Source organism: Hemicordylus capensis, chromosome 2, assembly GCF_027244095.1.
Source record: "Hemicordylus capensis ecotype Gifberg chromosome 2, rHemCap1.1.pri, whole genome shotgun sequence".
Taxonomy (NCBI): Eukaryota; Metazoa; Chordata; class Lepidosauria; order Squamata; family Cordylidae; genus Hemicordylus; species Hemicordylus capensis.
Window position 1 is genome coordinate 257,370,282 of NC_069658.1, and position 72,089 is coordinate 257,442,370.

Genomic DNA, 72,089 nt, shown 5'->3' on the forward strand with positions numbered 1-72,089 from the left:
ATACCGCCCACTCTGAAGACTCTGGGTGGTGCACAAAAACATGCAATCAAGGAAACATTAAAAATTACATTCTAAATAAAAAACTAAACCAAAACAAATAGGTAAACTACAGAGCAAAAGCATGGCAAAAAAGAAAAGTCTTCAATAGAGATTTGAAGATTAGTAAGGAAGGGGCTAAATGAATCTGGAGGGGAAGAGAGTTCCAAAGAAGTTGGGCAGCAACAGGAAAGGCCCTTTTGCGGGTCCGAGAGCCCTGAACCTCTCGGAAATCAGGGACTGGCAGGAGGGCCATCTGAGATGATCTAACTGGACAGGATGTAACTGGATGGAAGAGGCAGGTCTGTAGGTAGACAGGCACCAATCCCCGCAAGGCTTTGAAGGTGAGAAGCAGAACCTTAAATTGAACTCAGAAGTGAATAGGCAACCAGTGTAATGACTGCAGGAGAGGTGATACTCTGTCATATTTTCTGGAACCCATGAGCAGGTGAGCCACTGCATTCTGGACCTGCTGTAGCTTTCTGATCATCCTCAAAGGTAATCCTAGATAGACAGTGTTACAATAATCTAAGCAGGAGATAACAAGGGCATGGGTCACTGTCATTAATGCCTGCCAGTCAAGGTAAGGGCGTAATTGGTGAACCAGATGAAGCTGAGCAAAAGCACTTCTGGCCACAGCCTCCACCTGCTGTTCCAGCAGGAGGCATGAGTCCAAAATGACCCCCAAATCCTGAACAAGCTCCTTTGGGTGCAGTGCCACCCCATCTAAAACAAGGTTCACATCCAGCTGTTGGCTGGCACGAGGGCTGAGTAAAAGTAGTTCAGTCTTAGTGGGATTCAGTCTGAGCTTGTTTTGATTCACCCAAACCTTAGCAGGTTCTAGGCATCGAGTAAGCAGAGAAACAGCATCCCCAAAATGGTCGGGGATGGCGATATACAGCTGAGTATCATCAGCGTATTGGTGAAATCTTACCCCAGACTGGGAAATGACCTGACCCAGCGGCTTCATATAGATGTTAAAAAAGAAGAGGGGCAAGAACTGAACCCTGGGGAACTCCATAAAGGAGTGGCCATGGGTCAGAGCACCTGTCCTCAATGTGTACCGACTGGACAGGCCCGCTAAGGTAAGAACGGAACCACTGTAAGACAGTGCCCCCGATATCCAACCCACAGAGGCAGTCGAGAAGGATAGTGTCAAAAGCCGCTGAGAGATCTAAAAGGACCAAGACAGGGACACTACCCTCGTCATGGTCCCGAAGAAAGTCATCTACCAGAGTGATCAGTGCTGTCTTTGTGCTATGCCGAGGCCTGAAACCCGACTGATAAGAATTAAGATAGCTAGTTTCTTCCAAGACCTTCTCGAGCAGGGCACATACAACCCTCTCTAGCACCTTCGCTAAAAAAGGGAGGTTGGAGATCGGTCTATAGTTCTTAAGGACCTCAGGGTCCAGGAAGGGTTTCTTCAAGTGATGGTGAACTAATGCCTCTTTAAGGGCTGCTGGCACGAAGCCCTCACATAATGAGGAGTTCATCATCTCCCGTAACTGAATTAACATTCCTACTGGCTGTTCTACCCAGGCAGGAGGGGCAAGGGTGCAAGAAACATGTTGCCGCACCCATACCCAAAAGAATTGTGTCCATATCCTCGACCAACTGAAAGGTGTCCCATGTAACATCACAAGGCAGAATCTCCTCTATCTGATTGGATCCTATAGAAGTAGAGTCCAGTTCTAGCCGAAGGCGGGTGACCTTATCAGCAAAGAATTGAGCAAATTGATCACAGCGGCCAGATTGAACATCTACCGGATCCACTTTCCTTAGAAGGGAGCGGGTAATCCGGAATAAGGCCGCTGGACTAGAGTCAGCTCATGCGCTAAGAGTGGAGAAATAGTGAAATTTCGGCATTATGATCATCCTAGAATATTCCCGAATATGAGCAAGTAATCACATTCAGTCATCTTTGGCAACAGTTTTCCTCCAATGACGTTCCAAGTGTCTTTTGGTCTGATTCATCTCCCTAAGCTCTGCAGAGAACCAATGGAGCCGGGCTCCACAAATCTTAAGAGGACGCTTGGGAGCGATTTCATCTAACGCTTTCTTGGCCTCGATATTCCAAGATTCCATGAGCTGTGTCAGAGAAACGCCCACCAGATTGCAACGAATGTCCCCAAGAGCCTCCTGGAATCTGACAGGATCCATAAGGCACCTGGGGCGGACCATCCGTGTTGTAATGCCGTCCCGGTGGAGACAGGGGGCCGCTACAATATGCATGTTAACCAGAAAACTGACTTATATTGAGTGTGTGTACCTTAGGCTGGGGATTCGGGATAGACTGGGGTTTCTGTTGGTGTACCATAACAGTATACCATAACACTACCTAACAGACCCCCTAACTGAGCTGATGTAGCTGGTCACTGAGTTGGTGTTGGAGTCGCCCAGGCTTGTGATGCTTGGTGATTTCAATGACCACTTTGTTACTGTCTTGTCTGCTGCTACTCAGGAGTTCATAGCGGCCATGCCAATTATTGGCGTATCCTGGTTAGTCCTAGGACCTAAGCATGGTCTTATGCTCGGATCAGGAGGGTGTGTGTTCAGTGGGCGGGGTCTCCTGTTGTTTCCCCATAGTCATGGATGGACCACTTGCTGGTTAAGATTGTTCTCACAGTCACGTCTGACCCCTGCAGGTGTGCTGGACCAGTTAGAATGGTCTGCCCGAGAAGGCTGTTAGATCCAGTAGGATTCCAAAGGGCCTTGGAGGAGTTTGGAGCTGGTTCTGCCAGTCATTCTGTCGATGTCCTGCTGGATACAAGGAACAGGGAACCTACCAGGGCAGTAGCCATGATCGCTCCTAAGTGTCCTCTCCAACCCACTTTAAAATTATTTCCATGGTATGCGGAAGAGCTATGGGAGCTGAAGCAGCAAGGTAGACAACTGGAAGGCAACTGGAGGAGGGGATGTGACTCTACTGATTCTTCTGGATCTCTCAGTGGCTTTCGATACCATCAACCATGGTATCCTTCGGGATCGCCCGAGAGATTTGGGGATAGGAGGCACTGTTGTACAGTGGTTCTGCTCCTATTTATTTTTATTATTGATTGATTGATTGATTTGATATGATATGTATACCGCCCTTCCAAAATGGCTCAGGGCGGTCTACAATTAAAACAAACCACTAAAACAGCAAAGAGATAATTAATCTCTTTATTTCGGTGAGCGACCAGCATGAGGTTAAAACAAATGTAAAAGAGAAGACAATCAAACTTCTATTACAAACAATAACAGCAAATAAATTTTAGAAAAGTCCTCCTCAGCATCGATCAAGATACTGAAAATACTACTAAAATAATTAGGGATAAAGGAGTCAGCAGTATTTCATACTTATGAGGCTATTACACACAAATAAAGAGCTAAAACAAATTAAAAAACAACATAACAATTAACAATTTAAAAACATTTTTAAAAAACAATGAAACAATTACCGTGATTAACATCCCAAAATTGGGTTTTAAATATTAAAATAAACCCGATATCCAGTTTAGGAGCATGAATGTCAAGTTGCTACATTCTTTTAATCAAATCATTGATATAAATATTAAACAAGGTCCATGCAACAACACACCCCTGTCTTACTCCTTTCGATGACTGGATTACTTTAGAAAGATGGGCACTTGAGTTAAGTCTCACCGGAAGAGTTTTGATATAATTTATAAATTAACAAGAGAAGTCTCTTGTCTATTGAGAGCGAGAATAATTTTGCCCAGAGTAAGTCTCTGGAGATCGAGTCAAAGGCCATCTTAAAATGGACAAAGGCAGCATATAAAGGAGACTTCAACTGGCGTACATGTTTATCTATCAGACAGTGTAATATAAAAGAATGATCCATAGCTGAGCGATGGTTTCTAAATCCTGCCTGTTCTTCTTCCAATAACACCTGCTGATCCAGCCAGTGACATAATTTCATACAAAGATGTTTCACATATAATTTACTAATAACGTTTAATAGACGTATAGGTCTATAATTTGCCGGATCCTCTCTAGAGCCTTTCATATACATAGGAATTATTATTGCGAGACCCCAGTCTGTAGGTATTTGTGCTGATTGGTCTATATATGTAAAAAGAGAGGCCAGAAGTGGCCAGTCCACTTGGCTCAGTCCATTTGGCTCTTTAGCAGATCTGGAGGAAGATGGTCACTGCCTGGAGATTTCCCCACTTTTAACTGTAAAATTAACTCTTTTACTTCAGTGACTGAAACTGGCTGCCACTGAGGAAGAGCAGATGGATTTAGCTCAAGGAGATATGGAGGAGTCTGTCTGCTAAAAATAGAATAATAATAAGACTCTCAAGAATCCGATGGAATTGGAATGATTGTTTCATGATAAGAACAACCATTCGAAGAGGAAACTAATTTCCAAAATGGAGAAGAGTCTTTGTTCTTGGAAGCTTCTGTGATAGCTTTCCATCGTTCTTTTGATGACTTCAACAGAGCCTTATAATGTCTTTTCCTTTGAATTAATTCCATCTTTTTAGTTGAGGTTGGATTTTCTCTAAATGAATCTAAAGTCATTACTACAATCCTCTTGGCCTGGACACATTCTTGGTCAGACCACTTTTTATTATGACCAAGTTTGGACTGCAAATTATGGCATGCATACTCTACTATCAAGGATTTCAAGTGCATAATACATTGTTCATATTCTTTTAAGAATGGGAAAATTCCCTGTTGGAGGTCTTCCGATAAGCAACCAAGTGTGGAACCTTACACCCCGGCAACTCCGCCACAATATGCCAGCGCCTATTGATAACGTTCTTAATCTTATATGCCAAGGGGGTATATTGGAACGACCAGATAAGGCGAAATGGTCGACAATGAGCCGTGTTATTAAACAATGCATGATGATCTCTAGAATCGGCCCGAGATCTGGCTTGACGAATAAGCTGTAGAGGGTAATCCCGGTCACTTAATTGTGATTCCAGCGTCCTAGCTTCCCTGACATAATCTGATTCATTCGTTGAATTTCTCTCAATAGGCACTGGCATATTGTGGCGGAGTTACCGGGGTGTAAGATTCCACCCTTGGTTGCTTATCGGAAAACCTCCAGTGTTCGGGACATGCTAATTAGAACTGACCTCTTATCTATGGACAAGCCTGACCCTGAGCTGGTTGGCTTTTTTCCTTGTGGCCACTGTTCTGTGTGCACGTTCGCTGTGACATCTAAGGTTATATATCCTCCTTTTACGAATAAACTGTTTTTTCTTCGGTTTTTTGCCAATTGTAGCTCTAAGGCTATAGTTTATGTCATCCCGTGTCCTTGCAACCTTTGGTACATTGGAAAATCTGATAGAAGTGCCAAAATCCATATTGCTGAACATCATTCCCGCATTCTTCACAAAGTTGCAGAGGCTCCTCTTGTGGCTCATTATATGGACAAGCAACATTTTGCGGATGATATACTGTTTTTTATTCTGTATAAGTATAGGGGGTCTTCTTTTGTTTTAGAAGATGTCCGTCATATTCTCCTGCAGAAAGAGGCTTTCTTCATACACTATTTTTCAATGGAGGCACTTCGAGGTCTCAACTCTCATAATGATCTGTCATGCTTCTTATAACTCTTTGGAGCATGTTGATATTGTTTTGAGATATCTTTGTACTCTGTGTATGGACCTTAGCCTCTCCCTTGCAGACCTATTTAGTTCCCAGGTTTGGCTGGGCTTTTGTGGGCCGGTTGTTTTTTCCTTCCTGTTTTTTCCTTCCTTTCTCTTTCTCATGGGTTTTGCCAGTTTGTGGGCTGTGCAGTTCCCTGGCTGGGGACTGGAGGACCCTCTTAGATATAAGGTTTCCCCTTGGGGTGATATGGCCTTTTGAGTCTTGGTTTTTTTCCTTTTTTTGATGTTGTTGGCTTTACAGTGGTTACCCATATGAGTCATTATTTAAGTATTGTTTATTATGATTGTGGCTATTACCACCGTATGTCTGATTTCCTTGTGTCCCTCTGGAGCAGTTTACAGGCTTCACGGCATTGTTGAGTAGTGTCTCTGTCAGCTTCTTGAATTAATGACTGGTTATCTGGTTTGGTTAAATAGTTACTGTTATTTTGGGATACAGCTGCAGAGACTTTTCTGCTCATTAGCATTCTGTTATAAGCTGTGGAGGCTCTTGGAGAGTTAGTATGCTTTCAGGCTTCTACTTGCGTGGAGGAAGATTATTGAGTGATATTGACCAGTTTTTCCCTTTATGTATAGTAATTACTATTTATGTGATAATTTTGTTTGTATTGTTGTTAATATAGCAATTGAGACTGATGAAATGTGCTCCTGAAGAAGGATCCAGTGTGTCTGATGGTTGGGAGCATCAGAAACATCTATTTATCCTGGGGCAGCTGTGATGCCTTTTCTAGTCTCTTCAGTTGTCATCTAGCAAACTGCACAGCATGTATTGTTTCCCTTTTCTCCACTTTTCAGACCCTGAGTACAACTGATTACATCCCTAATCATCACTCCCAACCATCAGACACAGTAGAGTGTTCTGCCTTCGCTTTTCCGTTCTTATGGTTTATGAACATACTAGATGCATGTATTCACACCGGGAGAACAACAAGAGCTGCTATTGGGAATGTGACCTATTTTGGAGCCACATATTGATGCCAGTTTTTGGTTGTTAGGTTTTGTTTGCTTCTACTAGACTCTGGGCTCCTAATGGGAGTTTACTATTTACCATCTGTTTATGTGTATTGCATTCAATTATTCATAAATGCTGTTTGTAGAGGTCTACCTGGCTGGTTTTTTGTATATTATATTCCAGTCATACATTTTCTGTATATATTCTGGTTTTGGTATATCTTATATTACGTTTAGTACATTATTTGATTAAATCCTATTTATATTTAATTGCTTATTAGATTGTTTTTCATTTTGTTCACAGTTTGTTTTTGTTTTTTGCCCACCCAACCATGCCACTGGCCGTCCTGCAAACTAGCAAGGGAGAACATAACCTGCCTGTCCTCCTGCCCCCGGCCACACGCTCTTTCCCGCCTTCTTTCTGAAATCCTTCCTCCTTGCTCTGGCCTGTACACTTTGCCCTGGCTCTTTGAGACATTCCCATTGTCTTGTTTGAGTTCTCTCCAATCCTTTTAAATGAACATCCCTCAAACCTAGACATCCAAGCATCTTTCCTTTCTTCTAATGCCTTACACTTGCCACCCACCCCTTGCCATATTCTGTCCAGAAGAAAAATCCTGCAAGACACAATGATTCTTGTTAAATTCTCCTCCTCAACCCTGTATGTAAACACCTCCTACCTCCACTGGTAGCTGGAGGGTTGTCAAACTGGATTGAATTGTTTGTCGACAAATAAAAAATTTAGGTGGTGGCTCTGCAGGAGCTTTTTCACACAGACATAAAACATGGATTTTTAAGCCCAGGTATAAATCAGGCTACACTCTAATGTGCAATGAAACACCCAAATTGTTTGTGAAGTGCTGCCTGATAGTTCTCAGGGACGTTGAGGTAAATCTGGCAAATCACGGTTGGTGAGACCTGTCACAATTTCCAAGTTGTGGATACTCAAAATTTCAAAACTGTGATTGGGAAAACTGCGGTTGATGAGGGCTGGCTGTGTGCTACTAGGTCCTTGGAGGAAGGGCAGGATTCAAGCAAGCAAACAAACAAACAAACAAACACCTGTGGAAATGTGTATTGAAATCAAGATACCTGTTTAAATTACAGGCAAGACTTGGGTATTGGAACTGATACTTGTTCTAATGATGAGATGGAAGTCCTCATGTTTGTTTGTTTGTTTGTTTTCCTTTTTGTGTGTGCATGTGTGTATCTTATGTTGTGAAAAATTGAATTAAAAGTATTTTAAACGAATCAAGATGCCTGTGTTGGTGGTGACAAATAGCCTCTTCTTCTGCAGGCTGAAATCAGAGATAGGTCACATGGTGGGAGCCTAGTTAACTTCTGAGTGTCTCCCGAAGAAAAATAGCAACCTGGCACTTTCAGTCCTGTGTCCCGTGTATCTGGTCATTGGGGAAGTATTGAAGTGCTTCCCCCTGGAGGTTTACTTGTAAGGATTACTGAGATAAAGTATGTGAAGCAGTTCCGGACACATGAAACACTTGAATTATTACATGAATGCATGCAATTAACAATTATTTATCTTTGTATTAATGAGCACATACCTTCTCTGTGTGTTGTTAAATACCAAGTATGGGTAGGGTGACTTCATGGTTGGGGTAGGTACATTTACTAATTAATAATAAAATAAATATAATATAATATAATATAATATAATATAATAATAAACATAATTTTAATAGCATTTTAAGTTACCAAAAATCCTAGGGCTGCTCCTGCTTCTCTTACTGGCATTCCTCTTAGGGGCAGGGAAGACAATGCAACATTGTATGGAAAGTCTCATTTGTTAATTACTCTGCGACTACTATGGATATTTATACACCACTCTTCAACCAAAGTTCTCAAAGCAGTTTACAAAGAAAAATAAACAATACAAAATAAGATGGTCCCCTGTCCCCAAAGAGCTCACAATCTAAAAAGAAAGATAAGATTGACACCAGAAACAGCCACTGGGGTTGGATAGGGCCAGTTGCTCTCCCCCTACTAAATATAAGAGAATCACCACTTTTAAAAGGTGCCTCTTTGCTCAGTTAGCAGGGCGTTACTCATTGCAGAAGTTAATCCGGAGGCTCACTCTCTCATCTATAAATTTGTAATTTTCCAAAATTTTAAAGGTTGTTTTCCTACCAGATCCAACAGCCAGCAGTCCACAAGTTAAAAGGAGATTTTTTTTTTGTTTAAAGCTTGTTTAACCATTAGAAAGTAAGTTAATATGCAAAAAAAAAAAATGTATCTCATTTGATGTGGAATGTTCCAGTTAACATAGGCGTAACTATAGGGGGGGCAGGGGGGGCACGTGCCCCGGGCGCCACTTGGCAGGGGGCGCCAAAAATGCCCCTGCCTATGTGCCGGGAAAAAATTTTTTTTTTTTAATTTTTTTAAAAAATTTTTAAATTTTTTATTTGCAGAGCAGTCCCCCTCCCCCGGTCCCGGCGCGCCCCCCCCCCATTGGCATTGCTCATCCAGCACTGGGCACCGCGGCGTCTTTGTAGTCCAAGTCTCTGTCTCTCACTCCCCGGCGCGCCCTGCCGCCCCGCCACCAGTTGCGCTTGCGTCGAGAGGAGGACATGCACCAGCGCAAACTTCCTGAACAACTCCCTCTTCTGAACAACTTCCTGAACGCCTGAACCAGTTCCCCTTTTTGCTCATTCAAGTCCTTCCTCCCCTATAATCTAACCACGTTTTAACTGAAAAGGTTCAGGGAGGGGGAGATGGGGGGATGTGGAACCTTGGGTTCCACATCCCCCCATCTCTCCCTTCCTGGACTTTTTCACTATGTAATGCAAGCTAATTTAATTATATGTCATCATCAAAATGGTTTAGCTGTTTCAGCCCATCAGGAAAGTCTAAACCTCCACCGATTTAATTAACCAGACTGAAAATCAGATGAACAGAGAATGTTTTAATGAAAGGTGGTATATAAATTTAACAATAAGTAAAACTATCATTAGGAGCAATTAGTGATTACTTAAACATTGGTGCTGCCAAGCAATTTGTAAATAAAACTTGAAGCCCTTTGAAAATAAGCTGGAATTAATTGTAGGTTGGGCAGGGGGTGAAAGTATATACTTCTAAACATTTATTCTTAAATTTATATACCACCTTTCATTAAAAACAACCCTAAAGTGGTTTGGTTTTAGTCATGGATTTTAATTTTAATTGCTCTTTTTGTCAATGTGATGAAGATTAGTTAAATCTGAGTGGTCTTAGGCAACCAATGTTGCATCTGAAATGCCATTTCATTTTTTATTGTCATAAATACTCTCCAACCAATTTAAATAGCAAAGCTGTATATTATCGCTTTATTCAATTGCAGGGAATCTCAAAAAAGCAGGATTTGCAACTAAGGCAGTGCATATCTTCTCTAAAATGGCCCTTTTATAGTTTTTCTAACTTTGAAATCGTAGCATAAAACAAAGCATAAATGCATAAATGCTTCCCCCTCCATTTGAAACCTTTTCTGGTGTAAATAGCGCACAGTTTTGGAAAAGGGGAGTCTTTCTTTAACAGCGGGAGAATAAGGAGTCTTTAGCACTATCACCCTAGTCCCTCGAATTGCTTTGGAGTCCTTGGTTTTCGTTTTGTTAAAATACAGTCACTCACAAGGGAAAGTCAGGAACAGAACCAGGGCGTGAGGGAGGGGCATCATAATCATAATAATCATCATTGCATCATAATTCTGATGTTTGAGATACAAGCCAACTTCACAGGGTTGTTGTGAGGAAAAACCTAAGTATAATGTAGTATGTATCATCATTGCATCATAATTCTGATGTTTGAGATACAAGCCAACTTCACAGGGTTGTTGTGAGGAAAAACCTAAGTATGTAGTGCATTTTGAAATTTTTGGTAATTTTTGTAATTTTTTAAATTTTTAAAATAAGTTTTCTGAAACATGGGGGGGCGCAATTTCAGTGCTTGCCCCGGGCGCCATTTTCCCTAGTTACGCCTCTGCCAGTTAACAACCCTCTCTTTCTCATCCAAAGCTCCTTGGTGCATAAACAGATGTCGTGGAAATCCATGTCGCTCTGAGTATTGCTATGCTTGTGGGATTCATCAATGTTATACAAGTAGAGTTTCCTGTAAGTTCTTGGAACCACAATTGGGTGGGCTTACTGTGGGCTGTGTTAGAATGGGCTGCCCTTCACTATTGGATTAATATGCCCTGCCCATCCTCATTTGCCCATATCAATTCACTGCTTCTCCCAAAATGCAATGCTAATGGCTTGTTTAATTATGATGGGTGTAACACAAGACAGAAAAAGGATGATGTGAAATATGTTGTAACTTGCTGCAGTGAGGATGGCTGTAATGAGAAGAACCTTCCTGACATGGCCCAGCCTGTCACCAGCCTTTCCTCCTCCAGTAGTGAATCAGAGTGGGTAGAACTGGAACTGGCCTCCACCCTGGGACCTTTCAACACAGTGGAGACTGATCTGGACCATGCTACCGAACCAGACGCTGAGGAAGCCTTGGAGCTGGAACCCCACCGAGGGAGTGCCTTCAAGATCAGGGTCATGACCAGACCCTCCCACGCTCCCCATCTCAATTTAGATGTACTTTCCCCAGACCCTCCCACGACCTCCATCTAAATCTGGGTGCACTTTTTGATTTGAAATGTCAACTTGTTTTGCTTTAATAACATGATCGGGCCAGTTCCCCTAAATGAAAGTTCTTCCTCATTTTTCCTTGAAAACAGGGTTCAGAAATAGAATGTACTCACCACAACATTCTGCATGATTTGGTCATGACACCCAAAGATACAGGTTCTGAAGGTTTCACTTACAAACGTTCAGACCCGATCAATAAATCTATCTGTCAAAGGGGGCGACAAATTGGAATATTGGTCATCAATGGTCAAGCTTCTTTTGACCAATCATTATTAGGAAGAGTGAAGAAGCAATGATGTGTGGGTAGCTGGTAAAAAGGGACTTAGGTAGGTATTGGTTAGAGGGAGTGGTACCAATTAAAGCAAGCAGGAGGAGCAGAGAAAGAGAAGAACAGAAGAAAATTAGGAACTAGCCCAAGTTCACCCGAGGCAAGGAGGAGAGGTGAGAGGAAATTGAGAGATTTAACCACAGGTGCAACTACAAAAGGGTAAAGAGGAGGTATTATTAATCTTGAGCTGTTAACTCTGAGGTTCTTATCAGAAATGTTTGCTGTTCCTGCCTGCGGAAAATCGCAAATCGCTTGGCTTTGAGTGAGAAATAAAACACTGTTAACCTCTTAATTTTCTTGTCCTTGTGCTTCCATGAATCTTGGGGGATCATAACAGCCAACCTTGGGCAAGAACCGGCATTCCTCTATTCGAGTATCCCCAGGCTTTCCATTTCTCCCTTTTGCGAGGAAGGGGAGTCTCTGAGGCATCTCAAATCTCTTACACATCAGCCTACTCATGGCACCTCAGACAGGACAGGACACTGCCCCATAAAGTGATCTAGTCCTTTAAGAGGGGCAGTGAAAGAAGGAGAAGTACAACAGGTTACACTCAATACCACTCTATGGACACTCTTTCCAGAGAAATGCATAATCCTAGTACTTGACTCCTGATCTCCCAAACACCCCATACCCTTAGTGACTTGGAGAACATTGGGATCGATATGCTCTTGGTCTGCGTTTTGTAATATCTTCCTGGGAGAACATATTTTGGTTAGTATGTGACAGAGGAAAGAATGAATATGCCTCCCAGTGGGCAGTGGCTAGCATGATGCACAGTGCTACAGCTCTCTAATGCCGAGCCCTGGGGCTGCTGCAGACTTCGAAGGCAGCTCAGGTGCCAGTTTGAAACAGTGGTTGCAGAAGCAGCATTTGTGCAGGTCTCTCCATTTGCAACAACAGGGAAACCTGCAGAAATGTTACTTCTAATTCGTTAATTAATTTGTGCCATTGTTAATTAATTTGTGCCATTGCCTGTGTTGTTGCTGCCCGCCTGAGTTCTGCTTTTTTTGCTCAGACTGAGGATTTAGTTTATATTATTGTTGCAATTGATTTATTGTCTTTTTGCTTCTCCTTCGGTGGTTGAGTGGGCCTTTTTGGTTGGTGTCCCCCCCCCCCCCCGAGATCTCCTGGCCTTTGTTGCTGCTGTTTTCATTGATTTAAATTGGGTTTATTCTGTTGATTCATTGGATTGTCTGATTGCTAATTTGTTCCCCTCTGTGTGGCCCTGCTCCTCCCACCCTCCACCCTCCCAGACTCCCCACCCCAGTTGCTCCCCCCTCCCATCCAGATTCCTCCCCAATCGTGCTGCTGCTGCCAGCCTGAGTTCTGCTTCTTTGTTCAGACTGAGGATTTAGTTTATATTATTGTTGCAATTGATTTATTGTCCATTTTGCTTCTCTGAGAGTGGTCCCTCCTTTTTGGTTGGTTCCCACCCCCCCGAGATTTCATGCCCTTTGTTGCTGCTGCTCTCACACTGATTGATTTTAATTGGGTATCTTTTCTTTGATTGCATTATCTGATTGCTCCCCTCCCCTCTGTGCCCCTGCTCCTGCCCTCGCCCCCATCCAGAACCCCAAACCCCCCCCACCCCACTCCTGCCGTTCCCCCCTCCCATCCAGCTTCTTCCCCAATTCTCAGTGTTGCTGCCCGCCCGAGTTCTGCTTTCTTTGGGATTTAGTGTATAATAGCCAATTTTTGTTGTGGATATCATTTTCATCTATTTTGGGTCCTTTTGGTGGTTGTTGTGTGCTCTTTCTTCAGGTCCCCCCCCCCCGAGATCCTTTGCTGCTGCTCTCTCTGATTGATTTTAATTGGGTTTCTTTTCTTTGATTGCATTATCTGGTTGCTCCCCTCCCCTCTGTGCCCCTGCCCTCCCCCTCCCATCCAGAACCCCAAACCCCACACCACCCCACTCCTGCCTCTCCCCCTCCCATCCAGCTTCTTCCCCTCCCCTTCCTCCCAACACCCCCCTGCCACATTGAATCCCCCCCACACACCCTCTGGTCCCTCCTCTTGCTGCCCCCTGACTCCCAAGTTGCTCAGACCCCTTGCTACACTCAGCCCCCTCCAAACACACCCTCTGGTCCCTCCTCCTGCTGCCCCCTGACTCCCAAGTTAAACACCCCAGACCCGTTGCTACACTAAGCCCTCTCCCCCAAACATACCCTCTGGTCTCTCCTCTTCTTGCCCCTGACTCCCAAGTTACACAACCCAGACCCCTTGCTACACTCAGCCCCCCCAAACACACACTCTGATCTCTCTTCTTGGGACCGCTGCTGCTGCTGTCCCCACACCTGAATCCCCCCTCCCTGCTGCTACATCACAGCTCCCCCCGTGCTGCTCCTTCTCTCTCTCTCTCTCTCTCTCTCCTTTCTCTCTCTCTCTCCTCCATCCCTTCACTTCTTCCCACAGCTCCAGCCACACAGTAGCCTACCACCTCCAACCTCACCTGACCCCTGCCATCAGGTTGTTGTTTTTTCTTTCCTGAAAGTTGTTCATTTCATTTTTCTCTGCTTGGGGGTGAGTTGAGCAACACAAATAGTGTTGTCTCCTCATTTCTGCCCCTCCATCGTTGACCCAGGCCGGCTGCCTGTGCCCCTTGCGGCCGCCCTGTCTGTGTCCCAACCCAGGGGTGGCGGGCTGGCGCATCCGTGACCAGCAGTGTGCGGCAGGAGAAGGACTGTAAGAAGAGGGGTTAGTGTGCGTGCGCAATTGTGTGCACCTTTTGTTGCCCCCTTTCCCTCCCTAGTCGGAGGTTTTAAATAGGGACACCCCTATTTTGAAGTGCATTTGGGTGTGGGGAGGGACACTTGGAGATGTACTGTTGTAACTTGTTTCTTGGCTTGCTAAAGAAATTGCTGCTGTGTTGCATTGCATGCTTCTCTTGCAGGTTGTTGTTTAACAGATTCCCCACAAACCCCCACCCCACCCCACCCCAGGTCATTATGTTTTGGATATATGATGATGTTCCATGCCATCAAGTGTTTGCTGCTTGCTTGCCTTGGGCAGAGTGGGTGGGTTCTGTAAAAGTGCAATTGGGTTCTGAAAGTGCAATTTGGGTTTTGTGAAACTGAAAGTCCTTAAATAGGCTGCAAGGTTGATGCTTACCCCCACAGCATTACCTGAAAACCACCCCCCAGCACCACACACTGTCTTCATTTCAATAAAGAAGGGTTTCCTTTGATTTTCAGGTTCCCAAGCTTTGACTGCATCCCTCCCCCCCGGTAGGTGCTGTGCCCTCCCCCCATCCATTCTCCCTATAATAATAGAAAGACTTGCCCCCCACCCCACAACTACTCCACCCAACTGCCACCCACCACCCACCCAGGGGTCCACCCATTCCCCAATTTTTTTTTTAAACCCATCCCTATCCCCAATTTGCTTAATACCTCACCCACCCCAATTTAAAAAGGTTACCCTCCCCCTCACTTCAATTGGCTCCCCCCCCATCAAAAACTCTTCCCTTCCCCCAATTGGCTTTTTCAAATCAAATTTCCCTCCTGCCGCCCCCCAATCAATTGGCTTTTTTTTGCCCCTTCCCACCCCCTCCAAATTATTGTTTTGCCCCTTTCTGGCCTTCCTCTTAAAGTCTCCCTCCTTACCTAAGCATGTCTGAGCAACACGAGTGCTGTGTTGCAGCCAGGCCTCGCATAAGGTTGCCGGGCAGAGGTGGGAGAGGCCAGGTGTGGGGTTTGCCTGCGGCAGCTGTAGCACATAGAGGAGGGAGAGGATGTGGGGAGCCTGAGGATACCCCGCTCCTCCACATTGGACAAATCTTTGCCCCAGGTCCGGGTTTCATCCGCAGGCTTGATTCCCCCCGCCTGCTGCCGGCAATCGCGGCAGAGGTGTTAGGGCTGTTGCGGGTTCCCCCTCAGCAGCACCAGGTGCTGCTGGGGCACCGCCAGTGGTGGTGGTGGAGGAGACTTTGGTTGCGGGAGTGCAGGTAGAGGGCAGTGAGGATCGTATGGCTGGCAGCGATGCAGCCAGGTTCTCCCTCCCTCTGGGGCCCCTTCCCCCTATCCTTTCGCTGCTCAGTGGGTCCCCCCCTCATGAAGCCCACCACTCTGAGGAACGGTCTGCCGAGATGGTGGAGGAGAGGCCTGCCTCTCCTCTGCCAGTGGAGCCGGGCCCTTCCTCTCGTGTGGAGGGTGGAAGGGGCGGGTTGGGTGGCAACAGTGGGCAGGCAGTGGCGGCCGCCCCGCCCCCCGGACTGCAGCCACCCAGCGAGAAACGGCCTAAGACAGCACCCAGGGCGGAGGTCATGGGCAGCAGTGTATGGGAGCTTTTTGAGGTCCCTGAAAATGCCCCATTCCATGCCCACTGTGTCCACTGCAGGATGCAGGTCAGCTGTTGCAAGGATCCGAGGCACCTGGGTACGACACCCATGTGGAGGCACATGGAGCGTCACCACCCAGGTCTCCTTGGACAGGCTGGCCATGCTAGTGCAACTTGTGCATCTGCCACTAGGGTGGACAGGGGCAGTGTGCCTGCCCCAGCCAAAAGGCAGGCTACACTGCCAGTCCAGAGGTGGACACAGGTGTCGAGCAGCCAGCATACTGATCATGTGGATCATCATCACCTCACCTGCCTCATAGGGGAGATGATTTCCACCGATGACCAGCCGTTTCAGGTGGTCGAGAACTCCGACTTCCGCCAGATACTCCAGTACCTGGCGCCCGAATACATCATCCCCTCAAGGACCACGTTCATCCAGAACGTGGTCCCCTCCCTGCACCGCAAGTGCAGGGAGCTCGTGTCGGCCGGGCTGCGTGAGGCTCTGCCGGGCACCAGCTTGCATTTCACGACTGACCTCTGGACCCGTGTCAGTGGGATGCACGCTGCTTTCCTGGCCGTCACTGCCCACTGGTGGGGACCGGAGAGTGAGGGGACCTCCTTGGGAGATGCTTCCGGGTCCGGCGTGGCTCCCGCTGCACTACGGCACAGGTGGGCCGTTCTGCATGTGGAGACGATGGACACGAGGTACACCATGGAGGAGGTGGCGGCCATACTCGACCGACAGATAGAGGAGTGGATTGGCAGGTGTCCATACCTCTACAGGGGATTCATTGTCACAGACAATGGATCCAACATTACCGCCACTGTCGAGACAGTCATGGGCTGTGTGAACATACAGTGTATGGCACACACGCTCCATCTGACCGTTAGGGATGCCCTCGGCCTTAAGGAGCTGAAAGCGTCCCAGGAGAAGAGCCACCCCCTCCTAGGTGCTGTTGCTGCCATAGCCACGCTTGTCGAGAAGGCTCGCAAGCTGGCCGCCCACTTCAATCGCAGCGAGAAGTCCAGGAGACTGCTTCGCCACAAGCAGGATGACCTTGGGCTTCCTCGCCACCTCATCCCAACGGATGTGGAGACACGGTGGAACTCCACCTTCCTCCTGTTCCAGAGCCTGTTGGAGCAGGAGAGAGCCCTTGTCGACCTGGAGAGGGACGAGTCCTTGGTCGTCTGCGACCTCTCGAACGCAGAGTGGAAGCAGATGTCCGAGGCAGTGTCGGCACTCCAGCCCTTCCAGTTTGCCACGAAGGGCTTGTGTGCCGACACCACTCCCTTGAGCCAGGCGCTGCCCACAGCTATGGGTCTGGAGAAGCTGATGGGCTAACTCCAGATTTCTCTGACCACACCAGAGGGTCATGCTCTGGCTGGGAGGCTGAAGTCTGGGGTTGACAAGTGGCTTGTTGGTGAGCTGGGAGGCAGGGAGGAGTATGTCCTCGCTTGTCTCTGCAACCCAGCCATCAAGAGCAATGCTGTTAGTGCTGGCGACTTGCCCGGGTGGAGGGACCTCCTGGTACGAAAGGTGAGGGAGGAGGAGGCCGGTAGGGCCCTCAGAGACCAGGAGGTTGGTAGTGGTGCGGGGGCCACCCCCACCACCCGACATGCACCCAGCAGTAGCGTGGGCGGCCAGCCACGTCAGCTACCCTTTCCCCTCCCTCTTCCCAGTCCAGCAGCATGGCATCCCAGGCAGCACCAATGCAGCAGCCATTTGCTCCCGCCGTGAAATCCACCCAGTGGTTTCAGCGGGTGTGCTTTGGCACCTTGCCTGGTGTGCGGGAGGCTCGACCTGCCAGGCCCCCCTCCAGTGCTGAGCAATGCATTGCACAGTACTTGGAGGAGCCTGTGGAGGAAGACGGCGTGGACTGCACACAGTTCTGGGCGACCCGCCGCCAAGTCTGGCCGGACCTGGCGGTGGTTGCTGTGCACCTCCTCTCCTGCCCCCCAACCAGTGTCCAGAGCGAGCAGGTGTTTTCACGTGCCGGGGACATGGTGACACCTTCTCGCTCCCGCTTGGACGCTGGTCTGTTGGAGCAGTTGGTCTTCCTCAAGATCAACCTCCCCCTGCTGGGCTACCCAAAGCTGGAGTTTGAGCTGGGTGAGTGATTACTGTGGTTGCCCCATGGTTGGTCACCTGCCTGGCTCAACCTATGTGCTCATCCCTACCCTCCCCCCATCCACCTCTAGCTGAGCTGACGTGATGGATGCTGAGCCATGCCAGCCAGTCGCAACGTGCAGTGCCCACACAGATGCAGTGGTAGTAGTAGTAGTAGTGCTGCGACTGGCCAAACGTTTTCAATGCCCACGCCCACCTAAAAAGAAACCCAATGCTGACCAGCACAGGCCCTTATCTCTCCATCTGTCAACATTTGGGGACCTGGCGTGGGCCTGGCACACACACCCAAAGTAGCACAGCCCTAATAGTACTAGACTTTCAGCGGCAGCGGCAGGTATATGTTCTGCAGTGTAAATATTTAAATAAATATGTAAACAAACATGTAAATAATTTTTTCTTTAAAATCCCATGTTAAAATCAACCCTCAAAATTTTGCAAAAAAAAAAAAAAGGTAACAAAGGAATAACAAAATGACTGCTGAATGAATTGATTTTCTGGAAAATGTTAACAAAAAATCATGTGGGGGGGTTGATTTACATGGAAAAAGAATTTAGTATCTTTTTAGTGATATGAATGAATTATCATCTTATGTTCTTGATTGTGGTCACTGTTGAAGTTGGCTGATGGCAAAAAAACACAAACCATCAGAATAGCAATGAACTGGCTGCCAACACAACATATTGATTGATATCTATGCAGGGGAGGGAATTGAGTCTGTTTGTGTCTGTGCATGTGTGTGTGTGGTGCAGGCTGTTTCTTTCTGTTGTGTCTGTCAGTCTGTCTGTCTGTGTGAATGGATGCCTAGCACTGTCTGTGTGTGTGTGGATGCTTGCTGTGTAGTTTGTGCTGTCTTTTGTCTGTGCTGTGTGTGTCCATCTACATTTTTTTCCTTTCCCCCCTCCAACCCTCCCTCCCTCCCAATGCCTCCCTCCATCCTTCCCCTCATCCTGCCTTCCTTCCTCTTCATCACCCTCCATCCTCCCTTCCACACCCACCTCACCTGCCCGCCCACCCACCCCGGTCTGGCAGATGATGAGAAACTGGTCTCTCCCACCGAAGCACACACGTGATTATGTTATGTATGTAATGTGTGCATAATATGTGGCTGACCAACTCTGAGCCGGACCCTCCTCCCCCTTCAATCCCCTCTGCTACATGCCTCTCCCCCTCCCACTCCCCTTTCCTCCCCCCTTCCCTCCCTCACTCCCCACTCCTAGCTAGCAGTGCGCGCGCACACACATAAACACACACAACACCTGGCAAACACCAGCACACATGCACTCACACTGGTGCCACCACCTGCCTTGGGCCTCTCTGTGTCCTTGAGCAAATATGTGGTGGACCAGAGAACCATTTCTTTCCCCAAGTAAGGCAAAAGGCATGCACTCACTGTGCACATGAAGAAGAGATGAAGACAAGAGACAACTACTAGTAGTACAGAACCAGCAGCAGGTGAGTGTTGTGTTGTGTTGCTTGCCAATGCCATTGCCCATGCTCAATGCTCAGTCTGCTGTAACTAAACTATCATCCTCACACGCAGTTCAACTCAGCTGCACTCACTGCACTCATTAGACACTACAGCTGCTGGTAGAAGTCCTGAATTTTAACTTTCAAATCTGTGCTAGGATTGCCTCGCCTCCTCCTGCCTGTAATTGTGCCCTCTCCCCTTGCAGTTGCATCGTGACGGGTTGGCGTGCGTGCGCCGTCTACTTAGCTCTCCTCTTGTTGGCTTGGCTTGCTAGGCAGTGGCTGGCAGCAGCTGTTGGCTGTGTGCTATGCTCAGACTGTGGTGCGTGTGACTGGCAATGTTGGTGTAGCAACACTGGTTGTGGTGGTGGTAGTAGTAGTAGTTGTTGTCGTTGCTGGGCTGGCTGCTGGCCTGTGCTGACTCTGCGTGCTTGGTCTGGTTTGGATTGGTCCCCTGGCCTGCCTGGACGCAGATGTAGGGTGTGTGTGAATCATCCATGGGGAGGAGGAGCAGCAGCAGAGCAGAGCAGGTTGGCTGGCTTCTGTCTGTCTGGCCTCAGTGGCAGGCATTGAGTGAGGTGGTGGTTTCTTTGGGCATCACATCACCCATCATGCAGAGCAGCAGGTCTGCTGCTGTGCTCCGCCTCCTGCTTCTTCTCTGTGTGTGTGCTGTACTGCTCCACTGCTGCTGCTGCTGGCAGGCAGCAGCAGCAGTGTGGCCTTTTTGTTAGATCAGAGAGTTGGTGTTGTCTCTCTGTGTGTCATCTTAGTTGCTTGGGTAGGTGGTAGGTAGGTATTAAGGTGTTACGTGTTAGGGCACCCAGAGAGAGGGGCAAAAAAGCTGGAGTGGCAATTGATGGGTGCCCCTAGCATTGTTGGTGGATTTCTTGAAAAGAAAAGAAAACCCCATTGGCTAGAATGGGGATTATGGGCAGCCCCGTACCCGCCTCTGTGGGGTGGCAGCACCCCCAAAGTGGGTCTGGGGCCATGGCAAAAATGGCCTCAGTCCCTCCCAGCAATCCCTGGATAGATAGGAGTGATGGGTTTTGTTATTAAGATTTCCTAAGGCTTTAAATAACCATCTAAATGGAAAGAATAGAATGTGTGTCATTGGGTGAAAGGTAAAGCCAGCAAGCTCAGAGAGTGACAGTTATTTAATGCCTTAGGAAATCCTAATTAAAAAAACCATCACCCTATCTATCCAGGGATTGCCGGGATGGACTGTGGCCATTTTTGCCATGGCCCCAGACCCACTTTGGGGGTGCTGCCACCCCACAGAGGTGGGTACGGGGCTGCCCAAAATCCCCATTCTAGCCAATGGGAATTCCCCCCCCAAAAAATTCACCAATAATACTAGGAGCAACCAATTGCCTTGGGAATTTGGGGGTGGAGGACACCCATGGATACCTACCACCCACCCCAGCTTTTTGCCCCTAAGTGCTCCACATAGGGAATTATGGGCAAAACTTGAAAATATTTTAAAAATTTGTAAATAATCAGAGGAAGGTCCAATCGATTTGAGGTTTGGGTGGTAGGTGGAAGACAAGGTCCATTTTCATCCTAGCTACTTTTTGAGGTCTGAACTGGTCTGAACCAGTCCAGTTCAGATAAAAACTGGTTCAGATCCAAACCGAACCAGGGGGTGGTTCAGACAGAACCAAAACTGAACCACCACCACCCAGTTCGGACCCGGTTCAAATCCAAACCGAACTGGGCGAACCGGTTTTGTGCACATCCCTAGCTGGCTGTGCTGCCTTATACCCAGTTGGAGTGCTAGAGTGAGCTGCACTCTACCACCCTCTTGGGTGCCCCCTCCCCTTTTCCAGGCTGGTAGCACTTAGTTTCTGTGGCATGTCAGTGGGTACGGCATGGCATTCGATGATTATTAACAGGGAGTACCTCCTCGCCGCTTTGGCTTGGCCTCGGCCCCACCGGACCTGGAGTTTGGGAGCATATGAGGCAGCTGAGTATGCACATTTCTGAGGTGTAAGTACGCTGGGTCATGCACCCCTGACTTGTTCCTGGGCATTACACCCCACTTTTGGTAAGCCTGCTGGTCCAGAAGAGGTGCTGGTGGAGCAGCGGCTCCAATATGTGTACTTATCGGCGGCCAGCATTGGTCATCTTGGCGTTTGAGCAGGCCAGCACCTCCCAGTTGGCGCCTCATGGTGGATGTGCCGTTTGCCCCCAACTTGGTTTGGGGGCAGTGGGCCAGCAGGTTCTGGACGGACGGCAGGGCAGGTAAGCCTACTGGTCATGGGGAGGCGCTGGTGGAGCAGCAGCTCCTGTGTGTGTACTGGTCGGTGGCAAGCATTGGTCGTCAGGGCATTTGAGCAATCCAGCACCTCCCATTCTCATACCCAACCTTGGTTTGGGGTTACTGGCCAAGTGTACTGGCTGGAAGGCATGGTATGCTTCAGAGTCAGCTGCTCCTTGCAGACAGGGATTAGGTAGATAGACACACCTGTTCTGATGTTATGGTTTTACACTGGGGGAGGAAGTTTCTTGGCAAGCGGACTGGGCTCTCCATTGTGGAGGTGTTGGAGAGTGGTGGGGCTGGAAGGTCAAGTGAGGCTAACCTCCCTGTGTGGCAGGGAAGTGCGGGATGGGTGGTAAGTAGATGGGATAGAACATCGGTGAGCACCCTTGGACAGTTAAAATGGGTGATTGGTCAATTGCTCCCTTGTGGTTTGTGCGGCCCAGGGAGGACAATTTGCCATGAAACCTGCTTCAGGCACTTCATATACCCATGGGCTGCGCAGTCTAGGTTGTGCGAAGACCTAGAAGGATCCAGGCCCACTTGGGGGTTGGCCGTGAAGGGGTTTTTTCACCTGCTGCCTTCCTGAGCCAACGTGTGTCTCCCAAGCAAGGCACAGGGGAGGACGCGGTAGTCTGAACCCGGTCATTGCTAGGCCTTGCACTTCCTTGGGGAAGTGGGCTTAAGCCTACCCAGTCTGCTAATCTGATTATAGTTTATCAATAAAGCTGTGGCCCTTTTTACCCACTACATTGTCGTCTGTGTCTTCTTGGGGCTGGGGGCTGGGCACAAAGTCCATTTGCAAAGGATTGCAAGCCAGAGGACATCCAGCCGCTCGCCTCCTGAATGGGTGGCGTGGCTGATTTGCACCAGCCCCCTTTGCAAGGAGCACAAGGCAAGGGGCCTCTTCTGATCGGCTCCTTGTCGGCTGGAGGTGGGGCCTCAGACGTGTAGCGGCCCGGCACGTCTCTGCCTCATCAGTCCACTGCTGCTTGGCAAGGAGAGCAGACGTGCATTGAGCAGCCGGGCTGAGGCGTTGCCTGGGGTAGTTTGCAGCAGTCCACATGCTTGGCGGCAGGCCTGGGAGTGGGGTTGGGGCCAGGGGCTGCATGGCAGCTCTTCCCCAAGCAGCGGGGTGAATTTGGGGGGCGGCTAGAATGCCAAGGAGAAGAGGCATCAGCGGCACAGCAACACTTCCTCGAGCAGGTGGGGAATTTTGGGGGTGGCAAGAGTGCCCTGGAGAGAGGTCTTCTGGACCTCAGAGCCCTCTACTGCTGGCCGGGTCTGGTGGGCAGAGGCATGTTCCATGGGGCGGGTGCACCCTGCAGCGGCAGTGCCGGCCTGCTCGGGCAGCTGTTTCGAGGGCAGCACATGTGCCCAGGAGCGGTGGCAGCGGCCCATTCAGGCCTCTAGGGTCTTTGCGGTTGGCCAGGCTTCCTGGCCCTTCTTAAAGTTGGGGTGGGGCACGTGCTTGGGCCTCATGGCCTTAGCAAGATAGGAAGCCTGTTCTCCAGCCAAGAAGGCCTCCCCCTCCCCCTGAGTCCTCTTTGGATGAGGAGGCAAGTAGCAACTTGGGGACCAGTCAGGCTCTCCAAGCATGTTTAGAGGCCTTGGAGAGAGAGCGCAAGGCGCTTGATGGTGGGGTTGGATAAGAGTGGTCCGTCAGGGGTCCAGTCGCAGCCAAGGAAGCCCACCAGGGCAGCTAAGTGGGGCAAACTCATGCAGGACCTTTCTGATCGATTAGCGGCACCGGGAATGGATAAGGGGTGTGCTGCGCCTGTCCCAGTGGCATCAGCTACCAATCCCAGCATGGCACTGATGAATCAGACTGCTGCTGCACTGGGAAATGCACCAACACCTCTGGAGCACACTGGAGAAGGGCATGTGTTGGGTGCTGCGGGGCCAGGTGAGTATACCTGGGGTCCTTGGCCTTGGGGCATGCATAGATTGGGAATCCCGCCTAACCCATATGGAGTGTACCCGGGTGCCTTTGGAATCCCTTCGCCTTACACCGCATGCAAGCAGGTGTGGCAAGGTGGGCCTGTACAAGGTGTGGCGGGTGTACCTCCAGGACCAGGGACATCAGTGCCATCTGCTACAATGCTGAGTCATCCACCAGGAGACACGGCACTGCCGTTGCGGGACCATCTCCTCCCGGCAGTCAAGGAGTGCATTTGGAGGGGGGAATTCGTGGACATTTTTCAACTCCTCTTTAGGAACCTGAGCCAGTGGACAAGGAGGGGGAGGAGGACAGGGAGAAGGAAAGGACCAAAAGGAAACCTGTTGAGCACAACTGGGCCAATTGGGTGTCTGGTTTCACCATTTACGTGGGGGTGGTCACGAAGATGCTGTCACGCCCTCGAGCTCCCACAGCGAGGAGGAAGGGGAAGCTGTCAACTTCTGAGCCGATTCAGGAGGGTCTGAGGGGCAGAGCCCGGCTGTCAGCATTCATGAAACGGCTGTGGTAGATCCAACTAATGATTTAGAGCAGGCACGGCAACCTGAGTCAGCAGAAGGCGTGGGGGACCAATGCGAAGAAGAGCTATCTAATGAAACACCAATGACTCCCCAACAGCGCAGGATCACGAGACGTAGAACGCAATTAGAGGCTGTTAGGAGGAGCAAACGCCTCTTGCTGAGGGCTGACAAGCCGTGAATTCCTACCAGCTGGGAGCTCTTGGCTTGCTCTATAAATAACATCTCCAGCCTCCTACTCATTGCTGAGAATCAACGTTCGAAAACCATCCTTGCCGACAGCGTTCAGCCAAGCCGTATCTGAGTTCAGCAGCGCCGCTTGCTTCGTGAACTTCCTTAGCAGCTGGCCAGACCTTGACAGATGCACCTAGCCAAGGGACCAGCATTGGTCAAATACTTTGATATAATACACAGGGGGTTCATGGATTTCACGGGTAATGCCTGGGAGTGCTATGACCGCACTTTTCGCCTTAGGGCTTCGCTTAATCCAGCGTTGCCCTGGGTTAAGCAGCACCAGGCTGCTTATTATGACCCTGGCCAGGCCCATTCAAGGGGAGAGGGCCGATAGCAGCCACTTGGTTTCTAAGGTCTCAGCGGTGCTGGCTACACCAGATGCTGGTGCCCAATGAGTTCACATCCCATTGGTCTGCTGGGAACTTAACAGTAATGGAACAGTAGCAAGGAACAATTTTGGGGGAGCAGGAGGGGTGGAGGCACCTCTCAAGAAGCCAGGGTTGGTGAAGGGGCCCAGCCCAATTAGGAGCACAGTTCTACGGAACTGTTGTGTGACCTCCCTAACAGGGAGCACGCTGAGTAGCTGATGTTGGGTTTATTGGTTCAGAATAAACTGGAGAGATTAAGAGGCAAAATTTGGGAAGTTAGATGCCACCAGAGAAGCACCTTTCAATTATGTAAATAGTTGGAGGGAAACACCCCAACATCAACTCAGACATGACCTATAGCAGTTCATTACCTTCCCTTTGCTTACTGAATTTGTGGATGTGGAAGACATTGGGGGCCACTTCAGGCGGCTGCATTGGGCTTGTCGCTTCATGGCATCAGTGGCATTGAGCTGGGGTTGCTCTGGGATGGCCATACAGAGGCTTGGATGGTGACGGTCCGAGGCATATTGCAGGGTGATCGCTGAGGGCATTGACAGCAATCACTAGTTCACTTTCTACCTTGCAGGATGGAATTTGCCAGTTGAGTGCTAGAGTCCTTGTCGAGGGGCACTCAGTCATGTTTTGGGCGTTCAAGTGGGCACATGGTTCTGAATCTGGAACGCAGCTGGAACTGGGGCGTGAGCCTCAGTCACGTGGTGTGGCCAGCGAGGCATGTTAGGTGCCCAATCTGCCACCAGATGGCCCGGTGGTGCATTTGGGGGGTATTAAACTGGTCAATCAGTCAGGGCTCTCTCTCATTCACAAGGCTCTTGCCGCATATGCTAGATAAAATTGAGAGAGCTTTCCCAGCCTAGCCTCTACAGAGGCGTGGGCAGATAATTTTGTGGACTTAGGGCTGTGATTGGTGGCGATACTTCGTGGTTGGTGGCCAAGTGGGGTATTAAGCTAGGCTAGCAGGCACCATGGCAGGCATAGTGCGGTGGGAATCAACAGCTAAGTCTTGGTGAGTACCTTCAGGTAAGTGTTTGGCATCATGAAGCACTGTCAGATCCCATGAGGTTTGGCGGATCAGGGATGCTGGCTTACCCCTTCTGCTCTCTGTGACGACACCTTCTTTAAAGGCTAGACGGCTTCAAGGGGGTGCCGCCAACAACAGAGACCTGACCTTAGGGAGGCTAAGATGGGCAGCCTCTGTCTTAGGGCTATGGGGCTGCCTGGAGCCACAGAGATATCACCCGTTCAACTAGGCTAAGGCAGCCGCTTGAGTGGCTGACCTTTAGGAACCGTGCTGTGGGGGCGGAGCGCTGATCCCAGCTTATGTTGTCTTACATTTGGAATTCAATTGGGGTGTGCATTTTGGAATTTTCTCATTTCAATTTGTATCTGAATCGAAACACCCCCGTTTTGTTTTGTACCTGAATTTTCAGAATCCGAATCAATTTGGATTTTTTAAAGGGTCCCAGGGCAAAAGGAGTGGGTGGTGGTGGTAGTGTCCAATGGGTGGAAGGTACCACCCAAATTTCAAAGGAATTGGGTAAAGGGCTGGTTTTTTTGTGTGAATTTTTTAAATTTACACGTCTTTAAGAATTTTCCCATAGGGAATAATGGGGATTCCAGCAAATGTATCTCTTCACATTGAGGGGAAAGGGGTGGCCCAGAGTGGAGTGTTGTGGGTGGTAGTGCCCAATGGGGGCAAGGAAACGACCAGAAATATTTCAAAGGAATTGGGCAAAGGGCTGATTTTTTGTGTTGTTGAAGTTTATGTGTCTTTAAGATTTAACCCATGGGGAATAATGGAGGTTTCAGCAGCCCCATAATTCCACTTGGGGGGCACTGGGGTTTCCCAGAGTGAGGGGTTGTGTAGTAAACATAGGGTGCCAACCACCCCCAAACCGAAGAGCTTGTGGGGTTCTGGGTTTTGTTGTTTCTGAGGTGTTCAGTGTAAATTCTCTGGTAGCATAATCGATTTTCAGTGAAAAACAAGAATCCACTCTCATATGCTACCAGAGAATATACACTCAGAACACCACAGAAACAACAGAACCCAGCATCCCATGGGTTAGCCACCCTTCCCCTGGCCAATATGGGGTCAGTAAAGAGTGGGAAGAAGCAAAAGAGCCAATGGGGAACAAGGAGGGAATTATCATCAAGTCAGCCCATGCTTTAGGTCACCGATCAGAAGGCTGGAAGGGCAGGAAATTCAAAGAGATGTCAAACACAAAATGGAGACTGACTCAGAGATCACCACAAAATGGAGGTCCGAAACAACAAAATGTTTTGTAGCCAAAACAGGGTTTTGTTTTGTATACAAAACTTTTGGATCTGGAAAAAGAGTGTTTTGTTTTGTCTACAAAACACCCCAAACGGGATGTTTTGGGTACAAAACGTTTTGTATCCGAAATGTTTCGCACATCCCTAGAATTCAATAAATTGTGGCCCTTAATTACCGATTAACTTGTGTCTCGTGTCTCCTTAGGGTGTGGTGCAATGCCTAAGTCTGATTGCATTTCTGTTTGGCAAAGAATGATGCAGGGCAGAGCCCAAATAGGAGCTGAAAAGAGCCAAAAGAGAAAGGAATGCAAGCTCTCTTCCTTCCATGGACTATGATAAATTTTAAGGCTAAATGATGCTTCCCACCTCATTTCCTTCCTCCTGTTATCACAGCAAGCAGGCATATGCTAGAATGTGCTATATGCCCCTCCTCTATCTATTCAGTGCTTGCCCAAGGTGATCTATCTTATGTGAAACTTTCTTTGTCTAGAGTAGCACACTGAAAGTCACCACAACACAATCAATAATCAGTTATCAATAGCCATGCCTTATCTGGAGCAAGTCTTCTAACATCAGGAATTCCTTGAGGAGATCCTCTACTAATCTACCTTAGTCTTCAGGCTAGGGATGAACAATGGTTTGTAGCCAAATTGATTTGACTAGAATCTTGGAGAGTCAAGTTATTTGGCCACGAAAGGAATCAGCCTGGGGTCCAGTGGCTAGATTCAAGCTTGAACTGAATCACCCTGATTTGAGCTCAATTCTATTTGGCAACTTGAGCTGCCATTTTGTGCCTGGTTTTTTTGTCTGTAGCCATTTTGTGTTTCCGTAAAATTCCAGCCCTCCGAGCAGATATGGCAAGGGTACCTGACTTTCAGTGCCAGGAATCAGTTAGGTATCGTTTGGCCCCAGCACCCTATCTCACTGTCTTGGAGCTGCCTTCTCTTAGAAGAGTTTTCACCCTGGCAAGATGCAATGCCCTGCCTTCAGCCCTCTTAGAGGGACGATATAGAGGGATCCCCTATGGGGAGAGGCTCTTCCCATGCGGTGAGGGTCAAGTTGAAACAGTTACCCATGTGCTATTGGAATGTCTGCTCTATAGAGACCTGCGCCGGGATCTCATTCACCCTTTGACAGTCAAATGCCCAGGTCTCGATTTACCTCAGATGACTGCCAGGCTGTTGGAAGGAAGTAATTTCTGTACCACTAGACGGGTAGCCAAATTTTGCAGTGCAGCCCTTCGCTTTCGGAAGAGCTTAAAAATGGGCAAATAAACGATGGACTTAATGTCAGAGCAATTTGTAGCCACATCTTGGCTAGTTGCAGGTGGGCATGTGGGGACAGGTATTGTCAGCTCAAAAGCAGCTAATTTAATGACAATATTTTATAGAGCTCCTGAATTGTATATCCCCTCCCAGTTTTGGGAGTTGAGCTGTGCTTTGAGTTGTAATAGTCCTATAAGCAGGAATATGCTGCCCCTTTTAGCTTAAATTATTTTAGTAGTATTTTAGTAGTATTTCCAGTGATTTTGTGCTGAGGAGGACTTTTTGGGTTTTATTGGGTGCTATTGATCCCATAGAATCCTGATTATCTTCTCTTTTATATTTGTTCTGACTTCACGCTGGTCTCCGACCGAAACAAAGTGTCTGACTGTGTCCTTTTTAGCTTATATGTATTTTAGCTACTCTGTTTGTGCTTTATAGCATATTTTAAACATTTCATAATTTTTAGATTCCTCTCTTCTCAGCCTTATCTGCTATATCAATCTTATTCTCCGTAATACTGTAACATTTTCCCCCTTTTATATAGCATTTATTGTATAGTATTACTGTTTTATAACCTGTGCTGGTCTATGACCGTAATAAAGATTGATTGATTTCTTTTTTTGGCAATCAATAATCAGTTATCAATAGCCATGCCTTATCTGGAGCAAGTATTCTAATGTCAGGAATTCCTTGAAGAGATCCTCTACTAATCTACTTTAGTCCTCAGTCTAGGGATGAACGATATGTGGCCAAAATGATTTGACTGGAATCTTAGAGATTCAAGTTATTTGGCCACAAAAGGAATCAGCCTGGGGTCCAGTGGCTAGATTCAAGCTTGAATCGAATCACCCTGATTTGAGCTCGATTCTATTTGGCAACTTGAACGTGGTGATTCTCTTTATTTAGCAGGGGGAGAGTAACTGGCCCTATCCACCCCCAGCACAGTACTTCCAGTGACTGTAGCTGGGGTCTATCTTATGTTTCTTCTTAGAATGTGAGCCGTTTGGGGACAGGGTTCCATCTTATTTGTTTGTTATCTCTCTTTGTAAACCGCTGAGCCATTTTTGGAAGGGCGGTATTGAAATCGAATTATTATTATTATTATTATTATTATTATTATTATTAACTGCCATTTTGTGCCTGGTTTTTTGTCTGTAGCCATTTTGTGTTTCCACAAAATTCCAGCCCTCCGAGCTTCTCTGCCACTCTGGCTCATTCCTTTGCTGTTTGCAATGATTGGTTGGCGATTCCCTTTGCTTCTGGATTGGCTTGTTTTCATTCAAACCCTGTGTTGCCAGGGGGAACTGTGCCAGCATTAGAGGGACAAGGGAGGGGGAAGGCAGATGGAGACACTTTCAAGTATACTTAAGGGGACAGGGTGCCCTGAGTCAGCCATTGCTTCTGCCTCATGGGAGAAGAGAGAAGAACTGCTGCTGGCTTCTCCTTTCGGTTTGTTGGAGAACTGCTGAGCTGACTGCTGCTGCTGAAGCTTGGAGATTCCTTCTGGGAGAAGATTCTTCATCTTCTTCTCCCAGGGCCCCCCACCCCAGCTCAAATCACTAAGCACCCATCACCTGCCTGCCTGGTCTGTGCTGGAGAGAAGGATTCTGTGGCCAGCTCAGGCCATTTCTCCCCATCCAATTTCCTCACCCCTTTTGGTTGACTTATTGGGGGGGGGGGTTGGGTGCCCACCCCATGGTGCCCAGCTGCCCCCCCCCGGCTGTTGAGTGGTGCCCACCCAGGGGCTTCTGGCAGGCAGCAGTAGCAACCTGGAGTCTGCCCCAGCTTTAGAGACAAGAAGACGAGGCGAACAGAGACGCAATGCAGGAGAAGACTTCTGAGAGGGTGAGTACCGCATCTTGTATCTCACACACACACACACACACACACACACACACACACACACACACACTGTAAATTGTTATTGTATTTCAAGTTTTAAAGTCTTTTAGGTTTTTTCAGGTTAAAGAATTACTGTGTGCATTTTAAAGGTTTAATAATCCTTCTAAAGGGTTTTGATTTAGGTTTCATTTTTAAAAATTTTAAATAGGGTTTTTGTGAGAGGAATCTCAGCTAGATACAGTAGGTGTCAGGAAAAGAATGGATTAACATTCCACGCCCACTTCTCCTTTCTTGATTTCCCCCAAATTGAAATTGCTGCAGCTTGCCCACTCTCCATGTGTGCCACACACAGAGCTGAAGCCAGACCCCTTATTTATTTTATTTATGTATCATATTTTTATACCTTCTGATATGTACATCCCTTGGCTCCCTAACCAACCAACCCCAACCCCCTTTTGCTTGATAGCCTCCCAATCCCAATTCCTGCAGCTACTGTGTGCCCACTGCACATACACACAGCTGAAGTCATGCCCCTTGGCCCCTATCCAACCAGCCATACCTCTTTTGCTTGCCCTTTTATGTATTTCAATTTCCTGCAGCTTGTATGTGTGCCCACTGGCCACTGTGCATGGGTGGCACATACACAGTTGAAGTCAGACCCCCTTGATCCTTCTAAATACCCAACACTCCACCTCCCCAAGACACTCACCCCACTTTGGCTTTTCTGTTCTTGTCCCCCTAAGAAAGGAAACACTCCCCCCTTGTTAGTTAAGGCTTAACACACACACACACACATACACACACACCCAGATGTCTGGGAGGGTAAGAGGTGGGAGGAGTAGAGTGCCAGGGAGTGGGGGCAATGCTGGTCATGATTGAGTATGGCAACAGTGGCTTTTTCCAATAGTCACCCCAGCCTTTGCTCCCTTGGCCATGCACAGGCTCGATTTTTGGGGTGAGTCTGGTCCTGTGCTGCGGCCCGTGGCTTGGAAGGGGCTGGCGGGGGGAACTCACCAGCCAGGGTAGAAGCTCTTCCCAGGTCAGCCATGGAGGAAGTGCAGGTGGAGCTGGCTGCCAGTCCAGCCAGTTCCATCTTGCCATCCTCCTCAATGTCCCCTGCGTGGGGTGGGGGGCAGCCTCCAATCCGTGTCTGAGGAGGGCCAGGAGGAAGTAATCGTGCTTCCTGCCCATGGACATTCTCAGGCCCACACTGAGGGTGGCGGCGGCGGTGCACCTGAGAAGGAACCAGCAGAACCACCACCACCACCCAAGTGGCCATGTGCTGGAGAATCGAGTGGCAACATGGTGTGTGGGATCACTTTGCGCTTTGTCCTGGTGATCCTGCCCATGCCACCTGTATCTACTGCAGAGTAGAGATGAGCAGGGCAAGGACCTTAAGCATTTCAAGACATTTGATATACTGTTGCACCTGCGGTGGCATCACTTGGGGGTCCTTGCCCCTGTTGGCAGCAATAGGCTGGATGTGCCCTTGAGTAGCAGCAGCAAGTCAGTGGCTCCATCTCCTAAGCAGGAAAAACTGACTATGCAGTGGGTGCAGCCTCTGGGGAAGCAGTCTGATCACCCAAAGGAACATCACATTACCTAGACCCTTGGAGAGACGATGGCTTTGGATGATCAGCCATTTCAGAGGATGAAGTATTCTAGCTTCTGTTGGCTCCTCCAACTACTTTCCCCAGAGTACAAGATTCCCACATGCGCCACCTTCTGAAGGAGGGTGGTGCCCTTTCTGTACCATGTGTGCATGGAAGAATCTTGCTTGTGCTCAGTCAGGCCTGGACAGGCCCACCAGCCACCACTGCCACTGCCACCACAGGGGAGGCCCACTCAGCTCCTACATCACCCCCCCCCAGCCATGCACATGGTGGCAAAACTGGTTAAAATCAATGCAGCCACAGGGCTAATGGAGAAGTGCAAGTCGATTTGTTGCTGAATTGATTCAAATCTGGCGGATCTGAGTCATTTGGGCAGAACCGAATCTCCCTTGTCACCTCCAGAAACATTTTTGTCATGGAAACAAATCTCTATAGATTGGGCAAGAACTGATTCAAAATTCATTAGAACATAAGAACATATGAGCAGCCCTGCTGAATCATGCCCAAGGCCCATATAGTCCAGCATCCTGTTTCGCACAGTGGCCCACCATATGCCAATGGAAGCCTACAGTCAGGAGTTGAGGGCATGCCCTCCCTCCTGCCGTTACTGCCCTGCAACTGGTACTCAGAGACATCCTGCCTTTGAGGCTAGAGGTGGCCCATAGCCCTCTAACTAGTAGCTGATGATAGGCCTCTCCTCCATGAAGTTATCCAAACTCCTCTTAAAGCCTTGCAGGTTGGTGGCTGTCACCACATCTTGTGGAAGCGAATTCCACAAGTTAATTATGCAGTCAGTGAAAAAATACTTCCATTGGTTGGTCCTAGATTTCCCAGCAATCCATTTCGTGTGATGACCTTTGGTTCTAGTATTATGTGAGAGGGAGAAGAATTTCTTTCTATCCACTTTCTCCACTTCCTCCAAACTTTGCATGATTTTATAGACCTCTATCATGTCTCCACACAGTCGTCATGTCTCCCCACAGTTGTCTCCACACACAAAGCAGGCTTTGTCTTGCAAATTCTAGCTTATCTTGAGGTATTTCCAGGGTTTTTCGATGCTGGTTTTAAGCTACTTTTTCTGAAAACGCCAAAGGAAATAGGGAGAGGTACACTGAGGTAGAATCATTAGCATGATAAGAGGGACACTCTCTTTTGGAATGCAGATCTACGTCTTTAGTAATCCCGCCCCCATTGGCTAGAAGGAAAACATGGAGGCATGCCATGTGAACCTGCTCCAAAAGGAAACTCGAGAGTAGAGGGGTGGGGCTGCTTCCCTCAATGCCACGTGTGAATAACTTGTGTGAAGCCACCCTTGTGTGAATAACTCCCAGCTCTGGGGAAAGTGCAGCAATGGTGGAACAGTCCCTTCCATGCATGGCTTTCTCTGGAATATGTTCAAGGAGCAGACCACACTGTGATCCTTGCTGATTCTTAGCACTAAATCAGCCATGTAAATGACCTGAAAGCAGTGTCTGTTGGGTTGAAAGGAGTAGACATAAAGAACAATTCTCCCTTCTTTCTTCTCACCCCCCCCCCCGCCTACCTCCACCTGAAAGGAGCCTGGGCAAGATCAGGAGAGATTCCTGATTTCTAGTCTTGTGCTTGCAAACATTAACATAGGAGAATGAGCGTGTGCAAAGTGACAGCTGAGTGGGACAGGTTCCCCTCCTATCTTGGTAAAGAGCTAGGCATGGAGTCTGGGGAAGATGTGCTTGTCCTGTCCAGCTGTGGCCTTGCATATGCTTGTTCTCCGTACAATTGAAAATGAGGAGCGTGCCTGGCTGTCCTTCCTAGGCTGGTTGCTTTTCCTACCCTGTTGGTGGTCATGGGAACACACCTATTGTATGTCTGAAGAGAAGATGCTGAGGACAAATGGCAGGGGAAGGCATTCTCCATCCAGCCCTGTTGAGAAGTGCCTGCTTGCTACCCTTCGAAACAGAAGGGTGGGCTAAATGGGATGTTGATCCGGTGTAGCAAAGTAATTCTTGCAATAGCTAAATGAGTCTTTTAAGTGCGAGAGCCACATGTGGCCGTATCCCATCGGTGGTTAAGAAAGGACATTCCAGGCATGAGGGCAGCATGGAAGAATGGGTGGAGTCATTTGAGAACAGACACCAAGGTCATTCTCATAGCCACTGAAGCCCAGTGGGGAGGACATGGGGAGGCGAAGGCTACATCGAGCAGACCAGCCCCCAAAACACTCTTCTTGTTGTCTCTGCCATTTCCTGGCGGCACGACTTGGGTGCTCACAGAAGCACTCTCCTGGGAGCCATGTGGCCAGCTGGCATCCAGGAAAATGCATCCCAGCCTCTGGATATCCCTCCGTGTACCACACAAGGAGCACGGTACATTGTGGAGAGCTGGTCTTGTGGTAGCAAGCATGACCTGTCCCCTTAGCTAAGCAGGGTCTGCCCTGGTTGCATATGAATGGGAGACCACATGTGAGCACTGTCAGATATTCCCCTGAGGGGAGGGAGCCACTCTGGGAAGAGCAGAAGGTTCCAAGTCTTCCCCCCCCCCCCGCTTCTCCAAGATAAGGCTGAGAGAGATTCCTGCCTGCACCCTTGGATAAGCCGCTGCCAGTCTGTGTAAACAACACTGATTTAAATTCACTAATGATCAACCCATGTAGGGCTGCCCAAGCCAAGTTAGGGCTTCTCATGTGATATGCATTTATTTTCAGGGTACATGTTTCTTTTCCTGCCCATCACCTTCTCACCAGAGTAGGATATCCTGAGAAGAAACTAGAAACTAGATCAAGAATATGCCAACTATAGAATTTGCTTACGTTGACCAGAGTAAGTGTTTATTGAGGGTAGTTAGATATCATTAAGCAACAGGATGAAAGGGTTCTCTGGAAGGCATGTTGGGTGCAGCAGGGCAGAGTGGAGAGACACAGACGGCAGATTTCTCTTCCCATCACTGCCCTTCTAATTGTATGGCCCATTGTAGTAGTCGGATGGTGTTCCACTATTACAGCGGTCAGTAGTGCAGCATCTGATTTTTTTGTTGCCCCTTTCCCAGTTTCTGTGGTGTTGCATTGCTTGCGACAGTCATTCTTCATACTGGTGCAACCAGATTCCCAATAGGCAAGCTGATTATCTGATTGAGAGGAGATAATAGTATAAAATTGGAGCATATCTTTCAAAGAGGAAGAGCAACATGGGAGACGATGAGGAGGGAGGAGGGCAGTGGAAGGGGCAGGGGAGTAGAGCCCACTTAAGGCAAAGGATTCAGGGCTGTTGGATCTTACAGATATATAGTGAAAGTTGATAACAGTGTTCTTCACCGCAGGGAGAGCACTCAGAAGCTTGACCTGGATGCCATTTGTCTCCTGAAACGCACCAAAGACCCTGGGCTGAGAAAGAGAGAGTCGTTACTGAGTTGAAATCTAAAGATCTGAGTGAGATTCTTGTTTCAAACGCAGTTTGGTGGATTCACTAGCCGGATGGAAATTCTTTCTCAAGTTAATCATGGCCTGATGGCTCAAGGGATATTCCTGCATAGCTGCCATAAGTGGCCTTGGAAAGCAGCCAGTGTGAGAAGTCAAACATTTCTCCTCCTGTTGTTCTCCAGCAAACATACAAATGCCCATTGCCCTTCAGGGCCATCACCACATAGTAGGATCTTGGGGAGAGGCCCACCTGCAGCTGCCTCCAGCTCGACTGGTGGTGACTCCGGGTCGGGACTTCTTTGAAACCTCCCTGAGGCTTGGAAGGAACTCCCTGGGGTTTTAAGTGCTTCCCCATCTCTAGCAGGTTTTGAAGAACATTCTTCAAATGCTCAAATCAACAGGTTACTGATTTGCTTTTCATTTATTTCACCAAGGCACTTTCCAGATTACACCCCGGAACAGCAGTAAAATGCCTCGGCTTGGCAGGATCGTATTGAAAATGATCCCCAGAATCTCAAACACCTATAACGGGAAAATACAGCTATTTTTCTGCAACGGATTTGCAACATTGTACCACTGAATCACAAAGATAAAATCAGAAGTCGGGCATCCGAAATGTGAACGGCAAATTGCTGTCAGTGCAGGGACTGCAGTGTCACAACACAGGAAGGACAGAAGCACACTTTGCAGATTCGTAGTTGCACTGTGCTGAGGGTTAATCTGGAAAGCGCCCAACCCTTTGATCTGCTATATGTTGGGTTTTGCTGGGTTAGGTTCTGCTGTTGTTTTAAATTGTTTTAAATTTTTATAACTGTGTTAAATCAGCTTAATTCTGGTTTTATTGTTTATCATGTATACTGCCATGAGACATTGGTATGAGATGCTATAGCAATGTCATAGATAATTAAAGAAATATTTATTTACTTACTTAAGTCAAGAGATGCCTATATACAAATACAGCTTTTTCCAGGTACATGTAGTCAGTACTGGACTAGATGTGTCAGGTGGTTAGTTCCCCCATACAAACATAACAAGTGTGTAATCCAATTCTTATATATACCTAGTTACTATCGCTGCCTCATGGGAGAGATCCATGAAGACGTGAAGATTTCTTTCTTTCCCACCACTCTGAAGCAATATGAGAGTGAGTGAATGAAATTGCAGATGAATCCTAGTAAAGGCAGACTCTGAATGGATTTTAGGAGCCTAGAAGATTCAAGAGCCAAAAAGAGAGCAGAGAGGCATCTTAGGATGCAGGGTTGGGGCTCTCTGATATGACCAAACCAGCAGAGCCCCAAGGATTTGCTAGGCCAGGAGGGATCTCCCTTCTGGCTGCTCAAAGCCTTTGAGAAACAGGCAAATGAGGGCTTCAAGAGTGCTATCCTGCCTGGTTGTCCAAGGCTTTCCCCACCCAGAATACCTCTGTCTCATCCCTCTGCAAAGCCTTTTTCAGCCAGAGCCCCTGTAGGATTCCTATTTATTTCATCCAGCATTTATTTATTTATTAAGCTAGCTCCAGCTAGCTATTTAAGTACCATTCCCAGCTTCTGCTGCAAAAGGCCGTCCGGGCTAAATTTGAGGGTGATGTTAAAGCTCACCCACCATGGTGGATACTTATGCCTTAAGGGTCCTCTACAGTGTCTTCCCTCCCACTACTTCAGATTGTGCCCTTGTAGCATCTTGATTCCTCTCCCATTTGAGTGAATGAAGGGTATTCCATTAAATCAATGGGTTGCAAATGGGAGAAACTGCGGAAACACTGCTTGCACAACTTCCTATCATAACAGCATCAGGGCTGCTTTCTGAGTCCAAAGAAGCCCTGAAGCTGTGCACTGTGACTCCCTACCACTAGATATCGTGCCAGCCACTGTGAGGCAAAAAGGCAAAGCCAAGACTTTGCAGAAGATCACTTAGCAATAGGCTTGTGCATTTTGATTCGGGTACAAAATGTTTTGTGCCCAAAAATGGCAATTTTGGAGGTTTTGTAACCAAAACAAAATCAAGAATTGAAAAACAGAGATTTTTGTTTCCAAATCAAAATGACTGTGTATCTGGACAGAATGCTTTGTTCTTTGCGAAAGCATTGCAATTCAAATTGACTTCTCTGACTCTTTCCACTCCAGCTGAGGCACTGAGTGATTAGCAGAAGATAAGATATGCAAAAACTGTTGAGCATGAATAGTTTAGTTAAGTGTTGTATTCAGTGTGATTGAAATGCAAACTGACCTTGCAAAGGGATTTGGAAGATAGCATTTTGAGACAGAAATAACCAGATATCTTTGGGAGCTCAATGCAATTTCAAGGCTCTTGCTAAAAGCCATGATATATATTGTGTGGAGAAGCTTTTCGAGAAACTGGTTAGGAAAGTTCTGAAATTACACAGGTTTTTCTTTCCAAAGGTTTAGAAAGCATCTCTTGACTTTTTCAGGGCTCTTTTGAAGAGCTATTTTGTTTTTCTTCTGATTTTAATGAATTATATTGATGTCTAAGTTTTGATGACCAAGTTGAGCAGACTAATGTAATTTAGGCCACAATGTAATTTGGTGGGACATGATGTCTAAGCCAGGAGTTCACAACTTTTGCCATTGCAGGGACAGGTCATCCACATGTGACTACAGGAGACAAAAGGGAGGGGGGAAGACACCTGTCAATCTATTGACATCCCCAGGAATCTTAGTTGCTTCTCTCTTTCTTGTAAATATGATCCATGGTTTTGCACTTTCTTAAATGCAGTGATGATAAATCTCAACAATTCTGAACATTAAGCTGATTTGTTTAGGCTACGGCTCACTCCACTTCAGTTAAATGAACATTTGAAGCTGTTCCATAGTACCAAGGCAGTTTTATTTTATTTATTTTTTATATTTTATATCCCGCTCTTCCTCCAATGAGCCCAGATCAGTGTACTACATACTTCGGTTTCTCCTCACAACAACCCTGTGAAGTAGGTTAGGCTGAGAGAAGTGAGTCACCCAGCTAGTATCATGGCTGAATGGGGATTTGAACTCGGGTCTCCCCAGTCCTAGTCCAGCATTCTAACCACTACACCACGCTGGCTCATTGGTCATTCTCTTCCATCTTTAAACTTGTTTTTGTGGGGCTTCAGGGGCAAAACAGTGGGCTGGGTGGCAGTGCCCCAAGGGTGGTGCACCCAGATTACAAATAGGGCAAAAGGCTGATTTCTTAGGAATTTTTGAGGTTTACTTATCTTTAAGATTTCCCCCCAGAGGGAATAATGGAGGTTTCAGCAGCGCCATTACTCCACCTGGGGGGCACTGGGATGGCCCGAAGTGAGTGGCGGTGTAGTGCACAGAGGGTGCCAACCAACCCCTTGGATTGCTAACCCATTGGGGTACTGGGCTGTGTTGTTTCTGAGGTGTTGATTTTAGATTCTCTGGTAGCAAATGAGATTTTTAATGATAAACCATGAATCCACTCTCATATGCTACCAGAGAAACTACTCTCAGAACACCTCTAGGACATAACCCTGTACTTCATGGGTTGGCAAACCATGTGGGTGGTTGGCAACCTATGTGCACTACACCGCCACTTGCTCTGGGCCACCCCAGTGCCCTTCAAGTGGAGTTATAGGACTGCAGAAACTTCCATTATATCCTACAAGGAAAATCTGAAAGACACGTAACTTCATTAATTCTTTAACAATCAGCCCTTTGCCAAATTCCTCTGAAAAAATTGTGGTAGCTTCCTTGCACCAACTGGGCACTACCACCAACCACACTCCATTCTGGGCCACCCTTTCCCCCCACCCGGTGTGAAGCTATACTTTTCCTGAAACCAACGTCATACCCTATGAAGAAAATCTGAAAGACATGCAAACTTAAAAAATTCACCAAAAATCAGCAGTTTGCCCAATTCCTTTGAAATTTTTGTGGTAGCTTCCACTCATTGGGCATTATAACCCAAACCCACTCTTTTGACCACATGACCCATTTTTTAATCTGAATTAATTCAGATTCAGATTAATTCAGATACAAAACAAAACGGGGGTGATTCGGAAGACTGAATTTCGGACAAAATACAAAATGGGGTTGATTCAGATTTGGTACTAATTGAAACAGAAAAAATACAAAATGCACAACCCTACTTAGCAAAGAGGACTCTCTGTGGAGAGGAACACCATTTTGAATATTCATCCACAGAAAATACTCCCTGTAACTTGGGAACAAGCAAATTTGGGAGAAATGTTCTAGCCAGCTGCTTGCCTTTACTGCTAGATTTATTTTTCCAGAGCATTGCTATTTTTATTTATTTATTTATTTTCATTTTTCATTTTTCCATTTATATCCCGCTCTTCCTCCAACGAGCCCAGAGTGGTATACTACATACTTAAGTTTCTCCTCACAACAACCCTGTGAAGTAGGTTAGGCTAAAAGACCCAGCTAGTATCATGGCTGAATGGGGATTTCAACTCGGGTCTCCCCGGTCCTAGTCCAGCACTCTAACCACTACACCACGCTGGCTCTCTTTTTAGCAGAATGGAGAAGAAGAGCATCTTAGGCCAGGCCTTTTCCAGTCATCAGTGCACATGGAGGCTAATGATTCACATGCTCAGACCAGTGGTGAACCCATTTCCCTCAGCACCACCCTGTACTGCATTTTAACAGATTTTATTTATTTATTTATTTATTTGACATATTTTAATACCATCCTAAATGCAAGTTCTCTGTGCAGTTTACAAGGAAATAAAAACTACCAATACAAGATTAAAACATTTCAACCATTAAAATTTAAAAAGTTAAAACTATTAAAGCACAATTAAAACACAATTTTAAAAGTATCTAATTAAAAACCTGGGTAAACAAATGCATCTTGACTGCCCTTCTAAAATTCGTAAGAGATGGGGAGGCTCTTATTTCAGGAGGAAGTGTGTTCCAAAGCCTTGGGGCAGTAATGGAGAAGGCCCATCCCTGAGTAGCCACCACATGAGCTGGTGGCAACTGCAGACGGATCTCTCCAGATGATTTCAATGGGTGGTGTGGTTCATAGCAAAGAAGGGGTTCTCTTAAATATCCAGTGCCGAAGCTGTTTAGGGCTTTATAGGTTATAACCAAAACCTTATACTTTGCCCAGAAATTTATCAGTAGCCAGTGTTGATCTTCGAAGATGGGAGTGATATGGTCTCTCCAAGATGACTCAGAGACCAGCATGGCTGCTGCATGATTGACTAACTGCAGTTTCCAGACTATGTACAAAGGCAGTCCCACACAGTGCACTACAGTAGTCAAGTCTGGAGGTGACCAGCAGATGTACTACTGTTCTGAGGTCATTTAACTCAAGAAATCTTGTCACTGAATTACTAAAAAGTATGGTGAGCACTTTTTGGCATCAGGCTTTGTTTGAGGAAAAGCTAAGAGAGAAATGACATTGCAATAGATCAATAAAGAAGAATAAACTCTTTAACACCCAAACTACAGTCTGAAGCAGGCAATGTATTCAGCCACCATGCTGTGCTGCAAGGAGAGACCAGGAATCAGCTCTGGACTCCAGCAGGCTCTGGCCCGGCCTCGCAGTCCACCTAAAAGCTTTTATCTGGAACCAGAAGCCTATCTGATAAGTACCATCTTCTGAAGAATCTCTGTATCTAGGTTGGGGATGGAACCTACATTTGCCCAAAGTGGAACTGAAAGGAGAATTTCAGAGATCCTTGAAGGAAGAATTTAAATGCAAAGAGGAATTCCAGGATTCTTCTCAAGGACAAACTTATTTCTGATGGATATGTCAGCCTTCCTCCCAAGAAGAAGCATCTAGTAGATGCACCACCAACACATTCTCCCAGTCCCAGCCATCACCATCTTGTCTCTGTGTATCCCATCTCCTCTTTACTTATTCACCCACAGCACAGAAGAGCAGAAGAGACCAGACAAGGAGGAGAAGCTTGCTCATTTTGATATATATCAGAGAGGTGATTGAACAAAAGAACAAAGCCTATCTATGCTACAGATAGAAGCTGTGGAGTTGCTATTTATCATCTAAAACAAGCAGATATTGGGTACTGCCCTTTTTGGAAGAGAGACACAGTCTTCTATAATAATGATTCCTCAGTCCTGGGATAGAGACACTGTGTTCCATAATAATGATCCCTCAGTCCGGGAATAAGGCTTTTTCTGGGAATCGTAGGAGGCATATGCTGAAATATGGAGAGGCAGAAGGCTTGTTTGGCCAAACCACTTATTCCAAAATCATTTCCCAGAACAGGTTTGCTTTTGATGATGGGCATTACTCTAAGGTCATGTGTGCTAAGAAGCAGAAAGGAGTGTACTGAGGTCATGCTCAATGAAAGGCCATGTCAGACCTCTGTCATAGTCCATCTGCCCAAGAGTCCACCAAAAAGAAACCCCTCCACTGTAGTTGTGGAAAGAGTTCTTCTAGCCAGGGGCGTAACTCTTATTGGGCAAGGGGAAACCGTTGTCTCCCGGCCCGCTGCCTCGAGAGCCCCCCCAGAGGCAAGTCACATGATTCCTCCCGACTCCCCAGCCAGCGCCCGCTCGATTGCAGCCCACTGCCCACCCTGGGCTTCCTTCAGTATTCCTTCCATGGTGTTTGTCTCCCTCCCTCCTTTCCCCATCTCCCTTTTGCCTTGTAGGCTCCTCCTTCCCCATCCTGGCCCCGTCCAGCCGGCCTTCTCTCGTGTCAGGGCTCACAGAGGTTCTTATTGGCTGGCGGGTGGATGCGTGGTGGGCTGCTTGCCCCTCCAGCCATGAAGCCATGGCTGTTGCTTGGGCTGCTGCTGTACCAAACACTGCAAAATGGTGAGTTCAGCAAAGGCTCGGTTGGTGCCATGCCTCAAAATCTCTCTCTCTCTCTCTCTCTCTCTCTCTCTCTCTCTCTCTTTCCACTCATTTTCCCTCAGTTTCTGCAGCCTCGGCGCTTCTCCCTAGTTCAGGCTCATCTCCCTAGTTCAGGAGGTGGGTGGGGACCAAGGTAAGAGACTACCTGGTGCACAGATTGCCCAGAGTTCATTCCATCCAAGGGAGAGGCGAGGGGCGCAGAACGCCTGCTGCTGCTGCTCTGCCACCTCCTCGCCAGAATGTGTTCGATGGAGTTGCCGAAAGCCCTGTTCCTCTGAGGGGCCTCTCCTCCTCCTCCATGTTCCTTGTGCACCAAGCTGTGAAGAAGGTCTGTGCAGTGTGGGTCATCCTCCTCCCACTCCCACCTGCTTTCTGTGTCCCTGAAGGAATCTTCGGGTTGGAGGGGTCCTGTGCGCCATTTGTAGCAGAGCAGCCGCCTCCTCCCTCCTCCCCACCCAGTGGCAGCCCAGCAGCTTCTGCTTGCAGATTGAGAGGGAGGGGGAGGGAGAGAGAGGACACCCCCACTGTGACACCAGTTCCCTTGTCGCACTGCCCTCCTAACATGGAGAAGTTTCTTCGCATGTCCAGGCACATGCTTTCTTTTGTAGCAGCCAGGGCAAAGGCAGCCCAGGGAAAGGAAGCCGAGGGCAAAGGCAGCTACCTGGCTCTGCTCTTCTGCTGCAGACGTCCATTGAGATGACCAGGATATTCCCCCCCACCCCCATTCATTTGTTTCCCCCCTTCCCTCTCCAGGGAGGCTCCCCGCCCCTCTCTGCATCTGATAATACATGCTCCTTAAACCGCTCTGATGTTGCTCGGCATCTTCTTATGGTGAAAAACTTGCCTCCTCTACAGAACGGAGACACCAAAAGTAGACAGCATCTTTGGTTAGGTCGTGTCTTTCCTTCTTTCTTATTTCCTGCAAGGTGTGTGTTTCAATGTGGGTGGGGGAGGGCCAGGGGTGGCGGCCATGGCAGGGCAAAGAAAACAAAAAACTGGGGGAATGCATTTGACCAAGTAGGCGCTGCTGCTACCCACAAAAGCACACCGTATGTGTTGGTCTAGGAGACTAAAACCCACACGCGCACATTTCGTTGAGAGCAAGCCCCATTGGATTCAGGGGAGCCTACTTCCAAGGAAACTTGCCTAGGAAGGAAATGTGTCTCTGTTCTTTGAAGTAAGCAATGGTCCTGCCCATTTCAATGAAGGGCAGAACTCCGGTCTTATTGCTGCTAAAAGGCCTCCCTCTTTGGCACACTTGAAGAGGTATTGTCCTTCGTCCTACGTGATCCCACTTCCTATTCTCCCCAGCCACGTGGCCTGAATTTGGACAGAGCAGAACCACCACCACCCTCCGACTGGGCACCCATTTAAAATGTGACAATGCTCAACATTGCAAGGAGTGCAGCAGAGGCTCACTCAGCCAGTCCCATTGCCTTTTCTGACAGTCTGCTCAGCTGCTGTTTCTATCCCCCTTGTAAGGATGTGGGGGGAGGGTTGTGGCTGTCTGGACCTTGCTGGTTGGGAAGAGAGTAAGTAGGGTTTCAGACAGCCCCTGTACTGGTGCCACTAGTAAATCCTGGCAAGTAAATCCACATCCTGGCAGGTAAACTTAAGAGTAATTGCATAACTTGGAGTTGAACAATTGTATCCATCTAGCTGTTGCATCAATCTGTCTCCTGACTGCTGGCAGCAGTCAAGGCTTCAGGGCAGAGAGCTTTTCCAGCCTCACCACCTGAGGTCTTGGGACTGAGTGCTTGGGACTGAGCCAGGCTGGCAAAAGGTTTGTCAAGCTGGTGTTAAGAGTTACTGGGTTTTCAGACCACCCCTGCCCTCACTACAATGTATCTAATGGAGGTTTTATGTTTGAAGGGTAGGTGCAACATGTGTTTTTACCTCAGTCTGTGAAAGCACACTGAGACAATCCTCTCCATTATTTTTATTTTATGGCAGGTATATTAAATACTGTTTTTTTAGTGTTCAGAATTAATATCTTAAAAGTCAGGAAGCTATTTAGGAAATATGTTTCTCGCATTGCTGAAACCAAAAGCATGAGCTTTTCAAAATCACGCACATACAGAATCCATTTATTTCAGCTAATTGTTAAAGGCTTACTTTAATTTCTCTTGAAATTGATATGTAACAGTGCTTTACATTGGCTGGATCATGCAGAGACATCAGGCCGGGAGAAGGAGAGGAAGGCAGTGAGGGGCCCTTTTTAAAATCTTGTCTCCAGGCCCAAACCAACCTTGCTATGCCCCTGCTTCTAAAGATAACCAAACAACCCACCATGACTAGAACAATTGAAAAAGGAGTACTCACACCATTAATTTAACTCCCACAATTAATTTATCTGATAGACATATCAGAGCCAAAGTGGCTTACACACTAGATATGACAAAGTGCATAAAAATATATGACAAGAAGTCTTCCCCCAGATGTATAGTACAACTTCACATATTGGGATAAACAGTTCCTATCCTGTAGAGCTATTAGTCCACAGTAGAGATACAAATCCCGTGGAATCCAGTGGGGAGGGTCTTCATCTTCATAATGCAGTAATATGGTGATACATCTCCTTCTCTATCTATTCCAAGTGGAGACAATATACGTAATTTAATCATACGCTTTCAGAGCAAGTCCAGGTGCAATACACCAAATGGTATACAATATTACAGATTTTCTGGATATTAATCTGTTTCATAACTGATTGTTACTTCTTCAGATATACCTAGATGAGAAAACAATGCATCACATCATAGAAACTTTCATATCTATTCAGTCCCCTACCAAATGCTATTTCTCCCACATACAGATCCAATTCAAAACACTCACCATTCTAAGTATAAGCAATGTATGCTTTCATTCAGATACCGGCCTTATCTCACCACGGTGTTTAGACTAATATGCCTGTGGAGACATGCTTACAATCTCTACGTACTCCCTTCCTTTTTAAACTGCTCCCCAATTAAGCACTTGAAGCTCTAATAACCCACAGCTGTGTCCTTTTACCATATAAATCAAGTGGCTTCTTCTTTCTCTCCTGATTCTATAAAACTCATGATAGCAGCATCCATAGATATTCCAAAATAACTGTATGCATACATATTATTCCTATCGTTTACCCCCAACACACAAAACATGAGTCTTAAACAGGTGTATGAAGAACTCCTCTTTCCTCAATAATGTTGTATTCATATCTTCTTAGCTGAATCTTCGTGGTGTGTATTTAAAAAGGACCAAAAAATTGAATTCATCACATGTATGTCCCTTTCCTAAAAAATGGGCTACTATGGGTGACTCACAATAACCTGACCTCACTCTAGATTTATGTTCTAGGATTCTAGATCTCACTTTACATACACTCTTACCTCTGTAAAGTTTGGGGCATGCACATTTAAGCGCATATACTACTCCCTTGGTGTCGCACGTAGCAAAAAAGTCTAAGTCTCTTTTACTCCTTGTGTTAGGGTCTATCACACTAGTTGTGCGTTCTGCTTGCGCACAAACTGAACATCTCCCACATGGATAAAAGCCTTTTAATCCTGTATCCTGATCTCCTTTCTCTCCTTTACATTGGCTGGATCATGCAGAGACATCGGGCCGGGAGAAGGAGAAGAAGGCAGTGAGGGGCCCTTTTTAAAATCTCGTCTCCCAGCCCACACCAACCTTGCTATGCCCCTGCTTCTAGCGTAATGGCTGCTGAGCTGGAGCACATGTACAAGTTTGCCTTTGCACGAATGATCATGTGCACCCTCTGACTCTATGATGTACATCACCATATCCATCATCAGTTCCTGAATAAGGCTATCTGTGAGTGAGCTGTGGCCTGATCTGCCTCATGCCTTGTCTGAGCTGCATCTACTGTAGAGGTCTTCAAGGAACATGATGGTGTACAGCTTCTTCTGTTCTTAATTTAGGTTCATACTACCTTCGGAAAGTGAAGGATCCTTTGACACATCCATGGGACAAATAGCAATCAGTTGTGGAAAGCATAAAAGGAGGGAATGGGGAGAGAGGGGAATCATTTGTAACAAGGAGACCTTTCAAGCAAGGGCTGACCGCCATAGAGGAATGGACTGAGAAGAGGGGAAAGCAAGACAGTTTTCTAATGAACAACACTAGATTTTAATAACAATACGGATTCCAAGGTTCATAGCAATCATGGTGGGAATTGGCAATGATGGGGTCTTCTTGACATTTATTTTTGCATGGAGGCCAGAAAAGGCAGGACTCAGACCAGCTGAGAACTCATTTCCATCAGGAGCACTATGTACTGCATTTAAATAGATATTTTAACTGAATGATTATGGGTATGGTAAGCATGTTTTGGCATCAGGCATCATCACTTTTTAGCAAAATCACTTTTTGGCATCATCACTTTTTGCTTCAGAAGTCAGAGGAAAAGCTAAGAAAGGAATGGCATATCAATCTAAGAAATGAACAATAAGTGCACTAACACCCAGCCTAGAGTCCGAAGCAGGCAATGAGGTCATTCATGCTATCAAAAGGAGGAAAACTTAGAAGAGGAAAAAGTAGAAGTGATTATGTGGAAGCAAGGTAGGAGGAAAAGCTACCCAGGGTTTATTTGTTTCCACATAAACACTTCTACCCAGGTTTTGCTCCTACTTTGCTTCCACACAACCAAAAATTGGGAGCACACAAAGCTTCCCAACCCGGGTAGAACACAGTTGTTGATTATGTGAATGAAGATATTTCTTTCTCTCCACACCATGCATAATTTTATAGACATCTATGATCATGTCACCTCTCAAACATCTTTTTTCTAAAATAAAAAGCCCCAGATGCTGTAGCCTTGCCTTGTAAGGAAGGTGCACAAGGCCCCTGATCATCTTGGTTGCCCTCTTCTGCACCTTCTCCAATTCTTCCTTTTTGCGGTGTGGTGAATAGAACTGGACACACTCCTCCAAATGTGGCTGCGCCATCGATTTGTATAAGGGCATTATGATACTATCAGTTTTATTTTCAGTCCCTTTCCTAATTATACCAAGCATGGAATTGGCCTTTTTCACAGCTGCCACATATTCTGTCAACACTTTCAGTGAGCTGTCCACCATGACCCCAAGATATATCTCTTGGTCTGTCACTGACAGCTCAGACTCCATCAGCATATATATATGAAGTGTGTGTGGGGGGGGGGGGTTGCCGCAGTATGCATCACTGAGTGTGGAGGCTGAGTGTGGAGCAATGGAATTTTGCTCCCTCATGGTCAAAAGCTAGCCGGGTGATTTCTCTGCAGAGAAGGAGCTGGCTGGAGGGCAGGAGAAGTGGCCATGAGGTCTGGCTTCAGGAGAATCTCTCGACAAATCCACGGAAGCCCAGAGGGAGGGAAACCTGAATCCTCTACCATGGTTTTGGGGAGTTCAAGGAGGAAGCCAGGGCTTTTGGTTTTGAGGAGAGTTTCGTCTAGGGAATGTTTGTCTAATCAGAATTTGTGTTAGACTTCTCTGTTTCTTTTGTGCATGCTTTGCATATCCCTGGATCTATTCTATTGTTATTTTCTTGTAACATAACTAAGCTAAGAAAAGCTGAGCCTGCCCCCCCATCCAGCTAGGGTGTTGGAAGGATACTATCACTGGCTGACATGTTATGGGAGGAAACATGAATGGGTCTGAACTATCCATGCTAAAGTAAGGCCCGCAATGTTGCAGACCAGAGTGCGCTCACTACTACTTAAAATTGCACAGTTGCATTTCTGCTTCGCAAAATGATAAACATTGGTGGAAAGGTACGTTCTGCCTCAGAAATGTAATTCTGTGCTTTGATGTAGTAGCAGATGACCTCTGTGCCTTCAGTCTTCCACAGTGTCGCATACGGTTCAGAATTGCCTATGATCCTTGGGTAAATACCAAAAGTGGCATGACATTAACAAAACAGAGGCACTTTGCAGAGGATCTTGCATTCTGAAATATTTGCAATATTCCATGCAAAATGGAATATTGCATCTGAACACCTGTGGTAACACGTCATTTTGCACAATAAGAATCATGCCACTAAGAGGATTGCCAGCTTTTGTCTGTGTTTTTCTTCTGAGGACAGAAGGGCTATTAACAGAATGGCCATCATGATCATCCCATTTCCAGAATATCTATTACAAAATGCTGACATACTCATTAAAAGAACTATATCTGCACCACTCTTCCCAAAAGAAGGTGTTGCCCCACATGTTTTTCTTCCCTTCCATTGGCTGCTCCTGGGTCCTGCAAAAGATATATTGCAAGTGCAATCTTGTCTACGGGTACTTGGGGAGCACCAGAGTGGAGAAGCATTCTGCAGTATATTTCAGCCTGATTGTCCTCGGCCACTTTCAGAATCTGCCCAAGAATGAAGCTTCTTCTCGGCTTCTCGGCCCTGCTCTTCTTCACTAGTAGTACGTGGGTACAAATGGGGACACACATACACACTTCACCATCCATTTTATGGGGAAATGTTATTTATTCCATGGCTGAACAATCTTCAAACAGGTTTCAGACTAATAAGCTTTTCAAAAACTTATGGAATATTGGCTGGGGAAGATGGCAGACATGGCCCTCCCATGATCTGAAGAAACACCTTGGTCCCAGATGAAACCTTTTTGGGTGCAGTCCAGCAGAATGGGAGGCAGAGAGGTCTCCCACTTGTGCTGCAAAGCATTAGAAAGGTTTCCTGAGCAATCCCCTTTCAAATGAATGAGAGTTTCACAAGAACAGTTCTGTGAACAATTAGCAGCTGTTATTTCTCGGAATCATTGCAGGGGCACAAGAGCATTAAAAGGGTTCTGCCATCATACTCCACAAAATTGTGTTGCTTCTAAGTATGACACCTGAGCTGATAACTTGATATGTAGGGTGCATCATCTCCTAGACAAAGTCTACAAATGTGCCTGGTGTCAAAACGATCTGATAGAAATTGCTACAGGTACAGCAAGTTGTAAATGGACACACTGATCCATTGTGATCCAACTTTTAGAGAGGCATATCATCTATTTCTTTGAAATGTAAATGAAAATGTTTGCTGTAACTTATTCAGGCTTGTCTAGGGAGGCAGTTCTTTCTGATGAAGTTTTGAGCAGCTGTTTGATTGCACCCAGTCCCCAAGGAAGACGTGGCACAGATACACATGGGTTAACTAAGGCCACACTTGGTTAACTCTTTCCAGGAAATGCAATGGAGCAACGACAAATCAACTCGGAATGCAGGCAACTCCTCCCTTTGTGAAAAGTGCCTCCTATGGAGGCCTATTTTAAGACTGCAGGGAGAAACAAGCAGGCCAGCAGGTTTCCAGCCGTCCTACATCTTCTGGCTTCCTGTAAACCACAAGCTGTCTTGAGGGAGGGTTGCATGAGCCACCACTACCCCGCCCCCCGAGCCACAAAACTCTGAGTGGGTGAGCTGAGCAGCTCACCAAGGGGTTCCATTCCAAGCCACACCAAGCTTGGTGTGGGGAGCTGTTCCACTGAGTTCAATTTCACCTTAATGGTTCCTGTGTGAATTATGTTTGCATTTGCCTTTGTGATGTGTGTTTGTGTGTGTGCGTGTGCGTGCGCATGTATGGGTCTTGGTGTTGTGTGCATGTTAGCGTGCTTTTCTGTGTTTGTGTTTTTATTTCTCTGTGTCTTTGCGCATGTCCTTCTGTTTCTCTGTGCATGCACATGTGTGAATATGTGTCTGGGTTTCTATGTGCTTGTGTTTCTGTGTGTATGCACTTAACTTATATGCATCTGCATCTGCCATTCTGTGGGTGTGGGTGTGTTTATGCCTATTTTTTATGTGTCTGCACATATGGGTTTATGTTGTGTTTGTGTGTGTGTGTTTCTGTCCGTGTGTTTGTCTTTGTGTCGCATGTGTGTGCTTGTGTTGTATACATGTGTGCATCTTTGTGCATGCTTTTGTGTTTCTCTGTGTGTTTATATGTTGATGCATGTGCATCCACATATATGTTTATGTATGTGTTGTATGTATTTGAATCATGCTCTACTGTTCTAGCTAATGCTCATCTTGCACGTAAGAAAGATGATTGATTGATTGTATGTATTTTTCATCTTTGTCTTTGCGTGTGCACTCACATATAGATGCATGTGTGCATGTGTTTTGGTATGTGTGTGTTTTCTCTTTGTGTGTGCATTTGTGTACATGTTGTCCATGTGCTTGTGTACATATGTGGGTGTGTGCTTGTGTGTATGTGCATGCATTTGCTGATCATGGAAGCATCAGCCATCACGATCCCATTTAAATGATAGGTTTGCACTTTGAAGGTGCTCCTGGATCTAGCATGAAAAACGGCTAAAGCATTTGCCTTGCAATTTTTAAGCTAAACTGTCATATAAAAGTACCATTTCAGATTTGAAACCTAACATTTGAAGATGGAATGAAAGCACTGGGATTGGGGGTGGACTCTAAAGGAATGCACATATTCTTTGCAACTCTCTTTTCTCCTCTTAGCCCAGGCACTCCGGTGCAAGCAATGTTTATATGAAAGTGCTGAAAATTGTAGACGTTACGGTACAGAATGTGAAGTTCATGGTGAAGATGCAAAATGTTACTCAACATCAGTCTATGAAGGTAAGGTCCAGATCCAAAATCCAGTGAGCTTGAAGTGGGCCTGATCTACAAGTCAAAGTGACGAGGAGATTTGTGGGCATGTCCCCTCATGGCAGTCATCTGCTAAGCAGATGCAGTCATCTTCCCTCTGATCCTACGTCCCACCTAGTTAGAGTTGCTGCTTCAGAGGAGCTGAAGCAATGCAGGCAGATTAATTGGGCAAGTGATGAGCTGGGAGATGGGGAGGCAGGAATGTCAAAGAAGCACAGGGTCATCATAAGAGAGGAGAGCTGATCTTGTGGTAGCAAGCATAACTTGTCCCCATAGCTAAGCAGAGTCTGCCTTGGTTGCATATGAATGGGAGATTTGATGTGTGAGCACTGCAAGATATTCCCCTCAGGGGATGAAGCTGCTCGGGGAAGAGCAGAAGGTTTCAAGTTCACTCCCTGACTTCTCCAAGATAGGGTTGAGAGAGATTCCTGCCTGCAACCTTGGAGAAGCAGTTGCCAGTCTGTGAAGACAATAATGAGCTAGATCGACCAATGGTCTGACTCAGTATACGGCAGTTTCCTATGTTCTTATGTTCCTATAGTCATCTTCTACTCCAACTCTCTGTTCAGTACAATGGGGCTATATCACTGCACAATAGAAACAGAGAATATCAAAGACCTGACCTGCCACACAACTCCAACAGCAAGGCTGTGATGGTGAACATGACTAAATGGTAAACAGTAGGGATGTGCAAAAAATTTCGGGCACAGAACGATCTGTGCCCGAAATGAACAATTTTGGGTGATTCGGGGCTGAACAGAATCACCCCCAATGTCCCCCGATATTTTTCGGGCACGAGCCGAATCACCCGAATTTCAGGCATGAAAAATTCGGGTGATTCGGTTCACGGTTGATTTTTGGTGAATTTTTAAAGTTTTAGTGACTTTGGGGCAGTTCGGGGGCAGAAAGTGGATCTGCCCCAACATAGTGGGGTGGGTGGTAGTGCCTAATGGGTGGAGGCTACCACCCCAATTTCAGGGGGATTGGGCAGAGGGCTGATTTTTTGAGAATTTTTGAAGTTTGGGTGTCTTTGGGGCAGATTGGGGGCAGAAAGTGGATCTGCCCCAAAGGAGTGGGGTGGGCTGGTAGATAGTGCCTAATGGCTGGAGGCTACCACCCATCCCCAATTTAAGAGTGATTGGGCAGAGGGGTGAATTATGGTGAATTTATTTGTATGAGGTTTGTCTTCATAAGGTGAAGTGTGCTAAATTGATTACTTCCTCATATTATTCATAGTAAAGGAAAGTGTGAAAAAGTGAAAGTGGGGTCATGAGAGTTGTTTAATTGAAAAATAGCTCATTTGCTATGATAGAATGAGAATTCACACCTTTTATTTGAAGATTGCTTGCCTATACATAGTTGTGCAGTGCAGTGCACTGCACAGTGATCACATGCCACAGGTTGTGGAAAAGAAATGTGTCGAAACGTGCGTGCTGCCACTGTTGTCTGCCATCATCATCCATGCATCACTCTTCAAAGTTGTGTGGGCGCTAGGAGGGGGCAACATGCCAAGCCGTGCTGCTCCACTTGCAGAATGTTGTTTTGCGTCCTCCTCATCCTACGCATGTTCCTGGCTGTGCCTCTCTGTTGACTGTGGTGGACCAAAAAAGTTTGGAAGAGGGTCAGGGCAGGGCACTGTTGTCGGACTTCGGTCCGGCCTAGCTCGTCTTCTGATCTACTGCTGCACCTGCGTGACATCATCATGCTTGCTGTGGATACCTTTTTGGTGAATTCCTGAAGTGTTGGTGTGTCTTGGTGACAGAAAGTGGGATCTGGGGCAGAACGCGGATTTTTGGTGATTTTCTGAGAGTTTTAGTGTCTATGGGGCAGATTGGGGCAGAAAGTGGGATCTGGGGCAGAAGACTGGGGTGGGGTGGTATCGCCTAATGGGTGGAGGCTACCACCCCAATTGCAGGGGGATTGGGCAGAGGGCTATTTTTTGGTGAATTTCTGAAGTTTAAGCATTTTTAAGGTTTCCCCTGTTTAGGTATAATCGCTTCACGTCGGGGGAAAAGGGGTGGCCTAGAGTGGGGTGGGGTTGGTGGTGGTGCGGGGTAGGAGCAAGGGAGCTACCTGAATTTTTTCAAAGGATTTGGGCAGAAGGCTGATTTTTGGTGATTTCATTTGTTGGAGTTTTGTTGCTTCTGAGGTGTTCTGAGTGTGGATTCTGTGATAACAAATGAGATTTTCAATGACACACCATGAATCCACTCTAATTTGCTATCATAGAATCTAAACCTTGAAGACGCCTGAATTTCAACAATTCACCAAAAATCTGCCTTCTGCCCAAATCCTTTGAAAAAATTCAGGTAGCTTCCTTTCCCCTACCCAGCACTACCACCAACCCCACACCGCTCTAGGCCACCCCTTTCCCCCCGACATGAAGCGATACACCCCCCATTCTACCTAATGGGGGAAAACCTTAAAAACGCATAAACTCCAGAAATTCACCAAAAATCAGCCCTCTGCCCAATCACTCTGCAATTGGGGTGGTAGCCTCCACCCATTAGGCACTACCACCCCACCCCTCTCTTTTGGCTCAGATCCCACTTTCTGCCCCAATCTGCCCCAACGACACGAAAAATTAAAAATTCCCCCAAAATCAGCCCTTTGCCCAATCCCCCTGAAATTTGGGTGGTAGCCTCCACCCATTGGGCACTGCCAACCCACCCCACTATTTTGCCCCTGGTACCTGTTTTTCTTACCCGAATCGATTCAGATTCAGGTAAATCCAAATCCGAACCGAATCGGGGGTGATTCGGGTAGCCCATATTCAGGCACAGAACAGAACGGGGGTGATTCGGTTGAGGTCCTGAACTGAATCACCAAAAACCCAAATTGCACACCCCTAGAAGTAAGAAGTGGGGTCCCCCAGGGATCTGTACTGGGACCGGTACTTTTTAATTTATTCATAAATGATCTAGAAGTGGAGGTAAGCAGCAAGGTGGCCAGATTTGCAGATGATACCAAACTCTTTCAGACAGTGAAATCCAAAATGTATTGTGAGGAGCTCCAAAAGGATCTCTCCAAACTGGGGGAGTGGGCGACAAAATGGCAAATGCGCTTCAGTGTTGGCAAGTATAAAATGATGCACATTTGGGTGAAAAACCCCTACTTCAAGTATACACTGATGGGAACTGAGCTGTCGGTGACTGATCAAGAGAGGGGTCTTGGGATTGTGGTGGACAGCTCGTTGAAAGTGTCGACTCAATGTGCGGCAGCTGTGAAAAAGGCCAATTCCATGCTAGGGATCATTAGAAAGGGGATTGAAAATAAAACTGCTAATATTATAATGCCCTTATACAAAACTATGGTGCAGCCACACCTGGAGTACTGCGTACAATTCTGGTCACCATATTTAAAAAAGGACATTGTAGATCTGGAAAAGGTGCAGAAGAGGGCAACCAAGATGATCAGGGGACTAGAGCACCTTTCTTATGAGGCAAGCCTACAACACCTGGGGCTATTTAGTTTAGGGAAAAGATGACTGCGGGGAGACATGCTAGAGGTCTATAAAATCATGCATGGACTGGAGAAAGTGGATAGAGATAAATTCTTCTCCCTCTCACATAGCACTAGAACCGCGGTCATCCCATGAAATTGATTGCCAGGAAATTTAGGACTAGCAAACGGAAGTACTTTTTCGTGGAATTCTCTGCCACGAGATGTGGAGACAGCCAACAACCTTGAAGGCTTTAAGAGGGGTTTGGATAACTTCATGGAGGAGAGATCTATCAACGGCTACTAGTCAGAGGGCTATAGGCCACCACCAGCTTCAGGATGCCTCTGAGTACCAGTTGCAGGGGAGTAACAGCAGGAGAGAGGGCATGCCCTCAACTTCTGCTGCAGGCTTCCAGGGGCATCTGGTGGGCCACTGCATGAAACAGGATGCTGGACTAGATGGCCCCAGGGCTTGATCCATCAGGGATGTTCTTATGTCAATTCCCAATTGGAGATCATCCATCAGGCCCACCAAAGCAATCTCCAACCCATTGGTTTTCTAAAAGCCAGTTTGAAATTGGTCTAGATAACCAGTTTCCTCCAAGACTTCCTGGAGCTGGAAGGCCACCACTTTCCCTATCACCTTGCCCAACCATGGAAGGTTGGAGACAGGCCTGTAACTGTTTAATTCTGAGGGATCCAAGGCATGTTTCTTCAGAAGCAGTCTAATAATTGCCTCCTTAACACAAGGAGGCATCCTGCCTTCCCTCGGAGAAGCATTTATAATTTCTACCAGGCCCTCTACAACAGCCTCCCTGCCAGATAGTATAAGCCATGTCAGGCAAGGAGCAAGAGGGCAGGTGGTAGGCAGCACCATTCCAAGCAACTTGTCCGCATCCTCAGGAGTCACAAACTGAAACTGAGCCAGGGTCATCACATAAGAGGAGCTGCTGGACACCTCGGCATCAGATTCTGTAACAATTGTGGAGTTTGAATCCAAGTCAGCCTGAATACAAGAGATTTTGTCCACAAAGAACTCATTAAAAACATCACAGTTGGTGAGGAGGAGGGGTGCACATTAGCCCCTTCACGACCCTGAATAACTCTGCCAGACATGAACTTGTGGATGCGATATGGGAGGGAAAGAATAACTTCTTTGCTGCATGTATCGCCTGAGCATAGATCTTCAAATGCTCTCTATGTAGTAATCTGTCGGATACAGGGGTGTAGCAAGGCCTGAAGGGGCCCGTGTTCAAGAATTGAAGATGGGCCCCCCTTTTTCTTTTGGTGGCACCATATCAAGAGAGCAAAAGGTGGTTAGAGGGGAAAGAAGCTTTAGTGTCCTCCTGCTATAGTGGCAAGAAGCAGCAAGCATCTGTCTGACAGGTAATATTTATTTATTTTATTTTACATATTTTTATACCACCCAAAACTTACGTCCCTGGGAGGTCATGGATATGGGTATCCAGGTAGTAGCAAAGTATTTTAAGAACACTCTAAAAGGCAAACACAACTTTAATTATAATGAATATCATTTCGATATTTTTATTGTGTAATTTTTCATAGTCTTATACTTTAAATGTCTGGTAAACTGCCTTGGGATTGTTGTAATGAAAGGTGCTAAAAATATGTAATAAATAAATAAAATAAGGAAAAACCTTCAAAGAGCTGCTATTGGGAATGCCTCCCTTGTATTTCTTTTAAAACGGTAAGCCTCTTGGAGCATGGAACCATTTTCTTATGCTATGCAAACCACTTTAAGAACTTTGTTTTATAAAATAATAGGAGGAGAAGGATACATCTATGTGTAATGTTTAGTTAGTAGGAAGGAGTGAACAAACAGAGCAAGTTCTCCCTTACTGCTGCGAGGAACCAGAATAGGAGCCATACATGGTGCCAGCTTGCACCCTCTCTCTTTCTTCCATATCCCTCCTCCAAATCCCCTTTTCCCACAACAACAATGCCTAATTCCCCAATCCATTGTCAAAAGCATTTGTTTACATGCCTACCTTCTTACTCTTTCCTTTTCCAACCATCTCTCCCCTCTCAAACGTGAGCTTGTACAGTAAGTTCATTGGGTCAGATATATCTTTTTGGTTGTGTTAGAAAGTGCCCCCCAAGTGTAGTTATGGGGCTGCTGAAATCTCCATCATTCCCTAAGAGGAAGAACTTTAAAGATGCATAAACTCCATTAAATCTTTAAAAATCAGCCCTCTGCCCAATTCCTTTGAAATAATTCTGGCAGCATCTTTGCCCCCACTGGGCACTACCACCCACCCTACTCTGCTCTGGGCCACCCCTTTCCCCCCGTCATGAAGCTATACTTTTGCTGAAACCTCCATTATTCCCTATGGGAAAAACCTTAAACTTCAAAAATTCACCAAAAACCATCCCTTTGTCCATTTCCTCTGAAATCTGGCTTCCACCAAATTAGCTTCCACCCATTGGGCATTAACATCCCCACCCACTAGTTTTGCCCCAGGGCCATTTTTCAAAATCCAAAACATTTTGGATTCGGATTTTGCAATTTCGAACAAAGAACAAAATTGGGGTGTTTTGGATTGGCTGATTTTGAACAAAGAACAAAACGGGGGTGTTTCGGATTTGGGCCAAAAACAAAACAGAAAAAAAACAAAACGCACAACCCTAACAATGAGGAAATCACTGGAGTCCCCATCCACAGAACACCACCCTGTTCAGAGTGAAAGACCAGATCAAGCATGTGACAAGCAATATGCATCGGTCCCCAGACCACCTGGGATAGGCCCATAGTTGTCATGGCACTATGAGCTCCTGAGCCGCCCTGGACAATTTGGTCCCAAAGTAAACTTTGAAGTGCCCCCGCACCACAAGCCTGGGAGACTCCAACGTCAAGCCCGAGACCAAGTCAATCAGCTCAGCTAGGGACTCCATCAGGCAGTGGGGCAATCAGTACAGCATAGAAGGCCCAATCTATCCCTGGTCCCCAAACTTAGATACACACATTCCGTATGGTCAGACACTTCCACAGAGATCCTGGTCAGGGAGAGGTTATTCTGATAGACCACAGCCATCCCACCTCCCCACCCAATAAATGCATATTTATTTGTTCTTTCATCACTTTCTCATCAGAGCAGGAAGTTCTGAGATCAAATGGTAAACCACAGCACCATCATGACAGTCACAGAATAACTTAAGTGAGCAAGAGTAAGCATTTATTGGGGAAAGTTAAGAGTGGTTAAGCAGCAGGGTTTCTCTAAAGGAATGTGGGGTGCTGCAGAGCAGAATGATGTTGGACACAGCTTTCTCCTCCAGTTGGTGCCCCTTCTAAAGAACTGGTTCCTTTGGGAGATAGGAGGCTGGATCTCGAGCATTACAGCCGTCAGTGTTGCAGCAGATCGTAACATATGTGTAAATGAAATCCAATAGTGTTGTGTTGCATTCATGGCGATTGCTGTCATCGGTGCAACCAGCATCCTTTGATTTTAATTTATCATCTGGTTGAGAAAGAATACCAGTATAAAACTGGAGCATCATGTTTCAGGAGAAACAACAAAATCACGTAACATTATGGGACTGGATAGGATATTTGAGGTGAAGAAGACAGAGGAAGGGAGCCCACATTAAGTTCCAGGTCAGCCCACTTTAAGCCAACTGATTTATTTATTTATTATTTATTTATTGAGGGTTATTGGATCTTACCAAAATGAGAATAAGATGCCGTGCGGAAACATTCTTCTTTCCCACATGCGTAGCAATCAACTGGTTGACATGGAAATGTCTTGCAGGGCACGTAGCACCAAACACCCTGGGCTAAGAATGACAGAGTAATTACAAGGGGGACTCTGAAGAGATATATGTTGTCTACTTGTAGCCAGCAAGAATGAGAACTATATTTTCCCAATTCATTTTGCAGGCTACTCTGCCTCCTGGGTGGTGGGGAGGGGATGGATGACTTCATGAAGCCAGGGAGTACCAAAGCTTCTTCTGATGGATTCCCCCCCTTTTCACCCTCATTTGGTCCCCCTTCCCTGAGAATCATTGTAAACCCCCCCCCCCAACTTCACAGCCAATGAATACAGCAGTGAAACAGAGGGGGCACGTTTAATATTATTATTTATTTACACAGTCAGACAGGTGTTATTGACTGGTTTGTTTTATCCAGACATCAAGTCCTTCCCAAGGACCTGAGATGGCTGGATTTTATTGTCAATGTTGCTGTTGTTATAGATATTGTCGCAGAATATAGGCTGTTCCCAGTAAAGTTGCTTTTTGTAATTGGCTGATGGTGATTTCTGTGGCCCCTATGGTGTTGAGGTGCTCTTCAAGGTCTTTTGGAACTGCACCCAGGGCGCCAATCACCACTGGGATTATTTGGGTCTTTTTCTGCCACAGCCTTTCAATTTCAATTTGTAGATATTTGTATTTTGTGATTTTTTTTCTATTTCTTTTTCTTCTATTCTGCTATCCCCTGGTATTGCTATGTCGATTATTTTCACTTGTTTTTCTTTCTTCTCCACTACAGTGATATCTGGTGTATTGTGTGGCAGATGTTTGTCTGTTTGTAGTCGGAAGTCCCATAATATTGAAAAAGTTGAAGAAAATGAAGATGTAAAAATATTATGGGACTTCCGACTACAAACAGACAAACATCTGCCACACGATACACCAGATATAACTGTAGTTGAGAAGAAAGAAAAACAAGTGAAAATAATCGACATAGCAATACCAGGGGTATTTATGGTCCCACCAATTTTTTGCTACAGTAGCTTGTATTTTTTGCAGATGTTCCAATCTATCATCCCTGCTACCTTGTCATGCCTTTGTTTGTAGTCAGTCTGTGCGATCTTTTTACAACAGCTGATTAGGTGGTCCACTGTTTCATCTGCTTTATTATTATTATTATTATTATTACAAATAATAATTATTATTATTATTACATTTCTATCCCATTTTTCCTTCAGGGAGCCCAGAGTTATGGTTCGATCAATCCCAGCTACCCCAGTCCTCTCCAGGTGGAGTTAAGGGTCTTCTGAAACCTCCATTATTCCCTGGGGGGACGACCATAAAGAAGCGTAAACTTCAACAATTCCTAAGAAATCAGCCCTTTGGCCTATTCCTTTGGAATAGGGCAAGTGGCAGGCACCCCTTGGGGCACTGCCACCCAACCCACTGTTTTTCCCCTCAGGCTCCCTTTCTGCCCCCAATCTGCCCCAAAGACATGTCAACTTCATACATTCTTTAAAAATCAGCCCTTTTCCCAATCCCTTTGGAATCTGGGTGGCAGCAGGCACCCATTGGGGTACTACCATCTGAACAACTCTTCTGCCCCTATCTGCCCCGAATCCACCCCAAATAACATCAACATCACACATCAACAACAGCAGAGCTTTGGAAAAAATCAGGCAGATTTCCAAAGGTCATGCACATCCACATCCACCCTGCCCAAAATGCAATTGATCTACACACAACAGTGTGAAACAACAACAATGAAATGCACACTGCCCCACTGGCCAATGAGGGTAAATGCACACTGCCCCACTAGACAATGAGGGTAAAATTTACCCTTAAATTTGCTTAAAAGGAATAAGGAGGCAATTGTCAGCAGATCAGCCCATGCTTTCGCTGGCCAGTCTGTGGGCTGGAAGGGCTGGAAATTCAGACAGATGTCAAAACTCAAAATGGAGACTGAAGGAGAAAGACTTTTTGCAATTGCAAAATGGAGTTCCAAAACAGCCGAAACAACAAAACATTTTTTATCCGAAACAGGGACGTTTTGTTTTGGCTACAAAAATTTCTATTTTGAGCATTGGGTGTTTTGTTTTGGCTACAAAATATCCGAAATGGCCTGTTTTGTGCACAAAACGTTTTGTATCCGAAACGAAATGCACATCCCTACTGTTTAAGAGGCCATGGAAGTTTAAAGTAGAAAAAGTAGAAAAAGCATTGCTTTTTCTCTGTGATGAAGAAAAATGCAGCCTCATGGAATCAGCTCAGACACAAAGGGCTGAAGTTACATCAAGCCTGTAGTCTCCACTGTTAAGCTTCCAGGCACCCTCTAACAACATTTGCATATGTAAAGCCTGGTAGAGGGGAGTGAATGTTTCCAAAAGGTAAGAAACATTTCTTACGTCAAAAAACAGGTGTGCAGAGCAGGGTTGGTTTTCCTTTGTATCCATGCCCATGGAATTCTCCACTGAGATGAGCAACACAGAGAACAGAATCTCCCCCTCTCCAACACAATAAAGGTTTACTGATAACCAAACAGTAACCAAGGACAGTTTTATAAGCTGAATTTGAACACTTGTGACAGGTTTTGTGCTGCTGAAGTTTGTTTATGGACTGAAAATGGAGGGAGGCTGGGTTTGGGGGCAGGCAGGCAAGGCTTAACGCCTCCTCTTCTAATCCCCAGTGAAAGCCCCTCCCAAGTGGCAGGCTCTTTCTGAAGCTGATCGGTGCCACTTGAAATTTTTTTAAAACAAAAAACAAAACAAAAAACCCCATGAAAGTGTGAGTTTTGAAAAAAGCCAGATTATTGGCAATGGTCTCACCACACATTGCAGGAGAAACGGGGCATAACCAAAAGCTTGTTTGGGGGGAAAATAGCCACTGCAAATAGAGGGTGGTGGGTTTTTTTTTTACCCCAGATATAATTTGGGCTAAGCTAGAATGTGCAGCAGTAATTTAAGGAAAAGCAGAATCCTGTGTGAACTGTTCCCTGACAGCCCGCTGCGACTTCGAGGTAAATCCAGCTGATATGTGGACTCACACTCTCCTTTCCGGAGTAGATGCGAACTATAAGCCATGTGTGTAAAAGTCCCCAGTGAGTTTCATGCCCAAATGGGGATTTGAACTCAGGTCTCCCCAGTCCTAGTCCAACACTCTAACTACTGCACCACTTGACTATAAATCCTTTTGGAACTCTCAGCAACTTTGATCGATTTGATTGCAGATTTTCCTAAGGAAGTGGAGTACTTGGGGCCAAAGGGCATGTGATGGTGGCAAATAGGGGTGTGCACACTGCACAGAACCGTCTGGCCTGGTTTGGTTCAAGGCTGGACCGGCCTCAAACGGAACCAGGCCAGTTCGGTCTGGCCCCCATCGAATGCACACACACACCCCGGTCCGGTCCAGTTCAGTCCAGACAGGTCCGCGAATTTTTTAATTTATTTTAAATTTAATGAATAAAATACCTTTAGCCCCTTTGGGGGGCTTTCTGTAGGCCGCAGGGGGGTGGTGTCCATGAGGGTTCCCCCCTCCCCACCGGACTTCCTCATCACCGCCACGGCAGGGTAAGTGTACCATTCTTGGCCCTTTCGGGCCTCCGTAATGACGAGCGGCGGCCTTAATGTCCGTTCTTAATGGGGCTAAAGGTATTTTATTCATTAATTTTATTTAAAAAGTTTCAAAATTTGCGGACCTGTCTGGTGGTTCAGTTCCAGTCTGGACGGAACCGGGGCGGGGCTCTGTTCAGTCCGATCCCAACCCCCCGAACCTCTGGACTGGACCACTAGACCGGTTCGCACATGCCTAGTGGCAAATGATGTAGAAAGAAAATAGCAATAGCAATAGCAATAGCACTTACATTTATATACCGCTCTATAGCCGGAGCTCTCTAAGCGGTTTACAATGATTTAGCATATTGCCCCCCAACATTCTGGGTACTCATTTTACCGACCTCGGAAGGATGGAAGGCTGAGTCAACCTTGAGCCCCTGGTCAGGATTGAACTTGTAACCTTCTGGTTACAGGGCGGCAGTTTTACCACTGCGCCACCAGGGGCTCTGAAATGAAGTGTGAAGGTCTGCTCTTAACAACTAAAGGGCATGTGGGGAGGATGCCAGCGCCTTTCCTCAGCACACAGTTCAACTCCCTTCAGTCTGTCTCCCCAGGTGCTTTTCTCCTCAGCTACCTTTCAATACCAAAGGAGTTCTCCGTGGCAAGAAATGTCACGAGAATGTCAAGAAATCAAGAAATGCTTGTAGAATCAACTAGAGGGGAACAAAATGATCAACACTCTCCTCCAGGGGAGGAATTAAATTTCTATTAACAGATGCATTTCCTAAAAATGGCAAGTATCTCCCTTCATTTCATAAGCCAGTCTGAGAGCTGAATATCTGAGTATTCGATCCATGGCTGCAAAGCCAGCCAGGTCAAAGAGCCCTCCACAGGGACTCTGCTAACTTTGGTTGGGCTGCCTTTGTGGGTGGGAAATGTGTACAATGATCACTCAGTCCTTGGCTTGACTGAGCTGCCTTTGCGGGTGAGCCCTGAGCTTCGGAGTGCTTGATCCTTTGCTGCAAGGTCAACCAGTTAGCCCAGCCTCAGGGGTTCCCTAAAGGGGTCTCCAAACCTGGGTTGCAGCTTTGGAAGTCAGAGATGGTGCACCATAGCATGCAACTTCCCCAGCATCCATGAAAAAATGCCCATGAGCTTTGCTTGGCCATGAAAGGTTTTTATCATGGCAGCACAAAGCCTTTGATAGCAGGAAACTTTAAAATGTTTCCAACATGTTATGTTCTTTCAATATCAAATGTTTCCACAGCCAGAAGAAATCTCTCTCTTCATGTGCAAAGCCTTCTTAGCCAAGGCTCATGAGGGCTTCAAAGAACACCCAACCAACTACAATCCCTGGCTGATGGCTGCCATTTCGAGCATGTGTGAGCATTTCACACCTGTGCTGCAAAGGGCTACAGGTTGAAAGAGTTGAGGATGGACGGGAAAGCTTGCCTACAACAGATGAACCTCTTGCTTGAAGGGTGCTTCTTGATGGAGGTTCTTCCCCCACTCCTGATTTTGCCCCCGCAGTATGTTTATCACCCTCTTATCTGAGCCAATTTTGGCATTGAATCTAGTGACAGGATCCTTCCACTTTTCCTGGATACAGAATAGGGATGTGCAAACCAGTTTGAATTTGAAATGGTTCAAATTCAGACTGGTTTGGTTCGATGGTTCGAATTCAAACTGAACCAGGCATTGGGTTCGATCTGCTGGTTTGAATTCGAACTGAACTGAGCCTGGTTCAATTCAAACCAGTATGAACCATTTCAAACTGGTTTGAGCCTCCAAAACTGGGTTGGATGGTAGGCACCCATGGGTGCCAACTACCACCCAAGCCCCAAAGCAATTGGACATTCCTATGATTTTTAATGCATTTTTGAAATATTTTAATTGTTGCCCATTATTTCCTATGTGGAGTACCCAGGGGCAAAAAACTGGGGTGGGTGGTAGGCACCCAGGGGTGCCTACCACCGACCAAACCCCAAGGCAATTGGGTGTTCTTAATATAAACGGTGAATTTTTAAATTATTATTTTTTCCCATAGGGAATGATGGGGGTGTGGGGCAACCCCAACCCCCCCTTTGGGGGTGCCAGGGCACCCCAAAGTAGGTCGGGGTGATGGCAGGAATGGCCTCAAGCCATCCCAGACATCCCCAAGTCCCTGGGATTTTTAGTTCTTGAGATACGGATTTTTAAAGGTATTTATTTTCCTTTCATTTTGCAACCTGCGGAAATACTTTCACTGAAGGGTCCAATGTGTATTGTGACCTCAGGTCAGTCATTAAGCAATGAAGGCCAGTAATGCTGACCTTAATTGCTTAATGACTGACCTGAGGTCAGCAATTAGGGTCAGCAGTACACAATACACAATGCTCCCTTCAGTGAAAGTATTTCTGCAGGCCAGGTTTTGGCTGAGAAGTGGGAGAAATATCTAAGAAACAAATGACAAAATCAATTAATATCCAATTGATTGATTGATCTCAAACAATAGCCCTACAGTCTGAAGCAGGGCAGTGTTTATCTCCTCCTTAAGCTCCAAACGGAGACCAAGTATCAGGAGGCAGTGTGCACAAAAACTACAAACAATTACAAACTAGAAACAATTAAAACAACTTCACAGAATAAAAACAATTAAATAGTTTTAAATTAATTTTACTTAAAAAATTGAGAAAACAGATGTGTCTTGAGGGGCTTATTACAAGCAACCAGAGATGGTAAGGTAATGTGTGCCATCAAGTTGATTTCGACTCCTGGCGCCCTCAGAGCCCTGTGCTTGTCTTTGGTAGAATACAGGAGAGGTTTACCATTGCCTCCTCCCACGCAGTGTGAGATGATGCCTTTCAGCATCTTCCTCTATCGCTGCTGCCCGATATAGTACCAGCGGGGATTTGAACCAGCAAGATGCTCTTATTTTGACAGGGAGGGTATTCCAGAGCCCTGGGGAAGCCACAGAACAGGCCTGGTCCCGAGTCACCAACATTCAAGCTGGTAGCAACCATAACTGCACCTCCCCAGATTATCTGAATAGGCAGCAGGGTTCATGACAAAGAAGGAGCTTTTTTAAGTAAGTACCCTGGACCCCAGCCATCCATATCACTTCAACTCTTTACTTACCCACAGCACAGAAGAACAGAGGAGAAATTCCAAGAAGAAGCTTGTTCATCTTTTTTTAAAAAAAAAATCAGAGGTATGATTACCCAGAAGCTTAACACATAGCCCTGACCTATATATGGTGAAGATAGACAAGTGTGTGATGGCTATTTATTCTCAAAAATGAACAGGTGTTGGGTCCTGCCTTCTTTTAGGAAGAGACACGATGTTCTAGAATCATAATACCTGAATTGTGAAATAAGGCTCCTTCTGGGAACAGTAAGAGGAGAATGATGACAGTTGCTGGTATTCAGAGAAGCAGAAAACTTGTGTTGACCAACACCATTATTCCAAAATGATTGCCCAGGACAAGTTCACTTTTGAGAACGGGACATTACTATAAGGGGTGTGTGTGTGAACAAGCAAGAAGATTGCATTGAACCCATGCTCAACAGGTACTCAACTCAAACCTCTGTAAATAGTCCATCTGCCCAAGTGCCCATCAAAGAGAAACCCCTCAGCTGTAGCTGTAGTTTTAGCATGAGAGCTCCTGAGTTGGAGCATATATGCCAGTTTACCTTTGGAAGGTAGGGATGTGCACAAAACTGGCTTGGCTTGTTTGGTTCAAATTCGAACCAGCTTCGAACCATTCATAAGTAGAACTGTGTGTGTCCTTAACTGCTGTGAACTCTGAATTCAGAGCAATGCCCCCAGACCCACTGGCATGCCCCAAAGGTGGGGAATGGGGCATCCTCAAATTCCGATTATTCCCTATGGGAGAAATGTAAAAATTGGGGTTGGGGGAATCTGAAGAAAATCATTAATAATCACAGGAGTATCCGATTGCTTTGGTGTTCGGTGAGTGGTAGGCACCCCTGGGTGCCTACCACCCACCCTTGGTTTGTGCCCCTAGGTGCTCTATATAGGGAATAATGGGCCAGTTCAAGTCCCCATTATACCCTATGAGAAAAATTAATAAAACAAATTCAAAAAATCATCAAAAATCATAGGAGTGTCCATTTGCTTTGGGGTTTGGGTGGTAGTATTCATGGTGAAATGGTGAGATGTGGCAAAATCCATGGTGTTGGTGGTGAAGGCCCAACACAGAGTGTAGAGGGATGCATGTAGTTCTTCCGTCAGGAGGAGAAGGAGAAAGGTTTGAGGGTCTGGCTGTTGTTCCCTCCCTCCCTCCCTCCCCCCCACTGCTCAGACTTTACATCTGGCCCTCTGGGTTTGTGTTTCCATCTTGCCCTGACGAGGAGCTGCCTGCCAGCCTGCTGTCTTCAGAAAGCCTGACAACTAACACGTGTGTCGGCCAGCAGTCCTTTGTGGCAGAAGGGGCTGCTGGGAAGCTTTAGAGACTCATAAATACTGCTGAAGACATGCTGGTGGCGTGGCCAGTGGACTGCCTGTAGGCAGCCGCTGAAGCCGGCTGCCAAAGGGGTGGAACTGAGGGCTGGGGTATGGTTGTTTTGTGGGTGGGTGGATTTTTTGGGTCAAGTGCTATTTTTATTGCCCTAAGTTGTGCCAGGCCTAGTTGATGAGATGTGTTTGGGCTCTCCTGAAGGGGATGATGCAGGGGGTGCGCCTGGCAGCCTTGGGGCAGCTATTGGTGTAGTGGTGGGGAATAGAAGAATTGGCGCTGGCAGAACAGCTGGCCGTTACAGGGGAAGAGAAATTAGTAATTTAGTAACTATTTCTACTTCCAACTGTTCTGACAACTCTCAGGCCTTGGGGAGCAGCACCAACTACCCACAGAGCCTGACCTTGCTCCTTTGTAATGCCTGGTCAGTTCAAAACAAGACCGAAATTGTTCATGATCTAATCATGGATGAGGGAGCTGACCTGGCATGTATAACTGAGACCTGGTTGGGGAAAGTGAGTGGCCCAGTGTGGGCTCAGCTTCTCCCTCCAGGTTACTCTGTTGTGGAGCAGGTTAGGGGAAGTGGGCAGGGGGGTGGAGTGGCTGTGGTCCATAAAAATACTATCTCCCTTACCAGGGCCCCTGTGAGACAGTTGACCTATATTGTGTGTATTTTTAAGGCTGGGAACTAGGGATAGATTGGGGATTCTGTTGGTGTACCGTTCACCCCGCTGCCCAACTGACTCCCTAACTGAGCTGACGGAGCTGGTCGCGGAGTTGGTGTTGGAGTCCCCCAGGCTCTTGGTGCTGAGGGACTTCAATATCCACTTTGGGACTGGCTTGTCTGGTGCGGCTCAGGAGTTCATAGCGGCCATGACAACTATGGGCCTATCCCAATTAATTTTTGAACCAACTCATGTTGCCGGCCACACACTGGATTTGGTCTTCTGTTCGGATCAGGGGGGTGTTCCGTGGGTGGGGAATCCGGTGGTTACCCCATTGTCATGGATGGATCACTACCTGGTTCAGGTTGGTATCACGGTCACAATCCACCCCTGCAGGGGTGATGGACCTATTAGGATGGTCCGCCCAAAAAGGCTGCTGGACCCAGCAGGTTTCCAAAAGGCCTTGGAGGGTTTCGATGTTGGTGCGGCCGGTGATTCTGTCGATGCCCTGGTGGGAACACAGAATTGAGAACTCACCAGGGTAGTAGATATTATCGCTCCTAAGTGTCCCTCCAGGCCTGCTTCTAAGATGGCCCCCTGGTACACAGAGGAGTTGCGGGGGATGAAGCGGCTTGGTAGGTGACTGGAACGCAAGTGGAGGAGAACTCGGCTCGAATCTGACAGGATGCAGCATAGAACCCATTTGAAGACCTATGCAATGGCAGTGCGCGCAGCAAAAAAGCGTTTTTGGTCGGCGCGCATTGAGTCTGCGGGTTCACGTTCGGCAGTTATCCCGGGTGGTGAGGAGTATAATCTCTGCTCCTTCTGCCTCAAATCAGCTCCCAGAGACACTCTGTTGTGACGCCTTTAGTGGGTTCTTTGCGAAAAAAATCTCCTGTATTCGGGCCGACTTGGACTCCACTATTTCTGCAGGGTCTGTGAGGGAGGTATCCAGCAATCCCTCTTGCAGTGTTAGGTTGGATCAGTTTCTATCTGTGACTCCTGATGACGTGGACAAGCTGCTTGGAGCGGTACGGCCTACCACTTGTTCTCTGGATCCTTGCCCGACCTGGCTGCTTCGATCTAGCGGAGAGATTGTTGGAGATGGCCTAGTTAATATCATAAATGCATCACTGGGGGAGGGTAGGGTGCCTCCTTGTTTGAAGGAGGCAATAGTTAGACCTCTTCTTAAGAAGCCTACCCTGGATCCCTCAGCGATGGATAGTTATAGGCCAATCTCCAATCTCCCCTGGCTGGGCAAGGTAATCGAGAGGGTGGTGGCTAACCAGCTCCAGGCAGTTTGGGGGGAAACTGATTATCTAGACCCATTTCAAACTGGCTTTAGAATGGGCTATGGGGTTGAGACAGCCTTGGTCGGCCTGATGGATGACCTTTACCGGGGAATCGACAGAGGGAGTGTGACTCTGTTGGTCCTCTTGGATCTCTCGGCAGCGTTCGATACCTTGGTATCCTTCTGGGTCGCCTGGAGGAGTTGGGAATAGGGGGCACTGCTTTGCAGTGGTTCCGTTCCTATCTCTCGGATAGATCCCAGATGGTGGTGCTTGGCTCCTCAAAGCAGGAGCTGTTATATGGAGTCCCTCAGGGCTCCATTCTGTCACCAATGCTTTTTAATATCTACATGAAACCGCTGGGTGAGGTTATCAGGAGTTTTGGTGCTGGGTGTTACCAGTATGCTGACACCCAAATCTCCTTCTCCTTTTCATCCCCAGGAAATGGCACTCAGTCTTTAAATACCTGCCTACAGGCAGTAATGGGCTGGATGAGGGAGAACAAATTGAAGCTGAATCCAAGCAAGACGGAGGTGCTCATTGTGGGGGCTCAGAATCTGAGGGGTGAGTTAGATCTCCCTGTGCTGGATGGGGTTACACTGCCCCAGAAGGAGCTGGTGCGCAGCTTGGGAGTACTCCTGGACCCAGGCCTCACCCTGGTTTCTCAGGTGGAGGCCATGGCCAGGAGTGCTTTCTATCAGCTTCGGCTGATTCGACAGCTGCGTCCATTCCTTGAGGAGGATGACCTCAAAACAGTGGTGTACCAGCTGGTAACCTCCCGGCTTGACTATTGCAATGCACTCTACATGGGGCTGCCTTTATACGTAGTTTGGAAACTTCAATTAGTTCAGAATGCGGCAGCCAGATTGGTCTCTGGGGTAACCCGGAGAGACCATATTACGCCTATTTTGAAACAATTGCACTGGCTGCCGATATGTTTCTGGGCAAAATACAAAGTGCTGGTGATTACCTTTAAAGCCCTGAACGGCTTAGGCCCGAGTTACCTTAGAGAGCACCTTCTTCTGCGTGATTCCCACCGCACATTAAGGTCATCTGAGGAGGTTCGTCTCCAGTTACCACTAGCTCATCTGGTGGCGACTCAGAGGCGGGCCTTCTCTATAGCTGCTCCAGGGCTATGGAATGCGCTCCCTGCTGTAATCTGTAATTTGAATTCTCAGTTAGCCTTCAGGAGAGCCCTTAAAACGTATTTGTTTGGCCTGGCTTTCCAGGGTTTTTTAATTCTAACCTGATTTTGGGGCTTTTAATACTGTGAATTGTTTAATTGCTGTTTTAAAATGTTTTTAAATTTTTAATTGTTGTTATATTGTTTTTAATTTGTTTAAGCTTTTTATTGTTTTAGTGGCTTGTTTTAATTGTAAACCGCCCTGAGCCATTTTGGAAGGGTGGTATATAAATCAAATAAATAAATAAATCCACACCCATGTAGAGGAATCTGCCTTTTGTCTTCATTAAAATCTTCAACAACCCCCCTTTTCACGCCCTTTTATGTTTCTAGAGTGATTGTGCATAGGGTTTTAAATCAAGCGCAGTCCAGGCAAATTTTTCCACATGGGGGTTGAATGATGGTCCCATGTGGGGCTTCCGATCCAGAAGTATTTGGAAAGTTCAGCCTTGAATCTGTTGAGGTGTGTGAGGAGAGACATTGAGGTGTTTCTCATGATCGGGCAAAATTGGGCTAAGGGAACCTAGCCCAATTTCGCCCGCGCGTGAGAACCACCAGGTTTGCATCCAAGCCCAGTCTCACGAAAGCAGCTAACCCACTTAACTTACCCTCCCCTAAGCCCAGGTTAGCGGAGCGAGTGCTCTGCTAACCTGGGCTATCGGATCGTGTGTTGCAGCGGTGCGATTCATGCAGGGCATGCTGGAACTTCCAGGGGCCACGTGGCCCCTGATCCCCACAGCCCCGCCAGCTCCATGACGGAGCTGGCAATCATGTGGGTGGCCGATCCAGCTGCCCAGGGATCTGCGGGCGTTCGTCCACAGGGAGAGCGGGCTAAGCCCACTCTCCCCGCTTAACCCTGTCTGGCGGTTCCCACTGATTGTGGGAACCGCCTCATTAAAGTCCTCACACAGCAGAGTATGCTCTGGTGCCAAAGAGGTTTAGCCCAAGAGATTAATGGATAACCCTTCCAGTTTCTGTTAACATGCCCCTCACTGCTTGTCTTGTCTGTACTCCATGTGAGTTAATGGCTGAATTGATTCTTTTGTTTAGTTAATTGCTTCATTCATTCATTACCGTATTAATTGCTTAGCTAATTGTTGAGTTTATTATTGCCTAGTCAATTGTTTAGTTATTCATTACCTAGTCCATCACACACACATTATAGAATCTATTGCTCTACAAGATATTTAAGAACCCACTCTAGTTATACTAGTTTATAATAAAGGTTAAGTATCAGAACCCAGGTTCATACATCGCCTAGAGTGTTCTGTGTCATGTGCCCCGTCAGCAAAAGCGAACTCTTCTGGGAAGCAATTTTAGAATAATTGGTTTGTCGGGAAGAGTTCCATTAATTTGGCAGAACTTCTCCAAATACCAGCAACTGTCATCATCTGTCTTCTACAGTTCCCAGAAAAGGTCTTATTCCAGGACTGAGGGATCATTATTTTCTAACACTGTGTCTCTCCTCAAAAGAAGACAGTACGCAATATTGTTTTAGACAATAAATAGCAGTACCACATCTATCTGCAGCATAGTCTTGTTTTGTCAATCACTTCTTTGATACATTTCAAAATGAACAAACTTCTTCTCCTTGGCTTGTCTCTTCTGCTCATTTGTACTGTGGGTAAGTAAATAAAGAGGTAATGGAATATATAAAGATAAGGAGGTCAATGCTTGGATTAGGAGAATGTGTTTGTAGTGCATCTAATTAATGTTCATTCTTGGGCAGAATACTGACATTTCCTTCGAATATCAGTTTGTCCTTTGGAAGAGTCCTGAAATTCCTCTTGCAATTTCAGTTTTCCCTGCAAGGGTCTCTAAAATTCTCCTTTGAGCTTCACTTTGCACAATTGTAGGTTCCATCCCCAATCTAGATGCAAACTATTGTTCAGGAGATTATTCTTATCAGATACGATTCTGGTTCCGGGAGGGGAACCATTAGGTAGACTCTGGAGCCTGCCCTGCCGGACTCCAGAGCTGATGCCTGGTCTCCACTTGCAGCAGAATGAAGTGGTCAAACACATTGCCTGCTTCAGACTTCAGGTTTGGTGTTAACACACTTATTCATTTCTTAGATTGATTTGTCATTTCATTCTTAGATTTTCCTCCAAATTCTCAACCAAAGTTATATGCCAAAAGTGCTCACAAGAGTATTAATAATAGTCCGTTCAAAATATCTATTAAACTTCAATAGAGTGTGGTCTTGAGGCAAATGGGTTCTCAGCTGGTCTGGGTGAAGGAAGGGCAAGATCATTGGACTCCCTGCCCACTGATGGCTGGAAACGCCCAGGGCTAAACTGCTTGCCAGATTACACACTACAACAGGGGTAAAATGCTTCCACTTGGCAGGATCGTATTGAAAATGATCCCCAGAATCTCAAACTCCTACAATGGGAAAATACAGCTACCTTTTTTTGGTGACACACATTGTAGCACTATAATGCAAAGAAAAAATCTGAAAGAAGGCATCAAAAATGCGAATGGCACCTGGCTGTCCACGCAGGGACTGCAGTGTCACAACACGGAAAGTACGGAAGCACACTTAGCAGCTCTGTAGTGACACTGTAGTAGGGTTTAATCTGGAAAGCTCCCATGACACTAAAATTTCCCTGGAAAAATAAAGCCAACACAAAAGATAAATGGCTGGATAGACTATTTCTCCCTAATTATCTTGTTTTCCATTTAAAGGGATCACTTTTTGTGGTAGAGCTTTCAAAAGTGGTACTCCCTCATAGAAAGAAGCCGACCTTCTTTACCAAATGGTCTTCCACAAAGTGTCATCATAAGCACCTTGATTTTTTCCCCTCACAGAGAGGCTGACATGATGTGCAGTGGTAGGGAGTCACTATGCCCTGCTTTGGGGCTGCTTTGAACCCATAAGGTTTCCCTGGTGCTATTAAGAACCAGCAGCTGCACCAGCTATTAAGAACCAGCAGCTGATAAGAGATCAAAATTTGGAAGGTTTTAAAGAAGATTGGAAATAATTCTTACTGTACCTAAAGAACTATTTTCCAAATATTGATTTTTCAACAGGGTTTGAAATTTAGTAATATTAGCAGGTTGAGTAGACTAAAATTGAGTTTGGTAAGATATAGGTTATATGTTTTGAATTATTATAGCAAGAGTTAATTGTATAGTTAGTGATTCGCGTGGATTGGTGAGCTGGAAGTCAATTTTTGTTTAATTGAATGTAATGAGATGTTTAAGATATTGTTAAAA